We start from the raw sequence: 72,089 nt of genomic DNA on the forward strand, positions 1-72,089 counted from the left end.
TATACCCGCGGCCGCGTGAAATTTGCTACTCTACTCAAAACTAGTAAGGTACGCATGCATTGAACGCATGAGATTTGGAAACCAAATTATGAATAAATACACACTATAGCATGTAAAGCTTTGAGTCATATATGCATGATGTAGATGTTCGTTTAGTTCTTATAGTTCATCTCATTCAAAATCAATTAGTTTTATAAAAAGGTTAAGATTCATGGGATTGTGCGTTGTAAAGCATAAAGTAAAAAACAAATAATGGCAATTCATTTAGAAAAAAAAATAGTTTGGGCAATTATGATACAGAAGATTCTAGAACAAATGAGAAGTGCTTGTGTTTTGAGGTTTGTGCATTATGCTTAAGTTCAACCATGGAGTCTTCTAGATTGTACATGTGGTAGAATCTGTGGAATGTTGATGATATCTAACAGCCAGTAGTGTTCGTATTTTCCATCTCTGCACTGTCGGATTAGCTTCATCCAACGACCATCTTTCAAAGTTATTCACACACTATATAGGGGTATAGGTATAGATAATGCATAAAAGTTCCTCCAAAAACATCTATAACTAATGGGAAGTGAATGTATGCTTAAAATAAAAAAGGTAATACTCCCTCCGTCTAGGTGTATAAGTCATCTTAGGTTTTTTTGCTAGTTAATAGCATTCCATGCAATGAATTAACCACTGCATTTCATGTTTGAAAGTCTCAAGCCATTGAAAGCATGCACGACCCACATCTCTTATTGGTTGATATGGCACGAAACAAGAAACGAGGAGGGAGTTAATGTACCGTGCCAAAGTGTTTTGGGATTATTTGGTTTTCGGAAGATGACTTACACACCTAGATGGAGGGAGTACAAAGAGAAAAAATGAATTGCAGTTAAAAGAATGACATTTCTAACAAAAATGTGAATGTGGACTACATATGTGTGCATGTGACCAACACATACATTGTCAATACAAAATTTAATGCAAGAAATAACTTATGAGTAACATGCACGAATTGATGATGTGGTGCTTGCATGCATAGAGGAGAAAAACAATGTGATTTATGACTTGCATGCATGACGTGTTATTGTGCCATAGTTGCATGTCCAGGAAAAAAGCTACTAGTGGGTTGTACTAGCTATTTAGGAATAGAAGATGTATACATGGAAGTTGTAGGGAAAGAGATGACATGTATCTCAATTCCTATGAGTAGAGATTGGAAAAGAGATGTCATCTGGTTCACATCATAGGAACTTTTCTATTGAATCTAGAGATGACATGTATCTCAATTCCTATGAGAAGGGATTAGAAAAGAGATGTCATTTGGTTCACATCATAGGAAATTTTCTATTGAATATACGCTAATGTTTATTTTCCTTTGAAATTATGGGAGTATAGGAATCCATTCATATGAACCAAGTGGCTCTAAAGCTATAAAACTGATATCATGTTTATTACCTTTGAAATGTGGAGTATATGAATCTATTCCTATAAACCAATTGGATCTAAAGGAAAAATTCCTATAAAAATCATATCATATAGAGTTCCTATGATATTCCTCCGCACCAAAGGATGGTTGAAATTGCTGCAGGTGATACGACGGTCTTTCTTTGTAGACTCCTCCCCCATCTTTATAGTTACCTCTCGAAGATGAATGAAATGATATATACTGGGTATTCTATATGTGCATTTTGGTACACGAAAACTCGGTAAAAGTTTGCGAGGTTTGAATTTTCAATAAAGCTATATGCACTGCATTTTCGAACGGGGGAGGAGCATACGGCAGTTGCTAACACTCATGTGGAAGATTTGTGTGTAGGACGAGTGGCTGCTCTATTAAATGACATGCCAAAACTGACAATGTCGGATGCCGATCTAACGGTTCTTACGGCGTTCGTCAGGAAACGGCTTGTGGCGAACGTTTGTCGGATAATGATTTACGGACACATGCATTGCATTGATACGTGCCCCCTCTCTCTCACGCACACACGCACCCTCACGAGTCACGACTCTCCCGAGTCCTCTCGCACCCACCGTCTATCTGCAGGTAGACGTCACACACATATGTGCTCTTCACACCCTACCCTCAAAACTTCTAAAAAACAAAAGATGCCACGCACCTTTTATTTTAGCTCACATGTCACACACTTATACTATTACTCTTGTGGCGAACATTCTTTGGGCATAGTATATTGTACTCTCACGAAGAAGCGGTGCACGCACACACTAGTTCTCTCACACCCACTCGCGGGTACACGTAGGAGCACATTTTTTTGAAGCTGGTACAACAAAATCACTCCACTATATATATAAGTAGGAGCCTTAGCGCTTGCTTTATTAGGGTTCCTCTCTTTCACTCTCTCATGCTCTCCAGATCTAAGCAAGACATAGGTGGCCACACTCTCTCTCTCTCTGCTCACGGCTGGTCACGAATCCGGTCGGACCACCTCGACCGGGGCAGGGGTGTAGGTGCATCGTTCATGCTATCATCGGCGGCGAGGGAGGAGACCAACGGCTACCCGCGCGTACCGATCGGCGGCCATGCCGTTCTCTCTGAGAGAGCGCCGGCTCGGGAGGGCCTCCGACCCCTTCTTCCTCCCTGCGGTATTGTGGCCAAGATGCGGCCTCCCGACACCGTATTTGCCACATGCCGACAACCCTCAGGTATATATTCCTTCGAAACCTGCCTTGCTCTACTGCCCCAGCTCCCCACGTGGCTGCGTGTGGATCTTTTCTACTTTCGTCGGCTATTCCAAAGCCACCTAGACTTTTACTATTATTAGAGGTAAAGCTAGTTCATACAGTCGAATCTAAGAGTTGGTTCAAACAGGGAAGAAAGTGGGAAACCTGGAGCATGAATCTAGGACTTGGTTCTAAGAGGAAACGGGGGAAAGTAGTAGATACTGGCTACCCAACCGGTCTCTTGGTTGAAAAGGCGAAGAAAGCATGGTGGATGGCGAAGGGTGGGGGGAAGTGGACCTGTCTCTTGGTTGAAAAAGGAAAGAAAGTGAGGGGTGTTGGGGGACAACGCAAATGAGAATGAGCAGGTCTAGATTTCCTATGCTCACATAGGAAAATGTCGCCGAGGAGATAAAAAATGGGACAAATGCAGACATGCTGCCTGAGTGTTTGCCGCTCTCGGCAACCACTTCTGCCTCACCACTTTATGCCCCTGCTGTCCCTACGCCCATATCGCTACCGTTAATGTAAAATCACATGAAGCATTAAGCAATGCCACCTAATGTCACTATAAGTAATGGTCTAGTGCCGTCGATAAATTGAAGCAATGCCACCACCATTTTATGAAGTGCTTCCGTCTTGCTTTATTTCCCATGAATTGTGTTTTTGCAGTTACACTTAAATCTCACACCGCTAACATTGCTTCATCCCAGTGGAACTGCACGAATTTGATTGCACATTTACTGACCATGTGCTACTCTCATGACAGTAATACTAATGCTATTTTTCTGCATGTTAATCTAGTGGCAGTGTTGATGTGATGTGATGCTACTTACTTAAGGGCGCTTTCATACTGTCAATCTAGTGCCAATTATAACACAATAGATGATGTTGTTAATCATACGCCACTGCAAATATCTGACACTGTTTAAATAACCATATTTCGTATTTGCGCAAACAGGGATGCCTGTCTCCATATCGTTTCTATCTACGCAATCAAAAGTACACACCTCAGTTTTAGTACAACTGCACAAATGAGATGGCTATTCCTAGCTGCCGTCCTCTAACCACCAATGTTCCAGGTATTCCTACATTGGTTCTAACTAGGTAGAATGACCAACGCAATCTAAAAGAAGCTGATTCGTACGTTTTACTTCCTGATTGTAGTGCAGGGACGAGCGAAAACAACTGCATCCTAGTCCGGAATGCACTTTCTACCAGTTCATCCATGGACCGAGGACTAGCTGGCACGGCTGCATGGAGGTTTTTGGGATAGGTGCACGGACAAGAGGCATTGTGGTCTGCTTATTTCTGCAAATAGCAGTGCTTAAATTTAGTGGAATGCACAAGAATTTCAGCTGGTCAGTACACTACATGGTTCAGTTCAGCATTCCAGCTGAGAACACAATTATAATTGGTTATTCTGGAATGAGAGAACCTAACCCTGGATGGTGGCAACAAGAAAAAACCAGAGTGAACTCCAGGAAATTTAAGCCTGCCGGGAGGCCCTTTGCTCAGAGAAGCCTTGCTTGTTTTTTCCTGATTTGTAAACCTTCTCACAACTTTGTCTTTTGCTGTGAACTAGTATATGTTTGTTATGTTCTATGAATCATTGAGATGTATAAAATTGCTTAACTTATGCTTTTCAAGTTTTTTATGAAGCCGAGTTTAATGTGAGTGTTCCACATGAACGCTGGACTAGCGTGTGAACGTTTGGAATTTACATTGTGGCCTCAGTTAACTGCATGAACCACTGTAACAAGATACGTAGTTGCTTATATGTCAGACAACAGATTATTGATTGTTAGCTGGTCGATAGCCTAGTGTTGAAGCGAGCTGAGCCAATGTGCCGTGTTTTGCACAACTGCTTACAAGTGGGGTAGCACCAACAGTGTTTACAAGTACTTATGTATACGTCGGCGCACAGTTCTCGAACGAGTACTCTATTTCATCAAACACACACTGCTCGTATGATAAACCGTGACAACTTATGTCTTACCATGCCATATTCATGAAAAAACTAGTGAGGACGCATCTGTTTCGGCAACAATTACGATGGTTCTCACATGATTCACGGGCACACAAAAGTAGCAGCAGTTCCCATAGACGGATTCAAATAGAGTACTAGCCCCAGAGGGCTCGATAATAGGCAAGGTTCGGATAATTAGACACAATCCAAACTACTATTAAACACTAGCTGGGGCAACTATTTCATGCCTTGATCTAATTTGGGCTGGACACAAGACGGACCTTGCCATGAACATCATCGAGGACGTCCGGCAGCAGCTCAATCCTGTGAACCTTCATGAAGATAACCTTGTGGCCTTGCCACTCATAAACTTGTTTGTGGAGGCATGCCACGTCATCTTCCTGCGTAAGCTTGACAAGAACAGTATGCCTCACAAACGAAGGAGTAGCTTTGAACTTCTTGTGCTTCAGTACACCCTGGACAACACGCCTGACAACAGTGAGGCTGGAATACATCTCGACATTGGTATAAGTGCAAATGGCTTCCAGGATCCAACAGCCTAAGAACTCTGTTTTCCCAGTGTGTATATTCAGGTCATCCGCCTCATAGCGAGTGACATGTACAACCACACAATCCTTGTCTGCATCAGGGCTCTAATTGAAACAGAAACAAATTCTGAATTACTTTCCAGTATAAGAAACACAAGTTATTTAAACCACTATGTATAGCATGGCATCGAAGCTAATAAATTTTGCATTATTCATCACCACATACTTAGATGAAAAACCACAATCGAGATCGGCAAAGAAGAAAATCACCTTGGGCAGCTCAGCGGGGGGGGGACACATCCACGAAGGGGGAAAACTGCTCCTGCAGTGCCACGGGGGCTGTAACCTCAAACGGGGCGTTGACCATCTCAGTAGTGGCCGTGAGCGTATCTGGGGTCGGCTCGGTGGCTGCCTCCATCTTCTTGGAGCTCTCTGTCTCGTGGGGATCAGCCTCCCGCGTCTGCTCCAATATCGGCAGATCTTTGCCTGGTTCTCCTTGGTCCATCATGAAACTGACGAATACTAGGAGACCATTGAAAGGAAAACACAATCGCAATGACAATGAAACAAAAAAAAGAGTGAGGATCGGTTACTACTTTGCAAAAGTTCTTTTTTTTTCTCTGAATGAAAATATACCAATATCACGGATCCGCTTACCTTCCCTTCGTCGGGAGAGAAGAACAGTGGCAGATGCAAGTGTTGGCTTTCTTGAAGACGGTGAGGGAGAAGGGGATTCAGTGAAGAGTGAAATGATGGTTGCTTCGTCCGTCAAACTTAGACTGCTGGGAGGTGGGGTTTTGTGATACGATGGCTCGTTACTGCCGTGCTACGACCGGGGTGACTCTTTGCCTGCATACTGCCTTCTAATTTGGTGGATGGCATTTGGGCCCGCACGCGGCATGGCCCGCATGTCGGTGCACAAAAGTGAAATGACATTCAGTAGAGGGAGACGTTTCGATGACCTAGGAGGATCCAGAAGCGGTAGTGTATCCACTGTACTAGTAGTAATTGTTTCTCTGGGCCCAAGACAAAACAGCCCATCCACCCTAGTAAATAATAAAATCAATTCAAAAGCCCATATATTTACTTAATGAGAGGCGCTACCCACAACCAGCACACCGCCCCCAAAAAGACCTGGGTGCTCTTCTTCCTCCTCACTCCCACCCACCTCACGTCAGCTCGCTCCACCCGTACCCCCAAATTCCTCACCTCACTCCTACAGAAAACCCCAGCTCCCCTTCTTCCTCACTACTACAGAAAAACCCTAGCTCCCCTTATTCTTCACTCACACTACAACTAGGCTCATCATTCGTTACTTTGCTCAAATCCATGAGTGCGATGCGATGCCCTCGAGGAAAATGGAGTCGGCTGACCCCAGCACCAAGAAGCTGAGGCTCCCGCCAGCGACGACGCCTGTTGTAGATCCCGCACCTGGCAGCGCGGGGAGAAGCGGTGACCCCGCCCCCACCGGATCCCAGGAACCCGTAGAATCTCGGGTGGACCGCATCAGCGATCTCCCGGACGCCGTCCTTGGGGAGATCATTGCGCTTCTCCCCACCAAGGATTGCTGCCGCACCCAAGTCCTCTCAATTCGCTGGCGCCCTCTATGGTGCGCCGTGCCCCTTAATCTCGACTGTCGTCAGCTATCTCTCTTCAATCATTTTGAAATCCCCAGAGTCATCATATCCTCCCACCAGGGCTCCGTTCAAAGCCTCTGCATCCCGTCATGCTACCTGAGCAAGCATACCATGCCCTGCATGGTGGACGCCTGGCTAAAATCCCCTGAATTCACAGAACTACAGCTGCTTGAGTTCTACTATTCCCCTGGAAATCACCTACCAGATACCGAACGCCATGTACCTGTGCCCTCAACACCGATGTCCATCTCACGGTTTTCCTCCTCTCTCTCTCCACACCGCCACCTTTGCGCTGTGCTACCTACCAGACAATCTGGTACTAAACCTTCGACTCCCATTTCTCAAGAAACTTTCACTTGTGCGGGTTCGTATATTGGAGGCCTCATTGCATAGCATCATCCACTCGAGTTGCCCTGCCCTGGAGTGCTTGGTGCACAGTTAGAATCGGTTGTCTCCAAATAAAGTCGCCTAATCTTGTAAGAATTGGAATTTCTTTTGATGGAAGGCAGCTCATCATCCAAGATGCCCCTTCACTTCAAAGGTTGATCCTTGATTCTAGTTATTCACCGTCGCAAATAACCGTCCTCTCTGCGCCTAAACTGGAGACCTTGGGTGTAATACATGATCTCTGTGCTCATTTCAATATGGTGTTTGGCTCCACAGTTCTTCAGGTACTTTATATTATCATCTACACTTGTAACCATAAGCTGCATTTTAAATTTCTGCGCATAAGTTATATATCATCTCGGAGTACACATTTTGTACTAATATTATGTTCTATGCTCAATGAAGAGTTTCTCCATGGATAGCCTATCAATGGTGTTGGATTCTGTCAAGATCTTATATATCCAAATGAATAGTTTTGATCTGAACAAGATTATTGGCTTGCTACAATGCTTTCCATGTCTGGAGAAGTTGTATATAAAGGTGATAATTTCACGCACATTGGAAGCCCGCATATAGTGTACTAGAATTAACCGTTCAGCTGTTGCTCTTTCCACACTCTTTTTTTAGACCTTAACTGTTTTCAATCTTCATGTCTATTTAGGCAACAGGACGGGGTAAGAAAGTTATAACCAATCGGTGGATTCGTAAGCACCGGGATTTTCTCACTTCTCATGACATTCGATTGAAGACAATAACGCTAGAACGATATGTAGCCAACCATGCAAACACTAGATTTGTCACATCCTTCCTGCTTAATGCGAGGTTACTATTGTCCATCAGGCTCAGCATGGTTTTGACGGATGGGTATGTCGAAGAGCAAAAAAAGGAGTTTCAGGTGGGCAAAAGAGTTTCTGAACGTGCTGGGCTTCTATTTACCACATATTGTGGTCATAATCCAGTAAATTTTACGACCCAAGATGTTCATTCTATGGACCTGACCGATCCATTTGACTGTGACTGCCGAAAACAGTGCTGGAGTTAGATGTTGTTGCCCTTTTCAACCTGGGTTTTGTCTAAACCTGATGAACAATTAAGCCTCGTGCTTTTGTACAGTTTGTAAGCTGGAGTTAGATGTTCTTGCCCTTTTCAACTCGGCTGTGACTGTCATATTTTCTTTGAAACAAGGCAAATGGCTTGCCATTCATTTAATTTAGAGTGAAATATTTTAACAAATCCCAACCAAGGGAAATAACATCACTCTCGCCGGCTGCTTGAGCTCACTGTGCATTACAGAAGCCAAGTGATTAGCCCCCACCAGCACCCACAAACTTATTTCGAACTAGCACACCAAATGGGCTGTAAATTTTCATAGGAAAGGCTGCATGACCGTGACAGATTTGGATTCTGACATTTGGGACCCACGAGGAAATAGCCTATCCAAGGTGGTGTCGACTTACTAGCTAGTCAAAAATCGATTCTGCCTACCAGCCGTTGGATTGACATCTGTCCAACATCTGTCGTGTATCTTCTATCTCTTGTCTTCTTCCTCCAGCCGCCCAAACCAAACCACCCCGTCGGCTTCGCCTGCTCCCGCCTCCCATGGCTGGCTGCGCCTCCGCCACCCTACTGTATCCTCCAACGTTGGCCAGTCCCTCCCTCTATTCCCCCACACGTCCTGTTATTCTCCAGCGAAGTCAGCCCCAACACGCACCCGCACCCGAAACAGTCAACCCTCGTACTCCCCTCCGCCTATGACTGGACCGGCGCATCTTCCACGGCTCCTGTTTGTTTCGTCCGAGGCCTCGCCATAGTCCTTGGCCTTGGTTCGCTCGCCGTGTGCGGTGCGCCGCCCTCTTGCGTTGTCAACGTCGTCAACAACCGAGAGGAACAAGGAGATGACTGTACGTGGAGAGGATGACAGTAGGGACCCACCAGCGTCATGGCAGTACGTAAGCAAGTGCCTCGTTATTACAAGCCCAAAAAAATGGTTCCTCCTAATGGTTGGACATCTGGGGCTCACGCCATTGTCAACGTAGTCAATAAACGAGAGAATTACACAACGAGCGGCTGACACCAGGGACCCAGCAGGTCGCGTGGTTGTTATTTACTTTTTTTAGGAACAAGCAGTTGTTATTTGTACTAGTTTTAGCGACGGATCAGGGTAACAACGGGGTTGTGCGGGGGCTATGGCCCGTCTAGACAGGGTTTTATTTATGTTTACCACATCATGAGCCCAGTTGTGTTTTTTTCTTGCTGAAAATGGCTAGCCCGGTTCTATTTTTCTAAAAGAAATACCTAAACAAGGCCTACTTGCTTTATCAGCCCTGCTGGGCTGCAAATCTTTCAAGATGAGGAGAGTTTCATTCGGTTTGCCCAGAAATGGGCTGTACATTTTTAAAACACATCAAACCGGGAATTAGTTTCAAAAAAAAATCGTTACAAGATTTTAAATTCCATTGATTTTTATGCGTGGACAATTATTTGGATTATATATTTATATAAATTATTTTTCAAAATAGTTTGAATGTGACTCGATATTTCAGGATTAAAAACAGTTGACCGCACCGAAATATGCAAAATTTCGTATAATTTTTAACCGTGGCCACAATATGGGGTGTAATGCTAACAAAAAGAAGATGGGCTCCAAAAAATTTCTTAAGAATTAGCAAATGGGCTGTAAATTATTAGAAATAATGGTAGATGGGTTGTATGATGTTTTCCACAGATTTGAGACTGACTTGTGCGCCTACTACAGGTTGACGCGTATGCTTTCCTAAAAAAAGGTTGACGCACACGCAACACCGTGTCAACTTAGTCAACACACGAGAGCAATGACTGTTGGATGTCCATCCAACGACCGTCGTGCTTCTTCAATCTCTGCTCTTCCTGCTCTAGCCGCTCAAACAAGCGCCGGCGGGACTGCCTGCTCCCTCCTCCCGTGGCCGGCTATGCTGCCGCACAAGCCTCACCGCACCATCGTACTCCCATCGCTGGCCTAGCCATCCCTCTACTCACCCACACCTACTGTTATTCTCCAGCGACGGCAGACGAACCAGTAAACCCTCGTACTCCCCTCTGCGTGGGAAACAACTGCCGAGTCTTCCCTGGCTCCGTGTCATTCCCTTCCTAGGCCTCGCCGTCGTGCACCGCCCTGGTGCTCTCGGCGCGGCGTGGTAAACGCGGTCAACGAACAACATCCATCGGAAGTGGGTTGTACATGGAGACGCTGACAGCTGGGTCCACGGCCGCACGCAAGGAAATGCCTCCTTATTACGCGCAAAATAATGATTCCTCCACCTGACAGCTGGGACCCATCGGAAGGGCCTCTGTATTTCGCGAAAAAAACGTTCCCCCGCTGACAGGTCGGACCCACCAGCTATATCTTCGCACGCAAGGAAGTGCCTCCTTATTACGCACACAAAAATGAATACCCCCCTGCTAGCTGGGACCCAGCATAGTGGGAGGCTGACTTGTGGGCCTACTAAGTTGACGGGGATGGAGGGCTTTGTCAACTTAGTCAATATGAACGAATTCTAGCTCAAGTGACCGTACGATGTCCATACAACGGCCGTAATGCTTCTTCAACCTCTGGTCTTCTTGCTCCAGCCGCCCAAAGCAGCGCCGGTCGTGCCGCGTGCTCCTGCCTCCAGTGGCCGGCTGTGATGCCGCGGAGGCCTCACCACCCCCTACTAGTCCCACTGCTGGCCAAGCCCTGTGGCGACGGCAACCTCACATCGAAGCCGAACCAGTGAAGCCTCATACTCCTCTCCGCGTGGGCTTCCACTGCCGCGTCTTCCCCAGCTCCATGTCGTCCCCTTCCTACGCCTCGCCGTCGTCCACCGCCCTGGTGCTCTCGGCGCCGTGTGGTCAACGAACGACTTCCATCAGAAGAGTACTGTACATGGAGAGGCTGACAGCTGGGTCCACGGCCGCAGCAAGGAAGTGCCTCCTTATTACACAGAAAATAATGATTCCTCCACCTGACAGCGGGGACCCATCGGACGGGCCACCATATTTCATGAAAAAATGAACGTTTCCCCCCTGACTGCTGGGACCCACCAGCTACATCTTCGCACACAAGGAAGTGCCTGACAATCGGGACCCACCTGGTCGAAGCGTATGTAGCGTTGTTATTCTGGTCGTGAACGTGTACGTACATACTGGTCGATCGGTCTGTCTACAGGCTGCAGCGATGAGCCGTGGCCGAGTAAGGAAGGGCACATGTCGTAGTAGAGGCGCGCACGTAGCATGTACATGTACACGTACGTACAGCCAGGGTGCAAGAAAGTAAATACGGCCACGTACATACATACGGGTGGGGTCTTGAACGCCTACTCGCGCATACGTACGGCCAGGGCTCGTGTACATGGCTAGGTCGGAACGGAGAAATGGCGTCATCGTCGTGTTCATGGGGAACCAACCGGCTGGGTCGGAACGGAATGCGTCGTCGTGTTCATCGGGAGCCAACCGGCTCGGACGGAACAGCTGATGGAAATGAGGCCTGGCGTACTGCAGAATGTAGGAAACGGCCTTGTGTTCGACCAGCCACGGTCAAAACGGGATCCTATTCATCGGGAGGGGTCTGGCGTACCGCAAAATGGAGGAAACTAACTTCTCTTGGACCTCCTACAGTCGAAACGGGGTCCTGTTGATCAGGAGGGGTGTGGCATACCGCAAAACTGAGGAAACAGACTTATGTTGCAGCGCTACGGTTGAAACGTGGGTCCTATTCATCGGGAGGGGTGTGGCGTACCGCAAAACAGGACTCCACGGGATACAGTTCATATCCACCATCGACTGCCTCCACGGGCTACTGTTCATCCACCGTCGACCTCCTCCAGCCTCCACCTGCGACTGTTCATCCACGGGCTCCTGTTCATCCAGCCGCCACCGCGCGCTCCTCCACCGGCTACTGTTCAACCAACCCTCTCCATGGGGTCCTGTTCAACCACCCCTCCACAGGCTACTGTTCATCCAGCCCTCCACCGGCTACTGTTCAACCAGCCCTCCACGGGGTCGTCCTGTTCATCCAGCCCTCCATGGGGTCCTGTTCATCCACCCCCAACCGGCTCGATCGATCGGGGTACTGTTCATCCAGCGGCAACGGCCTGTACTACCACGGGGTGGTCCTGTTCATCTACCCCCCCCCCCCCACCGGGAACTGTTCATCCAACCCCCCAACAACGCTCACTGTTCATCCAGAGGCAACAGGTTCGATCGACTTCAGTTAGCAGCAGCAGCGAAGGAATCGCTCGATCGGGTTCAGTTAACAGCCATCGATCGATCGCTCGGGTTCAGTAACGCGTAGCCTGTAGTGCAATCGCTCGGGTTCAGTAGGCGAACACCTCGCTCGGGTTCAGTTAGATCCCAACGCCTCGCACCCACGTGCGTACGTGTATGAGAGAAACGCGCATCGCTCGGCCTCCGACCGCCCACCGTAACTGGGAACTCCCTGATATTTCCTCGCCTTCGCTTCTACCACGGTTTTTTCCATCATGGACAGCCCAAAGAATGTCATGCAGCTGCATCTCCAGCCCGCCCAGGACGAAAAGCCCATTTTCTGTCATGATTTTTTGTCATAGAAGTAGGAGCCCACCACATCTATGATGATACTGGGTTTTGTCACAATTATCGTTATAGAAGTGTCATAAGCATGACAGGAAAAAAAATTGGTCGGCCCAAAATGTCAAGGATGTGTCTTTTTTTTGTAGTGGGTAGCCCAAGATAGCGGTTACTCCAAGTCTTGCTGGTAATTTCTAGCTCACCCTTGACAGAATATTTGTCTTGTTACTAGGGAGGTAGTATCATATGCATGATACTAGTATATGATACTCCCCATTACAACCAGTCTTAAGAGCATCTCCAGCCGTGGGCCCCCCAGGGGGCTCGAAAAATCACCTCCTGGGGCGAACCGGTGCTAAAAATCGCCTTGGGGGCGATCGGGTTCCCAGCCGCCGCCCCCAAACACCCTTTTTTAAACATTTTTTAAAATAAATTCGGCTAAAATTCGACAAACAGGGCATAAACTTCGGCGTTCTACATTTTTTTTACATAGAAAACATAAAATTTACTAAAAAACAATAGACGCGACTATAGGCAGAAGAACTCGCTGAACGCGGCGTAGTCGCCGTCTTCGCCGCCGTCGTCGTCGCCATTGTCGTCGTCCTTCTCCTTCTTCACGCTGCTAGACCCCTGCCCGGGGTCGCCCTGGCGGACAGGTTTGGCCGGTGGCGGCGCGGCCACCGTCGCCCGGCGGGTGTCATCAAAGAGGGCGAAGGTAGGCCCCGAGCGGATGCAGAGTGCCACCCCCTCGGAGTCGCCGACGGTGGCATCGTGGTCGGCATCACGGCGAGACAGGGCGTCGGCCACGGTGTTAAGGCGGCCCGGTCGATACTCGACGGTGAAATCGAAGCCGAAGAGCTTGCTGATCAACTAGTGCTGCGGCACGGTCGAGAGCCTTTGGTCCAGTAAGAACTTGAGGCTGTAGTGGTCCGTGCGAATCCGGAAAGACCGACCCCACAGATAGGGCCGCCAATGGCGCAGTGCCTGCACCAATCCAATGGGCTCTCGCTCATAGGTCGCGAGCTTAAGATGGCGCACGATGAAGGGCCTGCTAAAGAAGGCGAGGGGTCCATCGCCCTCATGAAGGACGGCGCCGAACCCTGCACCGGAAGCGTCGCAGTCCATGATGAACGGCCGGTCAAAGTCCGGCATCTGAAGGACGGGGCTTGTCGTGAGGGCCCCCTTGAGGGCCTCGAATGCCTCGGTCGCCTTGTCATCCCAGGCAAAGGCGTCGTGCCGGAGCAGGTGCATGAGTGGAGACGCGATGAGGCCGAACTCCTGGATAAATTTCCGGTAGTACCCCGCGAGGCCCAGAAATCCGCGAAGAGCCCGCGGTGAATGCGGGGTCGGCCAGGCGGCGACGGCCGCCACCTTGTCGGCATCCATGGCCACCCCCTCGGCCGAGATGACGTGGCCTGGAAGGAAGGGTTCTCGTATTGGTTCTTCTGGTGCGCTACTTCCTTGTGTTGTGCCAGATTGGAATTGGTATCGGAATCCTGGTTGGTAGAAGGAAGCTCGGGCGAAAGGCACCGGCTCCCAATGGTGAAATTCTTGCTGAAAGCACAGCTACGTGCTGGCACTCAATCAAGTAGTAGCGCTGGCACGTCACTCGGTGGCAATTTCTCCTTAGGCGCATGTCTCTGGTTGTTGCCTTCTCGGACAAGAAGGATTTCTTTTACGCCCTCGCTCGCGGGTGATTCCTTACAGCATGCTAGAGAAAAGAAGTTGACAGCTATACAGTTAGTGCGACACCCAGATTTGAACTGGGGATAAAGGATTTGCAGTCCCCTGCCTTACCGCTTGGCCAAGACAAGTCTGAATTTGAAACGCAATCCGGTAGAGAAAATAAACTTAAGTAACCACCAGTTGGAAACCTTCACGAGCAATCGTCGTTTTTTGATGGTTTTTCCGCTTTTCACAGCTGCTCTTTCCACACCCCCGGATATCTGGTGCCAAACCGTCGAGGTAGGCGACGGAAGGCGTCCCAAACGAGCACTTCGAGCGTTTAAGATGAAGATGATGCGCTCGAAGCTCGTTGAAGACGATGGCGACGTGCTGAAGATGCTCCGCCCACGAGGCGCTGTAGATAAGAATATCATCAAAGAAAACAAGCACAAACCGGCGCAAGTAGGGGCGGAGGACGTCGTTCATCAGAGCCTAAAAAGTCGCCGGTGCATTGGACAGACCAAACGACATGACCAAGAACTCGAAGTGGCCATGATGAGTCTGAAACACCGTCTTGGCGATATCATCCGGGTGCATGCGCACCTGGTGGTAACCCGACCGGAGATCGAGTTTGGTGAAGAAGCGCGCCCCATGTAGCTCATCCAGAAGCTCATCAACCACCGGGATAGGAAACTTGTCCTTAAGTGTGAGGGCATTAAGGGTGCGGTAGTCAATGCAGAAGCGCCACGTGTCGTCCGACTTGCGGACGAGGAGGACCAGCGCGAAGAACGGCGATGTCGAGATCCGGATGATGCCTGCGGTGAGCATGAGTGCACACTGGCGCTCCAACTCGTCCTTCTGCAGCTGCGGATAGCAGTATGGCCGGACCACCACCGGCGCCGAGCCCGGCAGGAGATGAATACGGTGATCGTACACCCGGGCTGGCGGAAGGCCCCGCGTCTCGTCGAAGAGGTCGCCGTGCTGCTGCAGGAGGTGCTCCAATAGAGGGTGCTCGGCCTCGGTCGTGGCTATCGCCAGCTGGAGCTGGGGCGTCGATGGTGAGGTGCCCCCAACGCCCTCCCACTGGACGCGGCGGCCGAGACGCCAGAACGACATCGTCAGGGCGTCGAAGTCCCAGAGGATGGGACCGAGGGTCCACAGGAAGTCGACCCCAAGGATGAAGTCGAAGCAGCCCGAGTCGATGCCCGCGCACGTGATGGTGAAGTGCTCGTTGCCGATGGAGATGGGCACGTTCCGCGCGAGCCCATGACACCGAAGACGATCGCCATTGGCCACTGTGACCCGAAGTTGCTCCCCGCTCGTCGGCTGCAGCGCTAAGCGGCGCATGGTAGCCTCAGGCAGGAAATTATGTGTGGAGCCCGTATCCAAAAGGGCCACCAGGTGCTCACCGTGTATCATTACGGGCAAGAGCATGGTCCGCTCATCGCGGATGCCGGCAAGCGCATGGAGCGAGACTACAAGGGCCGTCGGCAGTGCGGCAGCGGAGGCGGCATCGGCAGCTGCTGGGGGCGGCAGCGCGTCGAGCCCGTCTGCCGGGGCGTCCTCCTCAGTGTAGTCGACCGTCTCCAGGTAGAAGAGGCGCGGGCAGACATGGCCCGGCGCGTAGGCCTCATCGCAGTTAAAGCAAAGCCCCAAGCGCTGATGCTCCAGCTGCTCCGCCTGAGAGAGACGATGGAAGGGCCGCGTCGCGGCTGGGGTGGTGGTCACCAGAGCGGCCGGGGGTGGCCGGCCCATCACGGGGGACTGCCTGGCGGCCTCCTCGAGCTGGGCCCACCGGCTGCATGGCCTGGGCGTGGCACTCGAAGGCGCGGCCGTAATGCATGGCCGTCTGGAGATCCTGGGGTCCCCGAAGCTCAACGTCCATGCGGATGTGATCCGGAAGCCCACCGACGAAGAGGTCGGCCCGCTGCTGCGCCGTCACGCCTGACGCGTGGCAAGCCAGGGCCTGGAAACGGTCGTAAAGTCCTGAACCGTGGAGGTGACGGGAAGGCGGCCGAGCTCTGCCAGGTGATGTCTACTACACAACCTTCTTCTTGTAGACGTTGTTGGGCCTCCAAGTGCAGAGGTTTGTAGGATAGTAGCAAATTTCCCTCAAGTGGATGACCTAAGGTTTATCAATCCGTGGGAGGCATAGGATGAAGATGGTCTCTCTCAAGCAACCCTGCAACCAAATAACAAAGAGTCTCTTGTGTCCCCAAACACACCCAATACAATGGTAAATTGTATAGGTGCACTAGTTCGGCGAAGAGATGGTGATACAAGTGCAATATGGATGGTAGATATAGGTTTTTGTAAACTGAAAATATAAAAACAGCAAGGTAGCAAGCGATAAAAGTGAGCGTAAACGGTATTGCAATGATAGGAAACAAGGCCTAGTGTTCATAATTTCACTAGTGCAAGTTCTCTCAACAATAATAACATAATTGGATCATATAACAATCCCTCAACATGCAACAAAGAGTCACTCCAAAGTCACTAATAGCGGAGAACAAACGAAGAGATTATTGTAGGGTATGAAACCATCTCAAAGTTATCCTTTCTGATCAATCTATTCAAGAGTTCGTAGTAAAATAACACGAAGCTATTCTTTCCATTCGATCTATCCTAGAGTTCGTACTAGAATAACACCTTAAGACACAAATCAACCAAAACTCTAATGTCACCTAGATACTCCAATGTCACCTCAAGTATCCGTGGGTATGATTATATGATATGCATCACACAATCTCAGATTCATCTATTCAACCAACACAAAGAACTTCAAAGAGTGCCCCAAAGTTTCTACCGGAGAGTCAAGACGAAAACGTGTGCCAACCCATATGCATAAGTTCACAAGGTCACAGAACTCGCAAGTTGATCACCAAAACATACATCAAGTGGATCACGTGAATATCCCATTGTCACCACAGATAAGCACATGCAAGACATACATTAAGTGTTCTCAAATCCTTAAAGACTCAATCCGATAAGACAACTTCAAAGGGAAAACTCAATCCATTACAAGAGAGTAGAGGGGGAGAAACATCATAAGATCCAACTATAATAGCAAAGCTCGCGATACATCAAGATCGTGCCAAATCAAGAACACGAGAGAGAGAGAGATCAAACACATAGCTACTGGTACATACCCTCAGCCCCGAGGGTGAACTACTCCCTCCTCATCATGGAGAGTGTCGGGATGATGAAGATGGCCACTGGTGAGGGATCCCCCCTCCGGCAAGGTGCCGGAACAGGGTCCCGATTGGTTTTTGGTGGCTATAGAGGCTTGCGGCGGCGGAACTCCCGATCTAGGTTATGTTCTGGAAGTTTGGGGATTTATAGGAGAAGTTGGCGTTGGGAACAAGTCAGGGGACCCCACAGGGAGTCCACGAGGCAGGGGGTGCACCCCAGGAGGGTGGGCGCACCCTCCACCCTCGTGGGGCCCACGGGACTCCCCTCCGGTAACTCTTCGTTCCATTATTTTTTATATTTTCCAGAAAAAATCTCGTTGCGCATTCCGAGAACTTCTATTTCTACACAAAAACAACACCACGATAGTTCTGCTGAAAACAACGTCAGTCCGGGTTAGTTCTAACCAAATCATACCAAAATCATGTAGAAATATTATAAACATGGCATGAATACATAAAAAATTATAGATACGTTGGAGACGTATCAGCTTCCCCAAGCTAAATTCCTGCTCGTCCTCGAGTAGGTAAATGATAAAAACAGAATTTTTGATGTGGAATGAACCTAACATATTTTTTAATGTAATTTTCTTTATTGTGGCATGAATGTTGAGATCTAAAAGATTAAAAATAAAAATTTAATATTGACATAAAAACAATAATACTTCAAGCATAATAATCAAGCAATTATGTCTTCTCAAAATAACATGGCCAAACAAAGTTATCCCTACAAAATCATATAGTCTGGCTATGCTCTATCTTCATCACACAAAGTATTTAATCATGCACAACCCTGATGACAACCCAAGCAATTGTTTCAAACTTTTGATGTTCTCAAACCTTTTCAACTTTCACGCAATACATGAGTGTGAGCCATGAACATAGCACTATAGGTGGAATAGAATGGTGGTCGTGGAGAAGACAAAAAGGAGAAGATAGTCTCACATTAACTAGGTGTATCAACGGGCTATGGAGATGCCCATCAATAGATATCAATGTGACTGAGTAGGGATTGCCATGCAACAGATGCACTAGAGCTTTAAGTGTATGAAAGCTCAACCAAAGAAACTAAGTGGGTGTGCATCCAACTTGCTTGCTCACGAAGACCTAGGGCAATTTCGAGGAAGCCCGTCATTGGAATATACAAGCCAAGTTCTATAATGAAAATTCAGTATATGAAAGTGACAAAATAAGAGACTCTCTCTCATGAAGATCATGGTGCTACTTTGAAGCACAAGTGTGAAAAAAGGATAGTAGCATTGTCCCTTCTCTCTTTTCTCTCATTTTTTTGTTTTTTTGTTTTCTTGGGCCTTCTCCTTTTTTTATTTGGCCTTTCTCTTTTTTTCCTCACATGGGACAGTGCTCTAATAATGAAGATCATCACACTTCTATTTACTTACAACTCAAAAATTACAACTCGATACCAGAACAAAATATGACTCTATATGCGTGCCTCCGACGGTGTACCGGGATGTGCAATGAATCAAGAGTGACATGTATGAAAAATTATGAACGGTGGCTTTGCCACAAATACGATGTCAACTACATGATCATGCAAGGCAATATGACAATGATGGAACGTGTCATAATAAACGGAACGGTGGAAATTTGCATGGCAATATATCTCGGAATGGTTATTGAAATGCCATGATAGGTAGGTATGGTGGTTGTTTTGAGGAAGGTATATGGCGGGTGTATGGTACCGGAGAAAGTTGCGCGGCACAAGAGAGGCTAGCAATGGTGGAAGGGTGAGAGTGCGTATAATCCATGGACTCAACATTAGTCATAAAGAACTCACATACTTATTGCAAAAATCTATTAGTTATCGAAACTAAGTACTAAGCGCATGCTCCTAGGGGGATAGATTGGTAGGAAAAGACCATCGCTCGTCCCCGACCGCCACTCATAAGGAAGATAATCAATAAATAAATCATGCTCCAACTTCATCACATAACGGTTCACCATACGTGCATGCTACGGGAATCACAAACTTTAACACACGTATCTCTCAAATTCACAACTACTCAACTAGCATGACTCTAATATCAGCATCTTCCTATCTCAAAACAATCATAAGGAATCAAACTTCTCATAGTATTCAATGCACTTTATATGAAAGTTTTTATTATATCCCTCTTGGATACCCATCATATTAGGACTAGTTTTATAACCCAAGCAAATTACCATGCTGTTTAAGGCTCTAAAAATAATATAATTGAAGCATGAGAGTTAATCTATTTCTTCAAAATAAAACCACCGTCGTGCTCTAAAAATATATAAGTGAAGCACTAGAGCAAATGACAAACTACTCCAAAAGATATAAGTGAAGCACATAGAGTATTCTAATAAATTCCGATTCATGTGTATCTCTCCAAAAGGTGTGTACAGCAAGGATGATTGTGGTAAACTAAAAAGCAAAGACTCAAATCATACAAGACGCTCCAAGCAAAACACATATCATGTGGTGAATAAAAATATAGCCTCAAGTAAAGTTACCGATAAACGAAGACAAAAGAGGGGATGCCTTCCGGGGCACCCCCAAGCTTAGGCTCTTGGTTGTCCTTGAATATTACCTTGGGGTGCCTTGTGAATCCCCAAGCTTAGGCTCTTGCCACTCCTTATTCCATAGTCCGTCGAATCTTTACCCAAAACTTGAAAACTTCACAACACAAAACTTAACAGAAAACTCGTAAGCTCCGTTAGTATAAGAAAATAAAACCACCACTTAGGTACTGTTGTGAACTCATTATAAATTCATATTTGTGTAATATCTACTGTATTCCAACTTCTCTATGGTTCATACCCTCCGATACTACTCATAGATTCATCAAAATAAGCAAACAACACATAGAAAACAGAATCTGTCAAAAACAGAACAGTCTGTAGTAATCTGTATCATTCGAATACTTCTGTAACTCCAAAAATTCTGAAATAAATTGGTGGACCTGAGGAATTTTTCTATTAATCATCTGCAAAAAGAATCAACCTAAAAGCACTCTCCAGTAAACAATGACAGCTAATCTCGTGAGCGCAAAAGTTTCTGTTTTTTACAGCAAGATCGCAAAGACTTCACCCAAGTCTTCCCAAAGGTTCTATTTGGCACAAACACTAATTAAAACATAAAACCACATCTAAACAGAGGCTAGATGAATTATTTATTACTAAACAGGAGCAAAATCAAAGGACAAAAATAAAATTGGGTTGCCTCCCAACGAGCGCTATTGTTTAATGCCCCTAGTTAGGCATGATGATTTCAATGATGCTCACATAAAAGATAAGATTTGAAATATAACGGGAGCATCATGAAGCATATGACTAGCACATTTAAGCCTAACCCACTTCCTATGCATAGGGATTTTGTGAGCAAACAACTTATGGGAGGAACCTCGATATTATTGCAATTCCTACAAGCATACGTTCCTCCCTCATAATAATTTTCAGTAGAATCATGAATGAATTCAACAATATAACCATCACATAAAGCATTCTTTTCATGATCTACAAGCATAGAAAATTTACTACTCTCCGCATAAGCAAAATTCTTCTCATTCGGAATAGTGGGAGTATCATAAGAAACTCGAATACTATAAATTGTTTCCACATTAAAAGAGTAATGTTTAGAAAAAGTGTAATCATAATCATGACAAGTTTTAATATAATCATCACTACTTTTTATAGCATAAGTGTCATCACAATAATCATCGTAAGTAGCAACTTTGTTATCATCATAATCAATTGAAACCTCTTCCAAGATAGTGGAATCATTACTAAATAAAGTCATGATCTCTCCAAATCCACTTTCATAATTGTCATAATAAGATTCAACACCCTCCAAAATAGTGGGATCGTTACTTCCTAAAGTCGACACTCTTCCAAGTCCACTTTCATCAATATAACCATCATAAATAGGAGGCATCCTATCATCATAATAAATTTGCATATCAAAACTTGGGAGGTTAAACATATCATCTTCATAAAACATAGCATCCCCAAGCTTGGGACAATCATTAATTGCAGCAAATAAATTCTGAAACTTGTCATTCTCATCAAACATGGCATCCCCAAGCTTGGGCCTTTTCATATCATCAGCATAATCACTCTCATCATTAATAGTATGGATAGCACCAATAGTATAGTAATTATCATCATCATAATGAGTAATAGGAGCAACATCATTTGGGAGGGATACCTTTTTACCTTTGCTTCTCCGTCTTTTCTTTTTCTTCTTCGCATCATGTGTGGGTTTAATGCTCTTTTTGGAGCTCCTTATTAATGAGATTGGTTGAATAGAAAGCTCCTCCTCGTTACCTGATTCATCATAAGAAAGAATAGGAGGATATTGGGAAATCTCTTCCCTTTCATTAGTATTCTCTTCATCTGCTATTTGTTTCCTTGTCTTTATGTAATTGACAATATAAGGATTTTCAATGCAATTCACCGCACAATACATATAAATTTCCTCTAGATCAAAATCAAGAACTTTATCAAGGACAAATTCTGGCATATCCTTAGTTATACGTTTCATTTCTTCATAACCCACAAGCAAACTAAGTTCATTATGATGCACAAGGGAATTCAAGTCATCACAATTTTTGGACACGATACGATCATGAAACAATTTGCACTGGATATTTAAATGACCACGTTCATTGCAAAGTTCACAAGGATGACTAAGAAAATTTAAACTTTCAGCACAAACATCTAGCCTTTCTTGCAACCATTTGGTTTCTAAATACTTATGCCTCTTGCAAAATCTATCTTCCCTATTTGGTGTGTACTTGCATGCACTCCACAAAAATTGACATGCTTATAAGAGACATTTTCATCATGACTAGTGCAATCATCATTAGTACTATGGATATTCAAAGAGTTCGTACTAACAACATTGCAATCATGCTCATCATTCAAAGATTTAGTGCCAAACATTTTAATGCATTCTTCTTCTAACATTTTGCCACAATTATCGGAATCCGTATTTTCATGAAAGATATTAAAAAGATGAAGCATATGAGGCACCCTCAATTCCATTTTTTTGTAGTTTTCTTTTATAAACTAAACTAGTGATAAAACAAGAAACTAAAAGATTCGATTGCGAGATCTAAAGATATACCTTCAAGCACTCACCTCCCCGGCAATGGCGCCAGAAACTGCTTGATGTCTACTACACAACCTTCTTGTAGACGTTGTTGGGCCTCCAAGTGCAGAGGTTTGTAGGACAGTAGCAAATTTCCCTCAAGTGGATGACCTAAGGTTTATCAATCCGTGGGAGGCATAGGATGAAGATGGTCTCTCTCAAGCAACCCTGCAACCAAATAACAAAGAGTCTCTTGTGTCCCCAACACACCCAATACAACGGTAAATTGTATAGGTTCACTAGTTCGGCGAAGAGATGGTGATACAAGTGCAATATGGATGGTAGATATAGGTTTTTGTAATATGAAAATATAAAAACAGCAAGGTAGCAAGCGATAAAAGTGAGCGTAAATGGTATTGCAATGATAGGAAACAAGGCCTAGGGTTCATACTTTCACTAGTGCAAGTTCTCTCAACAATAATAACATAATTGGATCATATAACAATCCCTCAACATGCAACAAAGAGTCACTCCAAAGCCACTAATAGCGGAGAACAAACGAAGAGATTATTGTAGGGTACGAAACCACCTCAAAGTTATCCTTTCTGATCAATCTATTCAAGAGTCCGTAGTAAAATAACATGAAGATATTCTTTCCGTTCGATCTATCCTAGAGTTTGTACTATAATAACACCTTAAGACACAAATCAACCAAAACCCTAATGTCACCAGATACTCCAGTGTCACCTCAAGTATCCGTGGGTATGATTATACGATATGCATCACGCAATCTCATATTCATCTATTCAACCAACACAAAGAACTTCAAAGAGTGCCCCAAAGTTTCTACCGGAGAGTCAAGATGAAAACGTGTGCCAACCCCTATGCATAAGTTCACAAGGTCACGAAACTCGCAAGTTGATCACCAAAACATACATCAAGTGGATCACGTGAATATCCCATTGTCACCATAGATAAGCACATGCAAGACATACATCAAGTGTTCTCAAATCCTTAAAGACTCAATCCGATAAGATAACTTCAAAGGGAAAACTCAATCCATTACAAGAGAGTAGAGGGGGAGAAACATCATAAGATCCAACTATAATAGCAAAGCTCGCGATACATCAAGATCGTGCCAAATCAAGAACAAGAGAGAGAGAGAGATCAAACACATAGCTACTAGTGCATACCCTCAGCCCCGAGGGTGAACTACTCCCTCCTCGTCATGGAGAGTGCCGGGATGATGAAGATGGCCACTGGTGAGGGATCCCCCATCCGGCAAGGTGCCGGAACAGGGTCCCGATTGGTTTTTGGTGGCTATAGAGGCTTGCGGCGGTGGAACTCCCGATCTAGGTTATGTTCTAGAAGTTTGGGGATTTATAGGAGAAGTTGGCGTCGGGAACAAGTCAGGGGGCCCCACAGGGAGTCCACGAGGCAGGGGGCGCGCCCTAGGGGGGTGGGCGTGCCCTCCACCCTCGTGGGGCCCACGGGACTCCCCTCCACTAACTCCTCGTTCCATTATTTTTTATATTTTCAGCAAAAAATCTCCGTTGATTTTCAGCGCATTCCGAAAACTTTTATTTCTGCACAAAAACAACACCACGGTAGTTCTGCTGAAAACAGCGTCAGGCCGGGTTAGTTCTAACCAAATCATACCAAAATCATGTAGAAATATTATAAACATGGCATGAATACATAAAAAATTATAGATACGTTGGAGACGTATCACCAGGCGGCTCCCGCGGATCGGTGGCCCAAAACGAAGGAGGTAGAGCTCGCGGAAGCGCTCCCAAGGGGGCATGCTACCCTCGTCCTGCTCGAGGGCGTAGTACCAGGTCTGTGCCGCGCCGCGGAGGTGGTAGGAGGCGAGCTAGGTATGCTCCGAGGCGAGGGTGCGCTGCCCGCGAAAGAACTGCTCGCACTGGTTGAGCCAGTTGAGGGGGTCCTCCGTGCCGTCATAGGTGGCGAAGTCCAGCTTGGCAAACCGCGGTGGTGTCTGAGTCGGAGCGCCGTGGCCAACTGGCTCGAAGGTGCGAAGCAGCGAGGATTGGGGTGCCCGGTCAGCATGGCCGCGGCCCGTGGAGTGCCCCACCGAGCCGGAGGGATCGCCGAACTGCAGAGTGGGCGCTCGCGGGTCTCCTGCCGACGTGTAGACGGGTAGCGGCGATGATCCGATTAGCCAGGCTGGTATTGGGGACGGCGACGGCGGGAAGCACACTTGCTGGACCGGTACGCCTCCCTGCGTGGGTGACCCGGGCCCCGTGCTGGGCGGTGGTGGGGCTAGCAGTTGCGGCTGTGGCAGCACGGACCCGGATGGCGTGGGGGCGCAGCGAGGGCCGGGGCCGGCCACTGTGGCCATTGAGGCGTGGCAGCGGGCGGCGGTGGGGCCGACAGCTGGGGCGGCGGCTGCCCGGACCCGGGAGGCGTCGGAGACGCAGCGATCGCCGGGGCCGGCCACTGCGGCCAGTAGGGGGCGGCGGCTGACCGGGCCAATGGTGGTGTAGAGGCCCGATCGGCGCCGTGGTGGCCGCGTACCAGGGCAGGGCGGATGGCCCGGTCGCGGCGGCCAGCGGCTGCCCGTAAGGCCCGGCCAGGTAGAGGCGGATGCCCTGGACGGCGGTGACGAGGTCATTAAGGACCTGGTGATCTCCACCGGGGAGTAGATGGCGACAGGTGGCGCGGTGACGGGCAGCGACTGGCCGGTGGAGGCCCCCGCGGAGGAGCTGAGCGGCGCGGTGGGAAGCGCCAGCAGCGCGGTGGGAAGCGCCAGCAGCGCGGTGGAGTTGTCGACCGCGGCGGCGGGAAGCGCCAGCGGCGCCGTGGAGAGGGCGGCGGCGGTGGACAGCGGCGAGGTGGGCAGCGGCGGGGTGGGTGGCGGAGCAGACATGATCGGACCCAAGCTACCTGATACCAAATTGGTAGGAGTTAGGACCCTACCAGGTCTAGTTGTAGGGGAAGGAGGGGGCTGGGCGTGGTGCTGCTCGCAGTCACCGGCGGCAGGGTGCCGTTGTGCGCAAGAGAGGAGGCGGCGGCGCAAGGAGCTGGAGGCGGCTAGGGTTAGGGTCCGGCTCCTCTGGGAGCCGGACAATAGATTTATCCTTATTGCTTGATTGTCATAGAGTCTTATAACTAGTATATATAACCATGATGGAAAATAAAATAGATAACTTGCGGGCTAAGCCCCTAACTAAACCTGCCCAGTGGGCCTCCTACGGGCATAAGTCTGCCCGGTCATAACAGAAACACGCATCGCTCGGCCCCCGACCACCCACCGTAACCGGGAACTCCCTGATATTTTCCTCGCCCTCGCTTCTACCACATTTTTTTTCCGTCATGGACGACCCAAAGAATGTCATGCAGTTGAGTCTCCGGCCTGCCCAGGATGAAAAGCCCATTTTCTGTCATGATTTTTTGTCATAGAAGTAGGAGCCCACCACATCTATGATGATACCGGGTTTTGTCACAATTATTGTCATAGAAGTGTCATAAGCATGACAGAAAAAAATTTCGTTCGGCCCAAAATGTCATGGATGTGTCTTTTTTTCGTAGTGGGTAGCCCAAGATAGCGGTTACTCCAAGTCTGGCTGGTAATTTCGAGCTCACCCTTGACAGAATATTTGTCTTGTTACTAGGGAGGTAGTATCATATGCATGATACTAGTATATGATACTCCCCGTTACAACCAGCCTTAAGAGCATCTCCAGCCGTGCCCTCCCAAGGGGCTCGAAAAATCATCGCCTGGGGCGAACCGGCGCTAAAAATCGGCTTGGGGCCGATCGGGTTCCCAGCCGCCGCCCCCAGGGTCGCCCCCAGACACCCTTTTTTAAACATTTTTTAAAATAAATTCGGCTAAAATTCGACAAACAGGGCATAAACTTCGGCGTTCGACATTTTTTACATAAAAAACATAAAATTTACTAAAAAAAAACATACGCGACTATAGACAGAAGAACTCGCTGAACGCGGCGTAATCGCCGTCTTCGCCGCCGTCGTCGTCCTTCTCCTTCTTCACGCTGCTGGACCCTTGCCCGGGGTCGCCCTGGCGGACAGGTTTGGCCGGTGGCGGCGCGTCGTCGTCGCTGTCTTCAAGCACGATGACGCCCCCTTCGTCGCGCCCACGGCGACGCACGGTGATCTCCGCCAGGGCGCGGCGCTGGCGCTCCATCTCCAGCCGCGCCCAATCTTCCCGCGCCCACTTCATGGCCACCTCATCATCGAGCCCCGACTCCGTCTTCACGGCGGCGAGCCCCGGCTCCGTCTTTGGCTTGACGAGGCGGGGAGGAGCCGAGGAGGAGGCACACCCGCCTTGTTGATGACGATGCCGGCGTTGCGGGTGCCGGTCCTCCTCGGCATCCATTGGCCGCCACTCCGGCGGGGGATCGGGGTGGCCGGGTACGTCAGCGGCGGATCGTTGCCGCCCTCGAGGTACTCGAGGACGGCGTGGAGCATGCGGCCGGGGGTGCCCCACCACAGGCGGCGGCCGTCGCTGTTTTTGCTCCCCCGCACCACCGGCGCGTTGTTGATGGATGCCAGCCGCTCCGCCTGCCGGCGTTCGAAGTACGCCGCCCACACCTCGTGGTTGCCGGCGTCGTACTCCAGGAGGGCCCGCAGCTCCTCCGACAGGGACGCCCGCGCACGCTCAATCTCGGCACGGAAGTAGTCGGGGCGCGTGACGTCGGGCAGCGGGAGGACGGGGACGCCCCCGGCGCTGAGTCTCCACCGCCCCGGCGCGCGCATGTCGGGAGGCGCCGGGTAGTTGGCTTCGTGTAGGAGATGGGCTTCCCACTCGTGTGGAGAGCGGCGGCCGAAGCCATTGGCCGCCGCTCCATCGTCGGGGAACCTTTCGCCCATCGTCTGCGGCGGCTGTGAACGGAGAGGGAGAGGAAAGAGAGCTTGTCGGCGGCGGCTGTGCACGGGGAGAGGGGGGCTGCGGGCGGGTGTGTCCACCAGCGAGGGAGGTGCTGCTTTATATAGCGGCCGGGGGTGGCGTCGTGTGTACGCGTGGCGGGAGGGGGCGCGTCGCCGCACCACGCCGCCCGTGAGGAATCAATAGAAGGCTGACCGGCGGCAGCCTTGGCATTGATTACTCCCGGGAAACCGAGGCGATGTGAGGACGACGAGGCGCAGGGGTCACTGACTCGGCGGACCCGCCGTTCTTTCACGCCAAAAACGATTGCCCCGGTGTCCCCCAGCGCGCCGGGTTCGGCCTGGGTCCGCCGACGCTAGTTTCGGGTCTTATCGGCAAAAATGGGCACCTGTGAACGCGACTGGGCCGATTTTTGGGCGCCGGCGTCGAAAATGGGCCTGGGGCCTGTTGAGGACGCGGCTGGAGATGCTCTAACAAAAACCCCTGTCTCCGCCGGGGAAAAAAAATGCAAGGTCTGTGGCGGTTGACGCGTGGAACCCTAGCCTCGCGTCGGATCCTCAGGCCACCAGAAGCAAGCAAAGCAGAGCACGGGCCATCGGCCTGCCCGCCCAAACGTCTCCCTTCCCTGCCCGAGTCGTCCCAGCCTTTTCCTCCGGCCTCCCCACACTACCCTCGACCGCCGACCCCCTCGGCACCCGTACAAATCCTCGCCGCCCTCCCACGAAACCCTAACCAGAACACCCTCCATCTCGCGAGGGAGGCGGCGGCGGGCGGCACGAGGAGCAGCAGCGGGAGAGGGCTGCGGCCTGCGCGGCATTGGCGGCGATGTCCGCGTCTATGTGCCGGAAGCGGGCGTCCTCCTTCTCCGAGGAACACCCCCACGCGGAGGCGTCGTCCTCACCCCCCTCCAAGCGCGCACGCTTCCGCGCAGACGGAGGCAGCCCCAAGCCGCACGGCGTCGTCGACTCCGACCTGGTGGCCGTGATCCGCGCGCGGTTCCCTTCCGTGAGGCTTGAGGTGATGCCACCCTGCTCGAATCCATTCCAAACCGGATGTGGTTGTACTTCCTTGTTTGGATTGATTGCGAGAGGAAACGTTTCGTGTGATCTGTGATGTAAATCTGTTCTTTCACTTGAAATAAGTAGTGGCTCTCGCTGATGTGGCTGTGCAAGGAGCAAGAGTCCCCACGTGCTGCTGTAGCCATCGCACTCAGGTTCTTGCCGCTGAACAAGCGTCGCATGCTTTCCAGCCCCCTGGGAGTGGGTGCTAACTGCTAAGTTCCCATTGACAAGGTTAGATGGAGTTGCAGGAACAAGATAGTTTGTTTTAGCTTGTGCTTTTAGTAATTGTGTGCCCTTTTTAATTGTTGAACTTGTTGTTTGTGATCATTTTGTGCTGAAATGGAGGTAGGATATGTGTGAGTAGATATTTTCTGCATTATGCATTGTGGGAGATTTTAGTAAGAAATATATTTGTTGGACCCTGCTCAAGCGGGAGCTACGTGCACCGGGCTGCCCTTTTTAAATATATTTGTCGTGAACATGCAACGGCTGGCAGTTCTAACAAATAATAACGTGGCACCGGCAACCTTTTCTGGGTTGGATGAACATGGTAACCGGCACCATTACAAATCCCTATTGGTTAGATGATCTTCTTCGCCTGTTTTGCACTATGAGTCTTATGCCACTTACTGTGTTTCCTGGCTTAGATAGGATGCCGTTGTTTGATTTTGCATTCATGTCATGTGTTGTCTTGTTAGCTTACGTGGGATGCTATCCTCTGATTCTTCAACTCCCCGAAATTGTTAAAAAGTGGTAACGCCATCTTGCCATAGCTAGATATTTTTACCCTTTTATTCAATTGTCCAGTGTTCAAGAAAACGTTTTTAAGCCACGCTTAAGCGCTGAGCGATGGCAAACCACTTCGCTTTGGCACTAAGCGGTGGATTAAGCGTTTTTGTAAAAAATTGGCCAGAACTTGGCTGTCATGAACTACTTCTGCTTGGCTGCTTGTGCAATAATGGCAATATGCCATTTATCCTATTACCAGTGTCTGTTCGGGAACTATTTCCTTCAGATTATGGCCACATGATCTCTATTTGAACCGAACTGCATTTGAGTTGTTATTTTGCTTGCTGTGTGAACCTGATGTGTATTTGCTACGGTGTAATGCTATTTCAACTACCTATCAGTTATGTTTCCTATTTTCCTCTGCATATATTATTTAAAAACAGTAAAAATCAGGCCAATTTAAAAAAAACGCTTGAGCGTGCTCTAAGCTGTGCCCTTCCGCTTGACTTCCGCTTTCGGCTTTTTTGAACATTGGAATTGTCACATGTGCTTATTGACGTGTTACATGGAATTCGCTAAAGTGGTATAAGTATGTCACTTTTGGGAGCTTATTGGATTTGGCAACTAAACCTACTCACTATTTGAATCCTTACGGATGCTTTTCTCATTTCAGTTCATTGAAAAGGCTCTGGAAGAATGTGAAAACGATTTGGATTCAGCAATGAAGTATTTACTTCCTCTATACTTAGAACCCACAGAATATAATGTGGATCCCGTGTATCAATCTCCCAATGAAATGTCTACTGAGGTTCAAGTGCCCAATGAAGGTAGTCTTTCATTGTAGTCTGATCCTTTATGTGATGTTGACACCATTTAATCTAAAAGAAAACCAAGTAATGCAAAAAGCTTTGCGTCTAGATGCATTAATAGAGGAAAAACAATTCTCTATAACTGTCACTCCCTAAGCACTAAACTCCGCCTGTAGTGATGCCTGGACACTGTAATCTTTGTTGCTTTGAATTAGATTTGCTTCCTCTTGGCATTGGTAGATTTTACCACACTTGTGGTCAAGCATTTTCTTCTGTCAATTATGATTGTCAGTTACTATGTTAGTATCCACTCTTCTAGCTTGTCCCAGCACTGTTTTTCCAGCAGGAGAGCTCCACATATCTGTGAAAATGGTTGAAATATTTAATGTAATGCCATGCTATTACATTCTATGACTTTGGTGAAGTACACCCCCCTTGTGCGAGAAGGTCCTGGGTTTACGCAGCCTCTCTGCATTGCACATTTGCACTATGCAGGGTAGGTCTTGCCTCGTATAATCCTTCCCAGACCTCACCTGGTGTGGAACCTTCTAGCACTGGGTCTGTCCTTTTAATGCAATATTACATTCTACCTCGGTAACTCTTCTGTTCATATTTACGTGGCTTTAAGGCTTCTGTTACTTTTAAGGAATTTACTAAAATGACCACGTTACTGTATATATGTTTTCAGCAATATGTCTTGTGCTAAGTAAAAAACACCCTGTTTAATGCAAGCAGCATGCTTTAGATAACAAATGGCTTACATAATGATTTATTCGGCCATGAGAATCGTGCATCCATGCTTTATGTTTTGATTAGAATAATTTGGGGATATCTCATTCATAAAAGCGATTATCTTAATAATGACAGCTATCTTGCTTTATGCTACAGGTATTGTAGAATGTAATAATGAAGTTCCTGCACCCATAGGAAGTGTTCCCGGTGCAGAGAACCTTCATTCAGGTATCACCCAATGGGTTGAGATTCTTATGAATGAGATGGCAAGTGCCTCTAATTCAGATGATGCAAAGGCTCGTGCGTCAAGAGTACTGGAGGCTTATGGCAAGTCCACGTCCTCTTGTATCTGTACAGAAGCAATGCAGAAATATCAGAAGGTAGTTGTATACCCCTCCCAAAGCACTTCGTAACTTGCCTGCTTGTTACCTATCTGATTTTTGATACTGTTATGGGTTTTGTGCTTTTATCCTTGTCCTTTGAATTTGGCTTCTCGAGCAATATAGGTTTGTGCTTGTAGCTTGATTCCAGTGACTGGTCGGAAACTCTATAAGTGGCTTGAGGGCCAAGTATTGGCAACCGATGGTTTGTATAGGTCCACGCCTGGTAGAAATCTTATCAGTAACTAAGACTTCCAAAATGTGTCACATATTAGTATGAACTAATGACTTTCCAAAAATGTACTTTGCATCAAACTTCCGCTTTCTGAAATGTACTATTCCATGGGACTTGCTCCCTTATTTCCACAGTTTGTTTGTTTAAATTACCTTCTCCTTGTTTTCTTTGTTGTAATTTATTTACTAGTGATTGCTAGAAATCAAACCATAGCTTTTTCATACGATGGTCTATTATATCACCAAAGAACTAGCCATGGATTGGGGTGCGTGGAAGTTAGCTATCCACGTGCCAGAACCATGACTTGCTTTCGACTTTTGAGATCTTATGGGTTTCAACTCTAGCCTATCCTAACTTGTTTGGGAATGAAAGGCTTTGTTGTTGTTGTTGGTGGTGGTGGTGGTTTTGTTCACTTCTATAGGGTAATACTTCCTCCTTTTGGGTTTACAAGGCCTGTATGTATTTTAAGATTATTTTCACCATCAGTTAGACCAAGAATATATGAATTTTGTGTCATAAAAATTATACTATGGTGACTTCTTTCGAATACTGAATACATATTCAATGGTATACTTACGACATATAATTAATACGAGTTTTTTGTTAGTCAAATTTATGGTCAAAGCTGACCTCAAAATACGTGCAGGCCTTCTAAGCCCTAAAGGAGGTAGTACCTGTTGTGTTTACTCGTAAGTTATTTGATCATGTACGTAATTTAGTTAAAAATATTGAGTGGTAAACATGATGGAAGAAATTCAAGTGCGCAGCCAAATCTTTGATTCCATTCCTTTTTGGGAGACTAAAAGCGAAGCTATGGCACGTTGTACCACTATCCTAGCTATGACCGCTATAGCTAAAGCTATTACCTTGTAAGTGTGCATGGTCCAAAAACAACCATATTGAGTGGTAAACATCATGTAATCATTTGTACACGTAAATTTAATCTAAAACGACCACATATATAACTAAATAAAATAAATTAGAAATCCTAACAATGTAGCATCCAATCTATTGTGGGTGGTTGTTTTATCACGGAGCATAGGCCGGTTGGCGACTGCTTCAAGACGACTCTCACGACACTCACGATGTTGCAACCAGAAAAAAAAATCATTGATCCAATTAGTTAAATGATGGATCCTCTTTAGTCCTTACTTGGCTAGTGTTTTTCGTTAGGCACTTATTTTTATCTTTTTCCTATAAAAACGCTATTGTAAATAGCTTCCGTGATAGCTAACATAGCTATAGCTCGGACCTCACCGCGATGCAGCAAAAAACTTGGTTTTGAAACCTTGATTCCATATGTTTCCGGACGGAGGGAGTATTTACCAGTACATGTTTCATGTCTTTGGATATTCCTGAAGGTCGATTAAGTTGACTTACCATGCAGTTCTGCTATTACAGCCCCATTACGAATACGAATAAAATATATCAATGTATGGTGGTTTAAAACATAAAGTAGGTTTATACGACCAGTTGAACAGCATTGCATCAATGTCTGCGGGTTTACATAATATGTTTACTATATTGAAAGTACGTGAAGCAAATTAGAATTTGATTGATTTTGTGCTCTCCCTGAGAAATTCTTGCTTTTCAAACAGGAAATTTTGTTGTACAAGGAACAATTTGAAGCCGTCATTAAAGAAAATACTATTCTTAAGAAAGCCGTGGCAATACAACATGAACGCCAAAAGGAGCATGAAGAGAGAAACCAGGAGCTTCAACAACTAAAGCAGTTGGTTATGCAGTACCGGGAACAAATTAGGAATCTTGAGGTCCAGTATTCTTACTGCCCTGCTATTCCCTTTTTATCATGCCTCTGATGTACCTTGGGAACAAGGTTGTGGTAAATGATGTTTTTGTTTCTTTCCACTTGTGTACAGATAAACAACTACGCCTTGTCCATGCACCTCAGACAATCTCAGCAGGGTAACTCGATTCCAGGGCACTTTCATCGGGACATTTTGTGAAACCAGAAGCCAATACAATGTTTCCATAGCATGAGGACAAGTTGCAGGTCTTGTTGCGAGAGGCTATGTTCAACATATATCACCTATACTCAACATATTATAGGCAAGTGATACCATAGCTTTGATATATGGTGATGTATACCTTTGTAGCTCTGTATAGTGTGCTGATTGCCCTCCCGGCCGGGAGGGACGGAAAGCAGCCCAGCATGAGTCGTGCTGTTGTTTAAGAACAGACATAATGTGATAAAGTTTAAAAGAAAGGAGAAAAACACATTTGATTTTTACACAGATGTGCGGTTTTTCATTCTGTGCCGTGATCGCAAAATTTTCAGTTTTGCTCATCCTGTGACAAGGAACGTGTGGCTTTATTACTGTATAGTGTTCATCATATAACTGTTGCATGCTGTGCGTTGTTTACTTGTCTTGTTTTCAAGTTATTCAAGTATATGTAGCTGTCGGGCGGCAACATTGTAGGCGTGGCTAAAGAGATGCAAGCACCCTGTTTCACCTTTTTTTTTGCCTCTTTTGCATACGTGAATCTGTTGAGCCTGTTGAGTAAATACATGGTAAAAAATTGTTCTGCATGTAGTTTGGTAGGCTGCATATGAGCTAGCTGCATCAGGGAAACAATTTTTCCCTGGTGTTTGGTGGCCTGCGTTGGCTGGGCTGATGTACTACACGGTGTTTGGTTGCATGCACTAGACAATTAAAAGTTAAAATCTACACATGACATGTAGGTGGTCGCGTCCGACGTGACACACACGGAGTGGCAGCTACACATGATCCCATCGGCGACACTAGCACCATTACACGGAGTGGCAGCTACACATGATCCCATCGGCGACACTAGCACCATTTGTTGCACGGGAAGTCCACGAGAAGGGACGAAGAGAAGTGTTGAGGCAGCGGGCGGGGAGAAGTGCAGTGTGCGTGTAATGGCAACATTAGAGTAGCAGGCCGCGGGCGAGGAGTCCGAGAGAAACAACACCGGCGGTGATGGCGAACATGGCAGGCATCTGTGCAGCAAGGTTGACGATGATCAGTGAGACAGAAAAAAGCCGCTCCAAATTTCATGTCCTTTGAATGCTATTTGTTTATATTGAACTTGCTATGTTCGGTCCTTTGAATGCTACGTATACGATGATGTACCTTATGCTACTTTCATGATTTAGGGTTTCCACATGAGGGGGGCGGCTGTGGACGCAGAAACCTGACGGGTGACGCGTTCATGGACATATAGGGACTCAAATTAGCACATCCTAATTGTTGATGGTCTTAGCATCACTAACAAGAGCTGGCAAGGTTTAATATTCACTAGCATATCCAAACTTTCTACAAATGCACATTTTGATAGTCTTTTGATTTGGTTGTAACTATTCCTGTATTTTCTCAAGGCGTCAGAGAGAGATGACGCAGTTTTTTCCCTAACCTAGCCGCCACCTCGTGAAGGCGACTAGGGAGGCGATCCTCTACCTTCGATCTACACCAGCCAGGGCCAGTCCTCTCCCCCTCTGCTCTGTAGTTAGGGTTTCTTTTTGTAGGTCGTGGTGAGCCGTTGGGATGGTGGGGGCGGCACCCGAGCAAATAAATCTGCCTCAGCTCCACTCTCACACCGGCGGTGTCCTTCATGGCGGCATCTCGAAGTTGATGGCATCATGTGTTTGTCGATCCTTCATATCAGCAGCGTTAGTGTTCATGGATGGTGTTGGCGAGGCAGCGACAGCGACCCTTTCAGGTGTGTCTCCCCTTCTGCTCTCTCCATCTTACTGCGGCGTTGTCTCCGACGTCACGGTGGAGCGGGGAGGTTTTGGCGTCCTGGAGTACGCGCAAACATTTGTCTACGCGGGTGATAGCTGGAAGAAGGTGCATCCTGGGTTGGTGATTGGAGGCTGACAGTTTTGGCTTCCTCCTCCGACGTCGTAGTCATGCGGGGGTGTCAGTTCTGGAGTTTAATGGCATGTCCGGGGACATGTTGCCCTGGTCTGATTCTTTCAATGGCAATGGTTTTGCTTTAGGCAAATTACTTTGGAGGTCCGTAAAGCTGTTGATCAGTGATGGATCCGCATCCAGCTCAGGTGAAGAGGTGATCTGTCTCCTTTTTCTTGGTGGAGAAGGACATGCATTGGTTTTTGCGTAGGATTATCCTATCTTTTCGGTCATGTACTATCGGTGTTTGTGTGGCTTGTAACATAATTTTTATTTTATTAATGAGACATGTATTATCATGAAAAAAGAGAGAGAGATAGAAATACTGCAATTTACAAAACTACTATGAGCATATTCCTTCAAAGTGGCAACAGGAGCATATTCCATCAATTAACACGATTTCACGATGGTTCACACAACTGCCGTCGGTTCACAGATTCAGATACAATGCCATTGTTGAAAGTAAAACCATCTGAAGCTCACCATGTATCAGCAGCAGCTTTCTCTTCTCTTCAGCATTAGCTGCAGAGAGATTCATCGACGAAACTATCCCAACAGGCTTCAGTCATCATCAAAGAAGGAGAGGCCATGGCGAGGTCCGGTCACCACGCATCATCTGCGGCTGCTCTGGCATTGGTACGCATACGCTCGAACGCCTCGGCGGGCACCGAGAGGGGCCCAGCGCGCGCCTGCCACCTCGCGCCGTGCCGCCCGGCCTTGCCGGACACGTCCTCGACGGCCTTGAGGAACTCCTTGGCCTGCGCCGGCGTGAGCACCTCCTTGACGGCGGCCTCCACGGCGCGCCACCGCAGCTTGTCGGCACGCCGCGCGGCGCGCGCCATCTTGCACACCTCCTCGGCCGCCGTCTCGGCGAACCCCTCCTTGGTCTTCTCGCACGCCAGCTTCATGGCGTAGGTGGACTGGTACTCGGCCACCTCGCCGTCCAGCGCGGCCTCGCGGGCCTGGAGGCGGCGCCTGGCGGCGGAGAGCGCCTGCGACTGACGCTCGTTGGAGGGGAGGAAGAGGTCGCCCTCGGACTCGCCTGTTCGCAGGGACGGGAACAGCGCCGGGAGGAGGGCGAGGATGCAGGACGGGCGCAGGTCGCCGCCGAGCCAGGAGAGCGCGGCGACGGCGAGCGGCGGGTCGTCCGTGCGGGCGACGAGGGCGGGGACGTCGCGCGGGCGGACGGGCGGGCCGGCGGCGAGGCGGGAGTAGCGCAGGCGGAGGCGGGCGAGATCGGCGGTGATGTCGGTGGCGGCGACGTTGTCGCTGTCGCTGGAGTCGGAGGAGAGGAGGCGGCGGTGCGCTATCGGGTCCACCGCCCCGGGCGCTGTTCGGCAAGAAACAAGAAAGACGCACACATCAGCAAGGCAAAAAAGCCAAGAAATCGGCGCCATGGACTAGAAGAGAGCCGCCATGAAATCCTTCTTAGACAAGAAAGGGAGGAGAAGCAATTACAGAAGGGGGTGAAGCAGGGGAGGCAGGAGAAGATGCCCCTGTCCTTCTTGGCGCTCTTCCCGCCGGTGCCGCTGCCGCCGCCGCGGCGGTACCCGGCGTCGTAGCCGTAGTAGTAGTCGTCGGCGTCGTCGCCCGGGAGGGGGCTCAGGAACGGCATTGCAGCGCGGTGGGTGTGTGTGACCTGCGGAGATTGGGGGTGGGAAGGTGGTTTCTGTTGGGTGCGCTGGTGGAGGCGAGTTTGAAGGTGCTCGGCCGAGACCCGTCCCGTCGGCGCTGAACGCCGGGGGAGCAACTTGTATACGATCAGCGCTTCAGGTGCGATCGCTGACCGTTAGATTGAGATTCAACAGCCACAGATTAACCGAGGTGAGAACTGGTGTTCCACTTCGCATTTTACTGATCAGAACTTGTGACCGGATACGAAAAGAGCAACGTGAACGATAGATTCATAGATTTCTGCGGTTCATGAACATAGGATGTTCATAAGATCGTACTGTGAAAGGCTAAGTGATTGTGTGTAATATAAAACCTTCATTGCGAAGAAACCCTAGCTGCCACAAAATCAATCTCCTCTTCCCTATGCTTTCAGCCGCTGCTCACTGTGGGGCGGAGGGGAGGGAAGGGGATTCTCCTTGTCTCTCGTCCTTTGTGTCGCAGTGATGTCGCTCCAACAATGATATCAATGTCATTTTGAATAAAAGTCCTTCAATTCCAATCGTTTTTCTTGGTGCCGCGTTGCTGAGGAGCTCCAGAGTTTTTGGAGTCCCCGTTATTATTTATGAAAAATTGGTTGGTTATTTGTATTCCATGCTGGCGTGTTTTCATGTGCATCGACAACTGCAACATTATCTTTTTGGTATGATGACCCCATCGTCAGTATGCTTGGCGCGATTTGCCAACCTCCAATGTACGCGACGATCTACTATTGTGATGATTTGACGAGATTTGTTCCTCCATAGGTGTAGGTAGGTACTTCATGGTTGGATTGGATTTGTCTTGGTGTTGTCAATTGTGAGAGTGAGCTATGATGGTGTAACGGTGACAAATTTAACCGTGACTTTGACAAGAATTTTGAGACATATAGCTGTTTGTAGTTGCATCTTTGTTTAAGGTCATGTCGTGTTTATGGGCTCAATTACCTTGCATCTAGTTGTGTCCAATGTTCTATTGATATAAACTAGATTTAATTTTATATTATAAAACGTTAAAAGATTTAATACCCCTCCACGATCTTAACTCGCAACCTCCACCTATTGCGTCATGTTTGGCCCCTTTTGTTGGAGTGCATGCTTGCTAGATGGGACGCCCGCTCTTGCATCCCGATATCAGTACAACCACTCAACAGTCACATCCAAGCTGATGAACAGGCATGCCATTGTTTCTAGCGCTCAAAGTCAAGATATCTCTCTTCATGGAGAGACAGCTGGCCTCCAAACCGCTCTCTAAAGTGGTACGATGTGGCCGGTGGTGATGACTGATGACAGAGCTTGGCAGCGGGGACAGTCGTTCGATAACATTAACGAAAGGAAGAAAAGAGCGCATGAGTATGAGGAGATTATTTTGAGACTGTTATTTGCTAGTGGGGAGCGCCAATGCTCTTTGTTTCCCTATTTATTTATTTTCAAAAGTACGCCAAAAATGTGTACCATATTTTTGTGTAGGATAGAATTAGATTACAAGAGATCTAATGAAATGATGCCACAATATTCACTACATGCATCTTTGATTGAAAGATTTTGTCCAATATGAATATACTTTTTAGGATTCATTTGTCCTACACTTCATAGGAAAATGTTTTAGCTCACTCCAAGCTCATGTGAAGTTTCCTGCCCCTTCGATTCATATTATCTGTCGCTAAAATAGGAATGTATTTCAATGCTACATACATCTGTTTGAGGGACATGTAATATGGATCGGAGGAAGTATGTTTCCTTAAATCATGTACATCTTTTCCATGCTTGCTGCTGTCGGTTAATTCTGTAAAGAAAAGGACCGGGGGATCCTACCAAGAAAACAAAACGAAAAGAAAAACAAAGGGAAAGCGTGTTGACGATTTGACCCCTCCTCCGGCGCTGTCCCTCGAAAATAAAGAAAAAAAGAAAGAGAAAAAGGGCAACCATGTAGTGTTTCCCCTCCTTTCCCTTCTCGCAGCAGCAGATCACTAAGCTCACTCCATGGTGGAGAGAGTGGTTGGTGGCCACTAATGGCGCGCCTCTCCCGTCGCCGCTTCCTCCTCTCGCTCCACGTCGCGCTGCTCCTGCTAGTCCCCTGCTCCTGCCAGGTACCCGATTCGTCAGTCCGATCCTCTCCACGGTTCCGATTCTTGCGTGTTACCTACCTGCTGTGTCCCCCATCAAGTTCTTGTCCAGTTCGATCTGACCCTTGCTGCCTATAATCCTGATGGCATGAGCATACTGTTCTTTTCTCCTTCTTCTGCGAGAGTGATACATGAACTGAATTTATCTCTCAGTGTCTGTTTCTTCGTAAAAGTTGTGCGATCTTTGAGGGAGCCTGAATTTACTGGTGGGTCTTTTTTGCAGGTCGGGGATTCGTGCTCGGCGGCCCGCGACTGCGGGGTGGGCCTCTACTGCGGCGATTGCGCCGCCGCCGGCAGGACGCGGCCGTCCTGCATCAGGGACCTGGCCATCCAACCCACCACCATCGTAATCTCTCTCTTGCATTCCCTTGAGCGCTAGCTTGTAGTACTATTACTCTGTCTGTGTTGGGCAATTACTCATCTCTTTTGTTCTTCAACCATGGGATGGGGCATGCTTGTGTTTGCCCAGGTGAAGGGGCTGCCCTTTAACAGATACTCATGGCTGGTGACCCATAATTCATTCTCCATCGTCGGCGAGCCGTCACGCACCGGAGTTGAGAGGGTTACGTTTTACAACCAGGAAGACACTGTCACCAACCAACTGAGGGTAACTGCACCTGAATGGCTCGCGATTTTATAGGATGGGTGTTTTAGTTTTCTTTTTTTGTTTCTTTGATATAATGGTGTGTGCAGAATGGAGTGAGGGGATTGATGCTGGATATGTATGACTTCGGCGGTGATGTCTGGCTCTGCCACTCCTTGCAAGGGCAATGCTACAACTTCACCGCTTTTGTAAGTTCAGTTCTTTGCAGATACCAAACTATTTGACATTTCATTGTTAGTTAAGCCACCTCAAAATCAAATGAAGCTCGCTTATAATACTCCGTCAACTCGTATGTTAAATTCATGAACACGATGAACACGAAGACTTGTGTTGTTTTGGCGCTCTTATGATTCTATTGTGGATAATATTGTTTCAGTGTGGTGACCAATTGGAACTAAAGAACGTGGGGAATGGAAGTTAATTGATTCCTTTCTGAATTCATCACTAACCTTGCGAGATGTATAGCTGTTAAGGCGACCGGACTTCTAATGTTCAAATGCAATGTGATTCTAGGAACCAGCAATTGACACGTTGAAAGAGGTGGAAGCATTTCTATCTGAGAACCCCACAGAGATTGTTACAATATTCATCGAGGACTACGTACATGCACCGATGAGATTGAGCAAACTGTTTACTGCTGCTGACTTGATGAAGTATTGGTACCCTATCTCAGAAATGCCAACTAGCGGGCAGGAGTGGCCCACTGTCACAGATATGGTCGCAAAGAACCACAGGTTGCTTGTGTTTACTTCCGATGCTTCAAAGGAGTCTAGCGAAGGAATAGCTTACCAGTGGAGTTATTTGCTGGAGAATGAGTGTAAGTATGGCTTTCTGGGCTTCAGTGAGAAAAACAGAGGTTCTATCGATTCTAGGTAGTGCTAGCTATACCACAATTTGCAAATCTAAAACCCAAAATACAATGTTCTTGGCTTTCTATGTCTTGAGATAGCCTACCCCCAACTTGTTTTGGACTAAAGGCTTTGTTGTTGTTGTTTCTTTATCTTGAGAACCTTGTTTAACATCCATTTTGCCTTTCAACTTCCAATATACTGGGCCATGAGATTCTTGTGTGATTAATTTACTCCAGAGATGACTATGAGCTGAACATATCAATGTTGTCATCGCTCATCGGTACCTAATTACCTTAAAGAATGCATAGTCAACCACTTGAACACGAAAGTTTATATTATGGTTTGAGAATAACTATTCTACATAAAGGAGCAACTATGTAAATACATCTGAAGCAAACGCGAGACTATATTTGTCGGTCGGATTATTTTTAATTTGTTGCTTCTTCACTAATAGTGAAGTATGAGCGGTGTGGTAGCTGCAGCATCTAATTATGAAGCATGCAAAGCTGAAGTACCAGAGCATTTTATTTAGTTTAGGAATTGATAAACATACTGTTGGCTGCTTTGACTGGTTTTGGCCAGGGTATGGACTAGTTTTCAATCCATGGAGAGTTGATCCATCATATATGTATTATCAAACTCATGTGCTAGTTGTCCTTTCTGGGATATTCTATTTTTTTTACTCATGTGCTAGTTACGCAACAAGAGAAGGGATCAACCCTCCCTTGAGTGATCCACATGATCCCAGCATACCATTAGATGCTTGATGAATTAAGAAGCACCTCAATTGTTTTCGAAAAATATTCATGCTGTTTTGGTGCTTAAACCAATAAAAAGATTTCACCACAATTGAATGTTTTATATCCTACCGTATCAGAATATACATTATATGATCAGTATTTGCTTCTTAAAACATTGATCCGGAGTTATTTTTTATGCAAGATTTGTGTTCTCCTACAAATTTGCTCTCATAGGAGTTTTATACTGGTAGTCGTGTGGATATATCACTCAACTTGCACTTGATTCTAATTGATTTATCTTGAGCACTCTACTAATTTTCTCTGAGCACAGATATAGTAGCTTTTATTTCATTCATGTTTACATTTTATTTCCCGTGATCATGACAGCTGGAGATCCGGGTATTGACCCTAGCGCTTGTCCAAACAGAAAGGAATCACAGCCACTAAACTCAAGATCTGCGTCTCTATTTATGCAAAATTATTTCCCCACAATTCCTGTTGAGAGTGAAGCATGCAAAGAGAATTCTGTTGGACTACCTCAGATGGTCCAAACTTGCTATGCTGCAGCTGGAAATAGAATCCCGAACTTCATAGCTGTGAATTTTTACATGGTAATATAATACTTTATGCCCAGTTCAGACAAATACAAACAAGATATATCTGGCATCGAATGTAAGTATGGAACTGTTCTTAATGTGACATGTGCAGCGAAGCGATGGTGGTGGTGTTTTTGATGTTCAGGACAGAATCAACGGCCTTACGCTATGTGGTTGCAACACCATTGCTGCTTGCCAGGTAATTGTGAAGACATGAATATTCTGCTAACAAAAAACTGTAGTCCCAGAATTTCGTGTAAACACCATTCCTATTCTGGGCATACATTTATTCTTCACCATTTACTCTTTAAATGCCATATTGTTGTTATGGAAGTTTCATGAAGAAATGTTTGCAGGCTGGGGCACCAGCGGGCGCATGCAAGAACACTGGAGCACCTAATCGAACTACCTCTTCTGTAAACGGGAACGTCTATTCAGGAACTGTAGAATTCAAGACTTCTGCTTCAAGGGCCAGCAGTACTTCCACCTGGAGCAACTTGGTTATTTCGCTAAGTCTTGCTTTGATTCTTAAGCCATTTTGAACCTTCGGGCTTTGGTTTATGTGTCTTTGTGGGTTTGTGAGCTGTCCTTTTCTTCTTTCATACCGGCGTATGTGTGTTGTCATGTTGCTTCCGTGATGGGATGATGGTCAGCAGCTTGCTACCTCTCTAGGCTATATTCAGAGAAATAGATAATGAGTTTGGGCTCAGCGTGGATAGAACAAATAGTGTGCAATGCAATGCTAGCACTCTTTACTTTTTTTTTATTTGTCCCCCTCGCGAAGTAGTACAAAGAAAATGATTGAATTATTCTCGCATGGGTAAATTATCAAAACAAAGTTGTGTGGTGTCGAGTCCTACAAAGTGCCATTAAGAAAATTCAGTGAAACAGAAGTAGTTTTCCTGTTACATGGCTTATAAAAAACAAATGCTTGGAGCTTTCCTTTGGAAGTTTCAGAGCCGTAGAAGTTGTGCAGGAATTGTTGAATAGTGACGTGTCGACGGATAACACTGTTAGATTGTATTTTGGGATGTTTAGGTGTTTGCAAGTACTTGTCATTCTGCCTACTTGGTGTCGGTTAAAACCTTGTTATCTTTTAGGCCGTGCTTGGATTATCGTGTTTCCTTCTCCACCCCCCGGACGGACGTCTGTTTCGTTTCCGCCCGAAAATTAGTCTAAGGCCCTGATTGGATTGGCGTTCCAGGGCGCAATATACGTCGTTTTTCTGTCCAGCTCAAAATCAAGTGTGGCCGGTATTATACAATTTTTTTAGAAAAGGAGGATGACCCCCGGCCTCTGCATCTGGGCGATGCATACGACCACTTTATTAATTATTCTTATAAGACCTTACAAAGTCATACAACAGGAAGACTAAAGCCACCGTCTAAGCAACAACTGTTGCTACACCTATCCAATTGATGAAGGGGCGTAGATAGTCTGGGCCTAATACCAAACAGACATCGCAGCCAAACCTAAACATCTAAGACCTAAGGTCCCAACCAGGACGCCTGCCGGGTATGGGGCACCTACCAGTCCGGCGCACTCCTCAACCAGGACGCCTGCCGGGTATGAGGCCGCCGCAACCACCTGCCACCAATCCATCTTCAGAGCTGTACTATTGCATGTACCGTGGCAGGTCTCTCTGCCATCGACGCCACCACGACGCCCGACAACGTCGTCCTCCTGCGCGAGTCCATCCTCCCACATCGAACTCCGAATTTGCACTGCGCCACGCCGTCAAGATCCGTTGCCATCAGTGTGTAGGATGAAGCACCGTTCCACCAAAGAATCCGTCCTCTGGTCCCTCGATCACGTGTGTATCTCCAAGAATGACGCCCCCAAGGGAGGAACGACACCAGAGCGCCGCCGTCATCCGATCATCCGATCTACGGTTTTCCCAAGAGGTAGCAGAGAGTGGCCTTAAACTTCTCCACGGCGATGCCTTCAAGAAGGGAACGACCCAGATAGCACCGCCACCGCCGGCCTTAGCAGACGCCGAAGGCAAGTTTTCACCCAGATCAGTTCGAAGGGATCAACTCTCGTGCACGGGCCGCCGTCATCACCAGCACTACCAGGCAGAACACTGAAGCACCAACAGATCATGGAGCCGCCGGCACCACCGCATCCAGATCGCCGGCCACGCCGGGCCACCGCCATCCCCCGCGCCGTCCGGGTCAGAGCCGGAGCCGCCGACCGCGCACAGGGACCGCCTGCACACGCCGGAGCGCCGCCGAGAGCCCAGCGCCCGCCACCGCTTGCCAAGGGCCGCCGCCGCGCGCCCCGAGCGGACTCCCACACACACCAGGGGAAACCGCGAGCGTGAGCCCTGCCGTCGCCCCCAAGCCCGCGCCGGCGCGCCCCGCCTCCAGCGCGCCGCCAACCACCGCCGCGATCCACCCGCGCCAGATCCAGCGAGCCATGGGAGAAGAGATCCCGCCGCCGCCGACGTCGGCCGGGCTTTGCCCGGCGGCGCGCCCCAGCGGCGGCGAGGAGGAGAGGTCAGGGGAGGGACGAGGATGCGGCGGCGCTAGGGTTCCCCCCGGTCGCCGCGCAAGGGCGACACGGGAGGAATCTTCACGGGACTGTAGGTTGGTAGGTCAGTACAGCTGAACCTTAATGCTATAGTAAGTACGTATTATACACGTGTATATAAAAATACCCTCATGCCAAGCACGTCCTAATCCTGTAAAATACGGACGGGGCTTGCCTGCTCCCGTCCCGTGCTCCCATCCCTGCTCTCTGGGAGTTATTTTACATCCGACGGCTGCAGCTAATTCCCTTTACCGCGTCACTTGTAAAATTGATACACCCATACTAAATTACACTCAATCCAAGCGGGGCCTTAGGGTGTTGTATGTGCATCGATATAACGTCGAAATTCTACATATTTCTTCTGGAACATTTAGGCTATTGTTCTCCTTTTTACATCAGCACAACTAGCCAAGCAATAAAGTGCAGGAGGGAGCTTTGTAAGGGCATCTCTAACGTCGACCCTCATACATCCCGCAACCGTCCAGACCGTGGAAGCCATTCAACGTGAGTTTGTATCGGTCCGTGAGACGGTCCGGACGAGATTTCTTCCGCAAACCGCAGACAAAAGTGAGGGAGCTTTGCGGGAGCCCGGACACGCGAAACTTAGGAATCCGACACTTCGGGCCACCCAAAATCCTTCCTGGACCCGTGATTCCATCCTTCTCATTTTCTTTATTCTTTCTGTCTTTGCCTTGGCCGCCGTTCCACCACCGACCACCCCGACCATCACGCCACACCCCTGCCGAAACTCTATGTCTCCGGCACCTACAACGCTCCAGCAGGGCTCCACCCCGCTTCTCCCCCGCATCCGTTCAACCCCTATCCTCCGACCGCCCCGCCAGGTACCATCCACTACTGCTATTCTCACCATGCATGACAACTGTTCGATGAATCGCCAGAGCTAAAAACAGTTGTCCATTCTTCTTTTTAGCAATGGATTCCGATTTGGAGTACATGTACGAGCATTATGTTGAATCGTCCGATGACTCGTCGGATGAGGAGGAGTACTCCGACGAGACGACAATGATGCAGGCGGTCCTTGAAGACGCGAAGGAGCATGTTCTCAATTTCAAGGGCTCGATCAAGGGTCATCGAGTGCTCAACCCCAACTGGGCGCGCGGCCATTTGACACTGATGGCCGACTACTATTCACTGACCATTTTTGCCGGCATTTTCGGATGCGCAAGATTGTCTTTGATCGTTTGTACCATGGCGTCCGGTCGTACGACGACTACTTCCTCCCGAAGAAGGACGCCGTGGGAACGATTGGCTTCTCTGGTTACCAAAAGTGCACAACCGCACTCTAGCATATGGGACGACCGCTGATTCGTGGGATGTGTACCTACGAATGTGTGAGAGCACCTGCGAAGATGCCATGGTCAGGTTTGCAAACTGTCGTGGTCGAGGTGTTCGGACCTCAGTATCTAAGACTGGGAGAACCAACTGTGGCAGACACCGAGAGGCTCTTGGCAATTTCAGAAGCAAGAGGGTGGAGAAGCAAGAGGGTGGTCAGGTTTGCTTGGATCTCTTGACTGCATGCATTGGAAATGGAATAACTGCACGAAGGCTTTACAAGGGCAATATCAGGGTCATGTTAAGAAGCCCACCATCATTCTTGAAGCAGTTGCATCACGAGATCTTTGGATTTGGCATGCTTTATTTGGCATGCCCGGGTCTCGCAATGACATCAATGTGCTGCAGTGATCTGTTGTTTGCGAGTCTGACTGAAGGAAAATCTCCTCCTTGCCACTATACTATCAACGGACATGAGTACAATATGGGCTACTATCTGGTTGACGGTATCTATCCTCCATGGGCTACCTTTATCAGCACCATCTCAAACCTAGTTGGCCGGAAAAAAGGCTCACTTTGCCCAAAGATAAGAAGCAGCTAGAAAGGATGTCGAGAGGGCATTTGGAGTTATGTAAGACCATTTTGCAGTTGTTTGTGGACCTGCTAAACAATGGGATCTGGAAACTTTGTGGGAGGTGATGACATGCTGTGTGATCATGCACATGATCATCGAGGATTAGGGTGACGATGCTGCCGCAGCTTTGGAATTTGAGAACATGAGTGATCCTATCCAACTTCCAGACCAGAATCCAGCCATATTTGAAGAGTTTATTCAAATGCATCAACAAATTCGGCATCAAGCAACTCATGAGCAGCCGAAAGAAGATTGGATCGAGCATCAGTGGGCGGTCAAAGGGGACAACAATGTTGGGATGTAATATTTGAACTTTTTTAAATTTGAACTAGTTCTGCATGCGGCTATTTGAACGTCTGTACCCTTTGAATGCGGCTATTTGATGGTGCGGACTTGAAAAAAAAGAGGAATGCTGGATGTATGTGGCCGGCGTTGGATGTCGTCCTCCCGCATCCGTGTTCGCAGACTAGCCTCTGCTACTTCTTGAGCTTGGGTTGGTTTTTCCCTTGAAGAGAAAAGGGTGATGCAACAAAGTAGAGATAAGTATTTCCCTCAGTTTGAGAACCAAGGTATCAATCTAGTAGGAGGTACACACAAGTCTCCAATGCACCCGCCCAAACAATCAAACACTTGCACCCAACGCGATAAAGGGGTTGTCAATCCCTTCACGGTCACTTGCAAGGATGAGATCTGATAGAGATAGATATAAAAGATTACTAAAACGTAAAACAAAGTAAAAACAAATAAATTGCAGCATAGTATTTTTGGGTTTTTTGGCTTATAGATGAAAATATATGATGGAAAATAGACCGGGGGCCATAGATTTCACTAGAGGCTTCTCTCTTGAAAGAAAATAATACGATGGGTGAAAAAATTACTGTCGAGCAATTGATAGAAAAGCGCAAAGTTATGACGATATCCAAGGCAATGATCATGAATATAGGCATCACGTCCGTGTCAAGTAGACCGACTCCTGCCTGCATCTACTACTATTACTCCACACGTCGACCGCTATCCAGCATGCATCTAGAGTATTAAGTTCATAAGAACGGAGTAATGCCTTAAGTAAGATGACATGATGTAGATGGATAAATTCAAGCAATATGGTGAAAACCCCATCTTTTTACCCTTGATGGCAATAATACAATACGTGCCTCGCTACCCCTACTATGTCACTGGGTGAGGACACCGTAAGATTGAACCCAAAACTAAGCACCTCTCCATTACAAGAAGAACCAATCTAGTTGGCCAAACCAAACCGATAATTCAAAGATAAATACAAAGATATTTGATCATGCATATAAGAATTCAGAAAAGACTCAAATAATATTCATAGATAATCTGATCATAAATCCACAATTCATCGGATCTCGACAAACACACCGCAAAAGAATATTACATCAGATAGAACTCCAAGAACATCGAGGGGACCATGGTATTGAAGATCAAAGAGAGAGAAGAAGCCATCTAGCTACTAGCTATGGACCAGTAGGTCCGTGGTAAACTACTCACGCTTCATCGGAAGGGCAATAGAGTTGATGTAGATGCCCTCCGTGATCGAATCCCCCTCCGGCAGGGTGCCGGAAAAGGCCCAAGATGGGATCTCACGGGAACAATGGCTTGCGGCGGCAGAAAAGTATTTTGGCGGACGCTTCCGGTCGTTTGGGAATATTTGGGGATTTGTAGAGCAAAAATTAGGGTTGGAGGAGTCCCAGGTGGCCCACAAGCTAGCCCCCCGAGGGCGCGCCCTAAGGGCTTGTGGTGCCCTCGGGACTCTTCTGCCCCCCTCTCCAAGCTCCGTGGATGTCTTCTGGCTCAAGAAAAATCATCGTGAAAGTTTTATTCCGTTTGATATTCCTTTTCTGTAAAACTCAAAAACAAGGAAAAATAGAAACTGGCACTGGGCTCTAGGTTAATAAGTTAGTCCCAAAAATAATATAAAATAGCATATTAATGCATATAAAACATCCAAAACAGATAATATAATAGCATGGAACAATAAAAAATTATTGATACATTGGAGAAGTATCAGCCTCCCCTGTACACGGGCAAATGCGGGAGGAAATTCACGGATCGACGTTGGAGATGCCCTAATAGCAGTATAGCACAACAAAATGGTCAGAGCCCGGGCAGGGTTATATACCACACCACATTTCTCAGGAGTGCTGATTGTCTTATACCACCTCTGTACCGAAATATTTATAGTTGGGGGAACTTGTACTAGTTTTCTCAACTACAAGTATTTCGGTACGGAGGGAGTATATACGAAAAAGAACATTTCCTTGCTTGTTGTTTTTCCTACGACGCAATCCTCAAACTGTAAAAATGAAAATCAGAACATTTCGTGAAGCAAACCCTCATTGGAGTTATTTTTCCCGCGATACAATCTTCAAACTGTTAGTCAGTTACAGTACTTTTTTAGCCGGCGTCAAATTCAGGGTTAAAGGAATTGGTATGTATTTAATGTGAAACTTGACTCTTCCAACCGATGGTTCAAGAAACTCCTTGGAACATTGCATGGGTAAGTAAGAAATCTAGAAACCAATTGTTCTACGGTATTTTCCATTAATAATAAGGATATTTACAAAATATACAAAAGAAAGGAGCTAAAATAATCTATCCTATTCCCGCTTTTTCTAACATGATGGCAGATAAAAGACTAAAGAACTTCTTAAGGTATCATTCTAGATGATTCCTAATCCACTTATGCAATGTGTTTAAATGCTTTGCTTTTATCCTATGAGCCAATAAGCTCAGATCCTCTTTTAGCCTGAACTTCCAGCATCTCACACTTTGTGCTTCATTTCTGAACTTTTTCCATTTCTTTGACACCAAGTTCCCCAACATCCTTGGATAATAATCTCCATGGCAATACCTTTGGGAAGTAGTTGGTACATGAGTTGAATGTCACCTGATGAGGATATTCCGAGTTTTCTCCTTGGCAACACACTGTGCCAACAATTTTGTACAAAATCACAATCCCAAAAGAGATGTATCAGAGTCTCTTCTGTCCTATCATTGCATAGCACACATTCATAGCAATCCAGATGAAAGCTTTTCATGTTGAGCAGATTTCTTGTGTTTACTCTGTCATGGAGTAACAACTAGAAGAAAATTTTATGTCCGAGTCTACATGCATTCTTCCAGAGCCATTTGAATATTATTTGCTTCTCCTGATGTGGTTGCAGGTTATGGTACATTGTAATGGAGGAAAATTTGCCTTTCTGACCTTTGCAAATCCATTGATCATTTGCCTGAGTCTACACCTGATTTTCTATTGAGTCTTGTAGCAATAGGAACTGGTCATAGGCTTGAGTGCACATTGGTGTATAAAACAACTGGGAGAGGTCCTATTGGGTTGTCTAATTTCTGACTGAAAGAAATTCATCCAATGCATATGAGTGAAGCTCGGGAAATTTCTCTTTGAGAGGTTGGTCTAGCCATGTATCATGCCATAGTAATGATAACCCACAAGTATAGGGGATCGCAACAATTTTCGAGGGTAGATTATTCAACCCAAATTTATAGATTCGACACAAGGGGAGCCAAAGAATATTTGAAGGTATTAGCAGCTGAGTTGTCAATTCAACCACACCTGGAGATTAATTATCTGCAGCAAGTAATCAGTAGCAAAGTAATATGATAGTTTTGATAGTAGTGACAGTAGCAACGGTAACGGTAACAGTGATAGCAGTAATTTTATAGCAAGTGTAACAGTGATGATAACAGTAGTAACTTAGCAAGGACAATATAAGATAAATTCGTAGGCATTGGATAGGTGACTTGTTGGAGGATATTCATCATGAGACAGTTATAACCTAGGGCGATACGGCACCAGCTCCATTTCGTCAATATAATGTAGGCACGTATTCCGTAAATAGTCATACGTGCTTATGGTAAGAACTTGTATGACATCTTTTGTCCTACCCTCCCGTGGCAGCGGGGTCCATATTGGAAACTAAGGGATATTAAGGCCTCCTTTTAATAGAGAACCGGAACAAAGCATTAACACATAGTGAATACATGAACTCCTCAAACTAGGGTCATCACCAGGAGTGGTCCCGACTATTGTCACTCGTGGGTTGCCGGATCATAACACGTAGTAGGTGACTATAACTTGCAAGATCGGATCTAGAACATGAATATAATGATGATAACATAAACGGTTCAGATCGGAGTTCATGGCACCGGGGCCCAAAGTGACAAGCATTAAGCATAGCAAAGTCATAGCAACATCAATCTAAGAACATAGTGGATACTAGGGATCAAGCCCTAACAAAACTAACTCGATTACGTGATGAATCTCATCCAACTCCTCACCGACCAGCGAGCCTACGAAGGAATTACTCACTCCCGGCGGGGAGCATCATGGAATTGGCGATGGAGAAAGGTTGGTGATGACGAAGAACGAAGATCCCCCTCTCCGGAGCCCCAAACGGACTCCAGATCTGGCCTCCCGATGAAGAACAAGAGGTGACAGCGGCTCCGTCTCGTGGATCGTGATAATTCTTTCTCCCTGATTTTTTCTTGAAAAATAGGATTTTATAGCGTCGGTTTCAGGGTCTGCGGGGCCACCAGGTGGGGACAACCCACCTGGGCGCGCCAGGAGAGGGGGGCGCGCCCTGATGGGTTGTGCCCACCCAGGTGCCCCTCTCCAGCAGGTCTTGGCTCCAGAAATTCTTATTTATTATATAAAAATTCCTCGCGAAGTTTCGTTCCATTCCGAGAACTTTTATTTCTGCACAAAAACAACACCATGGTAGTTCTGTTGAAAACAACGTCAGTCCGGGGTTAGTTTCATTCAAATCATGCAAATTAGAGTCCGAAACAAGAGGAAAAGCGTTAGGAAAAGTAGATACGTTGGAGACGTATCAACTCCCCCAAGCTTAAACCTTTGCTTGTCCTCAAGCAATTCAGTTGATAAGCTGAAAGTGAAAAAGAAAAACTTTTACGAACTCTTTTACTCTTGTTTGCATAAATAAGCTTAAATAGCACCCAGGTTTTCAGCCAACATTATAACTAACCATGCCGACAATAACTCTTAAAAATTATATTGACTCATATCAATAACATAATCAGCTAGCGAGCAATAATAAGATATTTCAAACAGCAACACGTTGTCAAAACAACCATGATATAATATGACAATAGTGGTATCTCGCTAGCCCTTTCTGAGACCGCAAAACATAAATGCAGAGCACCTCCAAAGTTCAAGCAGCGACTAAACATTGTAATTCATGGTAGAAAAGACCCAGTCATGATGCACCCAACATTAGCTTCACACAATGCATAAGTCATGACAGTTGTGCTCTCAGGTTCTAGCGCTTGTTTTAGAAGGTGATGACACAACATAAAAGTAAATAGATGGTCCCTTCGCAGAGGGAAGCAGTGATTTGCAGAGGTGCTAGAGCTCAAGTTTTAAAACAGAGGTAAATGATATTTTGAGACATGCACCCTTCTCATTTACTTCACGACCATCAGTTATCAATATCTTCCATGCTAAGCACTCTAGTGGCGGTTCCCAAGCGATAAAAGTAAAGGTTTACTCCCCCTCCACCAACAATCACATTCCATGGCTTGTCCGAAACAACGGGTGCCCTCCAAACCAACAACAGTCCCGAGGGAGTTTTGTTTAATTATTTGCATTTTTGAGTTCGGGACTGGGAATCCCTATTACCGCCCTTTTCTCGTGCGATGGCGAGTGAATAAACACTCGACCTGAGAATAACCCACTTAGCATGGAAGATACCGACCACCTCCTGTCGTTCCATGAACGATCCAGGCACACAAAAAGGATATTCATTTGAAGTTTTTAGAGGTGGCACATGTAAATTTACTTAGGACGGCAGGGTAATACCGCATATAGGTAGGTATGGTGGACTCAGCTGGAATAACTTTGGGTTCAAGGTTTTTGATGTACAAGCAGAGTTCCCACTTAGTACAGGCGAAGGCTAGCAATTAGATTGAGAAGCGGCCAGCTAGAGAGCAACAACGGTCATAAACATGCATTATGCATAAGTAACATTGGACACTAGCATGAGTAGGATATGAACACCATGAACATAAATATCATAGAGGCTATGTTGGTTTTGATTCAACTACATGCATGAACATGTGCCAAGTCAAGCCACTCGAACATTCAGAGGAAGATACCATATCATCATACTACATCACAATCATTTTAATGCAATGTTGATATCCAAGATAAATCATTATCCACTCCTAGCTATGTATGCATGGCATGAGAAACTATAATCTCTAATTGTTATTGCAAACATGTTTAATCATAATGGGCTGAATCATGGATACTTGGTTAAACATATTTACACAAAAACAACAAGTCAAGTTCATACCCGTTTCTCTCTGCCACGGCCAGTTCATCGAATATCGTCATTATTGCCTTTCACTTGCACGACCGAACGATATGAAAATAATAATAGTGCAAGAGTGTCATGGACTAAGCTGGAATCTGCAAAACATTTTATTCAACAAGAGAAGACAAGGTAAAATGGGCTCTTTATTAGATTAACATTTATTAATATGAGAGCCACTCAACATTTTCATCGTGGTCTTCTCCTCGGTAAGACTCGAATAAAAAGAAAAGAAATTCAGAGAAACACATTGAAATATTTTTGGAGTTTTTGGTTTTCTTGAACAAGCAAATAAAAAGGGAAAAGCAAAAACGAGGAAAACTATTTACACGGGAAAACTCCCAACAAGCAAAAAGAAGAACAAGGAAATCTTTTTGGGTTTTTCTTTTTAGTGCTACTGCTAAGCATGCATAGAAAGTAAACTTGCCACAACTATTTTTTTTGGTTTTTCTAAAGTTTTTCAAACACACAAGAAGAAGGCAAGAAAACAAATCTAAGCATGGATGATACAATGAAAAAGTGTGAACACCGACAAATAGAAATACGTGGACATGAATGTAATGTCGGTGAGAAACACGTACTCCCCCAAGCTTAGGCTTCCCCCAAGCTTAGGCTTTTGGCCTAGCTTGGTAGTCGATCAGTAGCCTGGATAGTAGTCGGGGTGCTGAGGAGCGGGCATCCACTCATCCCATTGCTGAGGTTCCTGTGCTGCCTCCGCGGCAGCCTGAGCGTTCCAGTAGGCGATGATGTCCGCAGGCATAATCCTATATCCGCCCCTGGCAACAGGATCAAACAAAGCAGGTGCAGGCAAAGGAATAATATCACGAGTTTCAATGCTAAAAACCAGGTTATAAGGAATAGGGATGTTAGGATAATCTCGTGCAAGAAAATGATGGTGTTCCGTGGCGCGGTCTAGGTAAACCTTGGTCAGAGGGTAATCATGAGGGCGTATCTCAACATTAAAGTGAGCCGCCAAACGAGGAGCAAAGATCCCACCATGTATTTTACTCTGGGACTTATTAATATGGAGGCGACGAGCCACAATAGCTCCCAAGCTATGAGTGTTGTCGCCCTCTAATGCATGACGTAAAACAACAAGGTCTGGTGAACTAAGTGCACCCACCTTCTCCCTAGCAAGCAAGCATTTTGTAATGAAAAGTGCAAAGTAATGAACAGCAGGAAAATGCAAGCCAGCGGCAGTGGTAGTTGACACCCCTCTCTCATCTCCCACTGTCAAAGTGCGATAAAAGGCCTCAAACCTAGCCGGCCTAGGCTCAGCTAAGCTCCCATCAGAAGGGATCATGCATATGTTACAAAACTCAGTGAGTGGTATCTGATGGTTTTCAACATATAAATCAAAGCTCACTTCAGGAGGTTTATTCTAGGAAAGAAAGTAAAACTTTGAACAAAGATGTTTGTGAGGATTTGACGCTATTCACAGTCATCTGCGATGAAGTCGGTGAGGCCGACATTAGCAGCATATTGTGTGAACTCTTGAAGGATTCCAACCTCTTCCAGGAACGGGGTGTGCGGCCATTCACACGGCCATACTTCCGCCAACCTCCAAGGATGGAGATCACTATCAGATGACTCCCCAATAACACCCTTGGAGTTCTTCTTAGAGCCAAACTTCCTAAAGATACTCATGGTTTTCCTATGAACAAAAATTCTGAAATTTATTAGCCCACACAATTTTCTCAACAAAAATGATACCAACTACTCATAGGGATGCATAGAGGCCATAGCAAGCATTCAAACTACTTAGAACTCTAAGAATTTAACATGCAAGCTCATCTATAGCAGCACCAAGAGTAGCTAATTATTCAAAATATAAACCACTAAAACAAAAACTAATTGGAGAAACGATGGAGTCACATACCAAGCAACAATCCCCCAAAACAGTTTTAGAAATGGAGCTTCGAGCAAAGAGATCGAAATCCACGGGTTTGAGAGCAAGAGCACGGGAGAGAGAGAAATGGAGATTTTTTTTCTGGAGGTAAGTGATGATGTGGGATGAAGGGATAAGTGAGGGGGCCCATGTGGGGACCACAACCCACCAGGGCGCGCCTGGGGGTCCTGGCGCACCCAGGTGGGTTGTGCCCACCTGGTGCACCTCCCTCTGATATTATTTGCACCAGAAATTCAGAAAATATTCAGAAAAAATCGTATTAAATTTTCAGAACATTCTGAGAACTTTTATTTTTGGGTCATTTTTTTATTGCACGGGAAATTCAGAAAACAGACAAAACATGGCATTTTATTTTATTTAACTAAACAAAACATAAAACAAAGAGTAAGGATAGAAGGTAGTGCTTACTAAATTCATCAACTTTATACCACTAAAAAATGATTCATTAATAAGGTTGATCAGGTCTTATTAACAACCACTTTCGATTAGCATGAAACCGAAGAACTTTCGTAAATCACTAAGTTACCTCAATGGGGATATGATATGAATGTCCCCAACAATAAGCATTTCATATTTCTTTTTGACAGTAGGTAGAGGTATTTGAAAACTTCCAATAGTGATTGTCGGAGATTTTTCAATAACTTTAATACCATTCACTTGGAATTGTTTCTTCGGAAAGTGCACCGTATGTTCATTACCATTGATATGAAAAGTGGTCTTGATTTTATTACAATCAATAACAGCCCCTGCAGTATTCAAGAAGGGTCTACCAAGGATAATCGACATGTTGTCGTCCTCGGGCATCTCAAGTATAACAAAGTCAGTCAAAATAGTAACATTAGCAACAACAACGTGCACATCCTCACAAATATCGATAGGTATGGCAGTCGATTTGTCAGCCATTTGCAAAGATATTTCAGTAGGTGCGATTTTATTCAAATCAAGTCTTTTATATAAGGAGAAAGGCATAACACTAACACCTACTCCTAAATCACACAAAGTAGTTTTCACATAATTCTTTTTGATGGAGCAAGGTATAGTTGGTATTCCCGGATCTCCAAGTTTTTAGGTACTCCATCTTTAAAAGTATAATTAGCAAGCATAGTGGAGATCTCAGCTTCCGGTATTTTTCTCTTATTAGTGATGATGTCTTTCATATACTTTGCATAAGGATGCATTTTAAGGATATCAGTCAAGCGAGTACGCAAAAAGACTGGCCTCAGCATTTCAACAAAGCGTTCAAATTCTTCATCATCTTTCTTTTTAGTTGACTTGGGTGGAAAACGCATAGGTTTTTGAACCCACGGTTCTCTTTCTTTACCGTGTTTTCTAGCAGTGAAGTCTCTTTTATCATACCTTTTTTTCTTAGGTTGTGGGTTATCAAGATCAACATGTGGTTCTATCTCAACATCATTATCTGGTTCTTTTTCATTATTTGTTTGAGAGTCTTCATGATCCTCATCATTATCTTTTTCATTATCACCAGGTGAGTGTTCATTACCAGATTGAGTTTCAGCATCAGAGGTAGAGGTTTCATTATCATTATCAGGAGGTTTTTCAACTTTAGGTTCACTAGAAGCATGCAAAGTCCTATCATTTTTCTTCTTCTTTTTCTTTTTAGAAGGACCAGGTGCATTAGTGTTAACTCTTTGTGAATCTTGTTCCATTCTTTTTGGGTGTCCCTCGGGATAAAGTGGTTCCTGAGTCATTTTACTTCCTCTAGTTGCAACTCTAACAACAAAGTCATGTATATTATTATTCATTTCATCAAGCAACTCTCTTTGAGATTTAGTAACTTGTTCTAACTAAGTTTGAACCATAGAAGCATGTTTTCCAACACCTCTAACATCATTTGAAATTCTAAATAACAAGTCACTCAAGTGAGCAATCATATCAGAATTATATTTCAATTGTTTCATAACATTTGCATTGAAGTGATCTTGTTTTCTAATGTAGTTTTCAAACTCATAAAGGCATTGGCTAGGATGCATATTGTGAGGATTATCATTATCATTGAACTTCATTAAAGAATTTACCTCTACCACCTTAGGCAGTGGTGGTGTATTAAGCCCATGTATTTCTTCAATAGGAGGTAAAAGATTTTACATCCTCGGCTTTAATACCCTTTTCCTCCATAGATTTCTTTGCCTCTTGCATATCTTCAGGACTGAGATATAATATACCCCTCTTCTTCGGAGTGGGTTTAGGTGGTGGTCTAGAAAGAGTCCAATCATCATAATTTTTCAATATGTTATTCAATAATTCTTCAGCTTGCCCAATAGTTCGTTCCCTGAAAACACAACCAGCAAGTCCCCAGAAGCATCGGTTAGTCCATTATAGAAGATATCAAGTATTTCATTTTTCTTAAGAGGATGACCAGGCAAAGAATTAAGTAATTGGCAAAGCCTCCTCCAAGCTTGTGGAGACTCTCTTCTGTAGTTTGCGCAAAGTTAAATATTTCCTGTAAAGCAGTTTGTTTCTTATGAGCAGGGAAATATTTTTCAGAGAAGTAATAAATCATATTCTGGGGACTACGCAGACAACCAGGAGCAAGAGTATTGTACCAAGCTTTAGCATCACCCTTTAATGAGAACGGAAATAATTTGAGCATAAAGTAATAGCGAGTCTTCTCATCATGAGTAAAAAGGGTGGCTATGTCATTCAACTTAGTAAGATGTGCCACAACAGTTTCAGTTTCATAACCATGGAAAGGATCAGATTCAACCAGAGTAATTAACTCTGGGTCGACAGAGAATTCATAAGACTTATCATCAATAAAGATAGGTGAAGTAGCAAACTTAGGATCACATTTCATTCTAGCATTCACAAATTTTTCTTTATACTTGCATAATAATTTCTCTAGATCATCTTTATCCTTACAAGCAAGAGTATCTCTAGATGTTTCCTCATTCATAACATAACCTTCTGGTACCTTAGGCAATTCATATCTAGGAAGGCTAGTTCTAGTAGGTGTTTCAGGAGTTTCAGTTTCAAGCTCATCATCAGATTCAACAACATCATGTTGTATTACTCTAGCAATTTGTTCATCAAGAAAGTCACCAAGTGGCACATCATATTTATCAAGCAAGGTACTAGCATCATTCATAGTAGAAGTAGCATCATCAATAACTTGCGACATATTAGAATTAATAGCATGTGGTGGTGTTGCAAGTTTACTTATAACAGAAGGTGAATCTAAAGCAGAACTGGATGGCAGTTCCTTACCTCCCCTCGTCTTCGAGGGAAATATCTTAGTCTTAGCATCCTTTAGATTCTTCATAGTGATAAGTTGATAATAATCCCAAGTGACTCAACAAATATAGATATGCTCCCCGGCAACGGCGCCAGAAAAAGGTCTTGATAACCGACAAGTATAGGGGATCGCAACAGTTTTTGAGGGTAGAGTATTCAACCCAAATTTATAGAGGGGAGCCAAAGAATATTTGAAGGTATTAGCAGCTGAGTTGTCAATTCAACCACACCTGGAGATTAATTGTCTGCAGCAAGTAATCAGTAGCAAAGTAATATGATAGTTTTGATAGTAGTGATAGTAGCAACGGTAATGGTAACAGTGATAGTAGTAATTTTGTAGCAAGTGTAACAGTGATGATAACAGTAGTAACTTAGCAAGGACAATACAAGATAAATTCGCAGGCATTGGATCGGTGACTTGTTGAATGATATTCATCATGAGACAGTTATAACCTAGGGCAATACGGCACTAGCTCCAGTCCGTCAATATAATGTAGGCATGTATTCCGTAAATAGTCATACATGCTTATGGAAAGAACTTGCATGACATCTTTTGTCCTACCCTCCTGTGGCAGCGGGGTCCATATTGGAAACTAAGGGATATTAAGTCCTCCTTTTAATAGAGAACCGGAACAAAGCATTAACACATAGTGAATACATGAACTCCTCAAACTACGGTCATCACCGGGAGTGGTCCCGACTATTGTCACTCGGGGGTTGCCGGATCATAACATTAGTAGGTGACTATAACTTGCAAGATCGGATCTAGAACATGAATATAATGATGATAACATAAACGGTTCAGATCTGAGTTCATGGCACCCGGGCCCAAAGTGACAAGCATTAAGCATAGCAAAGTCATATCAACATCAATCTAAGAACATGGTGGATACTAGGGATCAAGCCCTAACAAACTAACTCGATTACATGATGAATCTCATCCAACTCCTCACCGACCAGCGAGCCTACGAAGGAATTATTCACTCCCGGTGGGGAGCATCATGGAATTGGCGATGGAGAAGGGTTGGTGATGACAAAGAACGAAGACGCCCCTCTCTGGAGCCCCAAACGGAATCTAGATCTGGCCTCCCGATGAAGAACAGGAGGTGATAGCGGCTCCGTCTCGTGGATCGCGATAATTCTTTCTCCCTGATTTTTTTCTGGAAAAATAGGATTTTATAGCGTCAGTTTCAGGGTCTGCGGGGCCATCAGGTGGGGACAACCCACCTGGGCACGCCAGGAGAGTAGGGCGCGCCCTGGTGGGTTGTGCCCACCCAGGTGCCCCTCTCCAGCAGGTCTTGGCTCCAGAAATTCTTATTTATTATATAAAAATTCCTCGTGAAGTTTCGTTCCATCCGAGAACTTTTATTTCTGCACAAAAGCAACACCATGGTAGTTCTGCTGAAAACAGCGTCAGTCCGGGGTTAGTTTCATTCAAATCATGCAAATTAGAGTCTGCAACAAGAGGAAAAGCGTTAGGAAAAGTAGATACGTTGGAGGCGTATCAAGTAACACAGTACTTCCATTTCCTATTTTGCACATAGCATCATCTTTATATTCCTTAAGAAGTTTCAGACGACTCTTCCACCAAGAGGATCCTTCTAATTTGTCTCCTGGATTAGACTTGGAATAGTAGGTCTCCCATATCAACTCCACCCATGGCAGAGGCTGCTTGTTTAGGAATTTTTGAATGTTCTTCATTAGCAGGGCCTTGTTATGAGTTGTCACATCTAATATACCCAGTCCCCCTTGGTTTTTAGGTCTACAAACGTTGTCCCATGCAATCAGAGTAGGGCCAGCAATTATTTGTCCAAATTTTCTCCACGAGAATGCTCTCAGGTATTTGCTGTTTTGAGAGGAGATTGATGCAACCAACGGGAGCGTGCTCATGAAGAAGATTGGCAAAGCAGAGAAAACTGACTTGATTAGTAGAAGTCTCCCATCATAAGATAGCATAGTTGAGCATCCTGACAATCTTCTCTCAATTTCCCAACAAATGGGGGTGAAATCTTCAGCCTTGAGTCTATTTGCACTAAGTGGGAGTCCCAGGTAGGTGAAAGGGAAGTTTCCCTATGTGCAGCCCAAGATATTGAGTAGTAGATTAACCACTGATGTGTCCACATTAAGAGGGATCATGATTGACTTGTGAAAGTTGATTTTCAAGCCTGTGTGTGCAGTAAAATGATTCACAAGGTTATCCACTTGCTGAAGCTGTCTAGGGCATGCTGGCAAGATCAGAATTGTATCATCTGCATACTGAATTACTGGGAAGTCTGGGTTGGAGTTTGAAGGTAGAGGGTGTGGAACGAGGCCTGCCTCCATTGCTTGATTCAAAATTGTTTGTAGGAAGTCTGCAACCAAAACAAAGAGCAGCAGGGAGTATGGTCTCCTTGTCTCACTCCCCTCTTGCAATGAAATTGTTTTCTAGGCACCCCATTTAGTAGTACTGAAGAGTAACTTGAACTTAAAATCATCTTGGTCCACCTCAACCATCTTTGCCAAAATCCTCTTGCTTTTGAGATGCCCATAATTGTGTCATGCTCAATCATGTCAAAAGCCTTCTCAAAGTCTAATTTCAAGAGAATCATTGGCTGCTTAGATTGCTGGCATTGATGTATGAATTCTAATGCCGAATCCAGACAGTCTTGTATAGACCTGTTTCTGATGAATCCATATTGGTTTGTGTGGACTAGTTGCAGGATGATTTTTTGAAGTCTATTGGCCATCAATTTTGTTATGATTTTTATAGATCAGTTGAGCAAAGAGTGAAGGAAATATTCCCTAGAGGCAATAATAAAGTTGTTATTTTATGTTTCCTTATTCATGATAAAGGTTTATTATTCATGCTAGAATTGTATTGATCGGAAACCTTGATACATGTGTGAATACATAAACAAACAAGGTGTCCCTAGTGAGCCTCTACTAGACTAGCTCGTTGATCAAAGATGGTTAAGGTTTCCTAACCATTGACATGAGTTGTCATTTGATAACGGGATCACATCATTAGCAGAATGATGTGATGGAAAAGACCCATCCGTTAGCCTAGCATTATGACCTTTCAGTTTTATTGCTATTGCATTCTTCATGTCAAATACATATTCCTTCGACTATGAGATTATGCAACTCCCGGATACCGGAGGAATGCCTTGTGTGCTATCTAACGTCACAACGTAACTGGCTGATTATAAAGATGCTCTACAGGTATCTCCGAAGGTGTTTGTTGAGTTGGCATAGATCGAGATTAGGATTTGTCACTCCGAGTATCGGAGAGGTATCTCTGGGCCCTCTCGATAATACACATCATAAGCTTGCAAGCAAACGACTAAGGAGTTAGTCACGAGGTGATGTATTACGGAACGAGTAAAGAGACTTGCCGGTAACGAGATTCAACTAGGTATGAAGATACCGACGATCGAATCTCGGGCAAGTAACATACCGATAGACAAAGAGAATTACGTATGTTGTCATAACGGTTCAACCGATAAAGATCTTCGTAGAATATGTAGGATCCAATATGGGCATCCAGATTCCGCTATTGGTTATTGACCGGAGAGGTGTCTCGGTCATGTCTACATAGTTCTCGAACCCGTATGGTCCGTACGCTTAACGTTTGATGACGATATAGTATTATATGAGTTATGTGATTTGGTGACCGAATGTTGTTCGGAGTCCCGGATGAGATCACGACATGACAATGCAAGGAGTCTCTAAATGGCCGAGAGGTAAAGATTGATATATTGGAGGTTAGTATTCGGACACCGGAAGTGTTTCGGAGAAAACAAGATAGTCATCGAAGTACCGGAGGGGATACCGGTCACCCCCGGGAGTATATTGGGCCTATTGGGCCACAAGAGGGGAGCACACCAGCCCACAAGGGGCTGGCGCGCCCCCCATGGCAGCCGGTCAAGTGGGGAAGGAAAGGGGGGAGGATTCGGCCTCCCGTTCCTTCTCTCTTCCCCCTTTCCTTTCTTCTCCGGCAATTAAGGAAAGGAGGCGCCACTTGGGGAGGACCCCAAGTAGGATTCGGCCTACTTGGGGCGCCCTCCTGGCTGCTTCCTCCCCCTCCCACCTATATATATATATGTGGGGGGGGGGCCCTAGTAAACACGAGACAATAGTTTTAGCCGTGTGCGGCGCCCCCCTCAACCGTTTACACCCCCGGTCATATCTTTGTAGTGCTTAGGCGAAGCCCTGCGAGGATCACTTCACCATCACCGTCACCACACCGTCGTGCTGATGGAACTCATCTACTACCTCGACGACTTGCTGGATCAAGAAGGCGAGGGACGTCACCGAGCTGAACGTGTGCAGAACGCGGAGGTGCCGTGCGTTTTGTACTTGATCGGTTGACGTGAGAAGAAGTTCGACTACATCAACCGCGTTGTGAAATGCTTCCGCTTACGATCTACGAGGGTACGTAGAAACACTCTTCCCCTCGTTGCTATGCATCTCCATGGATAGATCATTGCGTGTGCATATAATTTTTTTGTTTTCCATGCCTAGATTCCCAATAGTGGCATCATGAGCCAGGTCTATGCGTAGATGATATGCACGAGTAGAACAAAAAGAGTTGTGGGTGGTGATAGTCATACTGCTTACCACCAACGTCTTATTTTGATTCGGCGGTATTGTGGGATGAAGCGACCCAGACCAACCTTACATGTCCACGCACATGAGACCGGTTCCACCGACAGACATGCAACTAGTTTTGCACAAAGGTGGCTGGCGGGTGTCTGTTTCTCCTACTTTAGTTTAATCGAATTTGACTGCGGCCGGTCCTTGAAGAAGGTTAAAACAGCAAACTTGACGAAACATTGTTGTGGTTTTATGCGTAGGTGAGAACGGTTCTTGCTAGAAGCCCGTAGCAGCCACGTAAAACTTGCAACAACAAAGTAGAGGACGTCTAACTTGTTTTTGCAGGGCATGTTGTGATGTGATATGGTCAAGACATGATGTGATAAACGTTATTGTATGAGATGATCATGTTTTGTAAGATATCTGAAAACCGGCAGGAGCCTTATGGTTGTCTCTTTATTGTATGAAATGCATACGACATGTAATTGCTTTACTTTATCACTATGTGTTAGCGATAGTTGTAGAAGCAACAATTGGCAAGACGACCACGACACGACGATGGAAATCAAGGTGTCGAGCCGGTGACGATGGAGATCATGACGATGCTTTGGAGATGAAGATCAAAAGCACAAGATGATGATGGCCATATCATGTCGCATATTTTGATTGCATGTGATGTTTATCTTTTATGCATCTTATTTTGCTTAGAACTGCCGTAGCATTATAAGATGACCCCTTCACTAAATTTCAAGGTGAAGGTGTACTCCATGAGTACGCACCGTTGCTACAGTTCGTCATGTTGAGACACCACGTGATGATCGGGTGTGATAGACTCTACGTTCACATACAACGGGTGCAAGACAGTTTTGCACATGCCGAATACTTGGGTTAAACTTGACGAGCCTAGCATGTACAGACATGGCCTCGGAACACTGGACATTGAAAGGTCGAACATGAATCATATAGTAGATATGATCAACATAGAGATGTTCACCATTGATGACTACCCCATCTCACGTGATGATCGGACATGGGTTAGTTGATTTGGATCACGCATCACTTAGATTTGAGGGATGTCTATTTAAGTGGGAGTACTTAAGTAATTTGGTTAATTGAACTTAATTTATCATGAACTTAGTCCTGATAGTATTTGCATATCTATGTTGTAGATCAATAGCCCGTGCTACTGTTCCCCTGAATTTTAATGCGTTCCTAGAGAAAGCTAAGTTGAAAGATGATGGTAGCAACTACACGGACTGGGTCCATAACTTGAGGATTATCCTCATTTCTGCACAGAAGAATTATTGAAGGAAATATGCCCTAGAGGCAATAATAAAGTTGTTATTTTATATTTCCTTATTCATGTTAAAGGTTTACTATTCATGCCAGAATTGTACTGATCGGAAACTTAAATACATGTGTGAATACATAAACAAATACCGTGTCCCTAGTGAGCCTCTACTACACTAGCTCATTGATCAAAGATGGTTAAGATTTCCTAACCATAGACATGTGTTGTCATTTGATAACGGGATCACATCATTAGGAGAATGATGTGATGGACAAGACCCATTCGTTAGCTTAGCATAATGATCGTTCAGTTTTATTGCTATTGCTTTCTTCATGTCAAATACATTTTCCTTCGACTATGAGATTATGCAACTCCCGGATACCGGAGGAATGCCTTATGTGCTATCAAACGTCACAACGTAACTGGGTGATTATAAAGATGCTCTACAGGTATCTCCGAAGGTGTTTCTTGAGTTGGCATGGATCGAGATTAATTAGGATTTGTCACTCCGAGTATCGGAGGCATCTTTGGGCCCTCTCGGTAATACACATCATAAGCTTGCAAGCAAACAACTAAGGAGTTAGTCACGAGGTGATGTATTACGGAACGAGTAAAGAGACTTTCCGGTAATGAGATTGAACTAGGTATGAAGATACCGACGATCGAATCTCGGGAAAGTAACATACCGATGGACAAAGGGAATTACGTATGTTGTCATAACGGTTCGACCGATAAAGATCTTCGTAGAATATGTAGGAGCCAATATGGGCATCCAGGTTCCGTTATTGGTTATTTACCGGAGAGGTTCCTTGGTCATGTCTACATAGTTCTCGAACCCGTAGGGTCCGCACACTTAACGTTCGATGTCGATTTGGTATAATATGAGTTATGTGGTTTGGTGATCGAATGTTGTTCGGAGTCCCAGATGTGATCACGGACATGACGACGAGCTCCAGAATGGTCTAGGGGGTAAAGATTGATATATAGGACGATGCTATTTGGTCTCCGGAATAGTTTCAACAATGCACCAGAAAGTTATCGGAATGCCGGAAGGGGTTCCGGAGGCACCGGGAGAGTATTGGGCCTTAGTGAGCCAAGTGGAAGGGAACACACTAGCCCAAATGGGCTGGTGCGCCCCCTTTAGGGCAGCCACACCTAATACATGGTAAAGGGGGGGGGGCACTCCCTCTTACCATATCCCGGAGAAGGGAGGAAGGAAAGAAGGGGGCGCCTCTTCCCTTTCCTTCCCCCTTGTGACATTATTTGGCAGGGGGCGCACTAAAGGGAGGAGCCCTAGGGCTACCACCACACCTGTTGGGGCGCCCTAGGGGCTGCCTCCTCCACTCCCACACCTATATATATGTGGGGAGGGGTGCCACACAATACACAACTTATTCCACGCCGTGTGTCGGCAACCCTCCGCCTCTAGTTTACTCCTTCGCTCTAGATTGTCGCAGTTCTTAGGCAAAGCCCTGCGGGATTGCTTCACCACCACCGTCACGACGCCGTTATGCTGACGAAACTCATCTACTACCTCGCCCCGCTTGCTGGATCAAGATGGCGAGCACGACACCGAGCTGAACGTGTGTAGAACGCAGAGGTGCCGTGCGTTCAGTACTTGATCAGGCAGATCGTGAAGGTGTACGACTACATCAACCGCGTTGTATAAACGTTTCCGCTTACGGTCTACGAGGGCATGTAGACACACTCATCCCCTCGTTGCTATGCATCTCCATGGATAGATCATTGCGTGTGCGTAGAATTTTTTTTGATTTCCATGCAATGATTCCCAACAGTGGCATCATGCGCATGCTTTATGCGTAGATGGTATGCACGAGTAGAACAAAAAGAGTTGTGGGTGGTGATAGTCATACTGCTTACCACCAACGTCTTATTTTGATTCGGCGGTATTGTGGGATGAAGCGACCCAGACCAACCTTACATGTCCACGCACATGAGACCGGTTCCACCGACAGACATGCAACTAGTTTTGCACAAAGGTGGCTGGCGGGTGTCTGTTTCTCCTACTTTAGTTTAATCGAATTTGACTGCGGCCGGTCCTTGAAGAAGGTTAAAACAGCAAACTTGACGAAACATTGTTGTGGTTTTATGCGTAGGTGAGAACGGTTCTTGCTAGAAGCCCGTAGCAGCCACGTAAAACTTGCAACAACAAAGTAGAGGACGTCTAACTTGTTTTTGCAGGGCATGTTGTGATGTGATATGGTCAAGACATGATGTGATAAACGTTATTGTATGAGATGATCATGTTTTGTAAGATATCTGAAAACCGGCAGGAGCCTTATGGTTGTCTCTTTATTGTATGAAATGCATACGACATGTAATTGCTTTACTTTATCACTATGTGTTAGCGATAGTTGTAGAAGCAACAATTGGCAAGACGACCACGACACGACGATGGAAATCAAGGTGTCGAGCCGGTGACGATGGAGATCATGACGATGCTTTGGAGATGAAGATCAAAAGCACAAGATGATGATGGCCATATCATGTCGCATATTTTGATTGCATGTGATGTTTATCTTTTATGCATCTTATTTTGCTTAGAACTGCCGTAGCATTATAAGATGACCCCTTCACTAAATTTCAAGGTGAAGGTGTACTCCATGAGTACGCACCGTTGCTACAGTTCGTCATGTTGAGACACCACGTGATGATCGGGTGTGATAGACTCTACGTTCACATACAACGGGTGCAAGACAGTTTTGCACATGCCGAATACTTGGGTTAAACTTGACGAGCCTAGCATGTACAGACATGGCCTCGGAACACTGGACATTGAAAGGTCGAACATGAATCATATAGTAGATATGATCAACATAGAGATGTTCACCATTGATGACTACCCCATCTCACGTGATGATCGGACATGGGTTAGTTGATTTGGATCATGTATCACTTAGATTTGAGGGATGTCTATTTAAGTGGGAGTACTAAAGTAATTTGGTTAATTGAACTTAATTTATCATGAACTTAGTCCTGATAGTATTTGCGTATCTATGTTGTAGATCAATGGCCCGTGCTACCGTTCCCCTGAATTTTAATGCGTTCCTAGAGAAAGCTAAGTTGAAAGATGATGGTAGCAACTACACGGACTGGGTCCATAACTTGAGGATTATCCTCATTGCTGCACAGAAGAATTATTGAAGGAAATATGCCCTAGAGGCAATAATAAAGTTGTTATTTTATATTTCCTTATTCATGTTAAAGGTTTATTATTCATGCCAGAATTGTATTGGTCGGAAACTTAAATACATGTGTGAATACATAAACAAATGCCGTGTCCCTAGTGAGCCTCTACTACACTAGCTCATTGATCAGAGATGGTTAAGATTTCCTAACCATAGACATGTGTTGTCATTTGATAACGGGATCACATCATTAGGAGAATGATGTGATGGACAAGACCCATCCGTTAGCTTAGCATAATGATCGTTCAGTTTTATTGCTATTGCTTTCTTCATGTCAAATACATTTTCCTTCGACTATGAGATTATGCAACTCCCGGATACCGGAGGAATGCCTTGTGTGCTATCAAACGTCACAACGTAACTGGGTGATTATAAAGATGCTCTACAGGTATCTCTGAAGGTGTTTCTTGAGTTGGCATGGATCGAGATTAATTAGGATTTGTCACTCCGAGTATCGGAGGTATCTCTGGGCCCTCTCGGTAATACACATCATAAGCTTGCAAGCAAACAACTAAGGAGTTAGTCACGAGGTGATGTATTACGGAACGAGTAAAGAGACTTTCCGGTAACGAGATTGAACTAGGTATGAAGATACCGACGATCGAATCTCGGGAAAGTAACATACCGATGGACAAAGGGAATTACGTATGTTGTCATAACGGTTCGACCGATAAAGATCTTCGTAGAATATGTAGGAGCCAATATGGGCATCCAGGTTCCGTTATTGGTTATTGACCGGAGAGGTTCCTTGGTCATGTCTACATAGTTCTTGAACCCGTAGGGTCCGCACACTTAACGTTCGATGTCGATTTGGTATAATATGAGTTATGTGGTTTGGTGATCGAATGTTGTTCGGAGTCCCAGATGTGATCACGGACATGACGAGGAGCTCCAGAATGGTCTGGGGGGTAAAGATTGATATATAGGACGATGCTATTTGGTCTCCGAAATAGTTTCAACAATGCACCAGAAAGTTATCGGAATGAAGGAAGGGGTTCCGGAGGCACCGGGAGAGTATTGGGCCTTAGTGAGCCAAGTGGAAGGGAACACACTAGCCCAAATGGGCTGGTGCGCCCCCTTTAGGGCAGCCACACCTAATACATGGTAAAGGGGGGAGGGGCACTCCCTCTTACCATATCCCGGAGAAGGGAGGAAGGAAAGAAGGGGGCGCCTCTTCCCTCCCTTCCCCCTTGTGACATTATTTGGCAGGGGGCGCACTAAAGGGAGGAGCCCTAGGGCTGCCACCACACCTGTTGGGGCGCCCTAGGGGCTGCCTCCTCCACTCCCACACCTATATATATGTGGGGAGGGGTGCCAAACAATACACAACTTCTTCCACGCCGTGTGTCGGCAACCCTCCGCCTCTAGTTTACTCCTCCGCTCTAGATTGTCGCAGTGCTTAGGCGAAGCCCTGCGGGATTGCTTCACCACCACCGTCACCACGCCGTTATGCTGACGAAACTCATCTACTACCTCGCCCCGCTTGCTGGATCAAGATGGCGAGCCCGACACCGAGCTGAACGTGTGCAGAACGCAGAGGTGCCGTGCATTCAGTACTTGATCAGGCAGATCGTGAAGGTGTACGACTACATCAACCGCGTTGTATAAACGTTTCTGCTTACGGTCTATGAGGGCACGTAGACACACTCCTCCCCTCGTTGCTATGCATCTCCATGGATAGATCATTGCGTGTGCGTAGAATTTTTTTTGTTTTCCATGCAATGATTCCCAACAGTGGCATCATGAGCCTGCTTTATGAGTAGATGGTATGCACGAGTAGAACAAAAAGAGTTGTGGGTGGTGATAGTCATACTGCTTACCACCAACGTCTTATTTTGATTCGGCGATATTGTGGGATGAAGCGGCTCAGACCAACCTTACATGTCCACGCACATGAGACCGGTTCCACCGACAGACATGCAACTTGTTTTGCATAAAGGTGGCTGGCGGGTGTCTGTTTCTCCTACTTTAGTTGAATCGAATTTGACTGCGGCCAGTCCTTGAATAACGTTAAAACAGCAAACTTGACGAAACACCGTTGTGGTTTGATGCGTAGGTAAGAACGGTTCTTGCTAGAAGCCCGTAGCAGCCACGTAAAACTTGCAACAACAAAGTAGAGGACGTCTAACTTCTTTTTGCAGGGCATGTTGTGATGTGATATGGTCAAGACATGATGTGATATAAGTTGTTGCATGAGATGATCATGTTTTGTAAGTTATCGGCAACCGGCAGGAGCCTTATGGTTGTCTCTTTATTGTGAAATGCAAACGCCATGTTATTGCTTTACTTTATCACTATACGTTAGCGATAGTTGTAGAAGCAATAGTTGGCGAGACGGCCACGACGCAACGATGGAGATCAAGGTGTCGAGACGGCGACGATGGAGATCATGATGATGCTTTGGAGGTTGTCGGATTCGGGGCTCCGCATACCCTGGGTAGATTCAAACTCTAGGGTGCGTGCGAAGAACTCAACCTCCCAGTCTGCCAACTCGTCGATCCCACGGCCTAGCTCGATGAACTGGAAGGAAACGGGACACATCAGTTTACCCAGGTTCGGGCCACCTTGCGGTGTAAAACCCTACTCCTGCTTTGTGGTGGATTAGCCTTGAGGTGGGCTAAGGATGAAGTAGTACAGGGAAAGAACAACCTCAGGAGGTGTGTTCTTGTGTTTGTGTGAGCTGGTGAGGATGTGGGTGGATGAATGATCCGTCCCCCTCTATAGTGGTGGCTAGGCTCTATTTATAGTGGCCTTGGTCCTCTTCCCAAAATGAAGGCGGGAAGGGATCCCACAACGGCCAAATTCGAAGGGAGACAACTAGTACATCTGGTCTTCGCGTGCAAAGCTTCTAGTCATGACGCCGTGGTGGGCTCGGCGATGACCTCCATCCTGCCGTCCTGGCGGTCTTGGTCTTGTAGCATGGAAATGGAAACCTTTGGTTGATTCCTTGGGACTCCGCGCCTACGCTTGCCTCTTTAGCACCAAAGAGGAAACCTGTTGTACTGCACCCGCTGGCGCCCGCCTGGCCTTGGTTGTCATGGCTTGCATCACCCAAGCCTCACGAGGTGAGGGCTTGCATAGAAATCTCTGCTCCTCAGGAGCCAGCCTAAGGAGGTTGCTCCTTCTGGAGGTCTTTGTGTCGTCTGCCTCACGAGGCTCGGCCCCTCGCGAGGGTCTTGTGTTGTTGGTGCTGAAGATGGGACGTACTAGGCCATTGATGGAGCCATGCGGTGGGCCGCAAGCAGGCAAGTCGGGGTACCCCCGTTCCCAGAACGCCGACAGTAGCCCCCGGTCCCAAGGTGCGCTTGGAATTGGCTTCGAGGCGAAGCCAAAGGGCAAGGGCGGAGCGCCGCGGGCCCCAACCGGCTGCGGACCCGGTCGACGCGTGGCGCTTGATGGGACGTGTGCATCCTCGCTTCCCCATGCTGCCTCGGCAATCGTCCTGGGCTGACAAAAAGGCTGGCGCCGGCCGCTGAGTCTTCATTGCCTTCCCTTCGTCTTGCTCCAGATCCCCTTCTCTCCCTGCTCAGAATGCCTTCAGATCCGCCAACCTTTCTCCGGACTTGCCACTGATGGCGACCGAGAAAGCGAAGTGCACAACTCCTGCCGCGCGCTCGGCCTCCTCATTCGAGCCGGCCCTCAGTGCATCCACCGTCACTGAGGAGAAGCACCTTGCCGCCGTGCTCCCGCTGACGGCAAGCAGCGACAATGAGGAAGGTGAGACGGTGCTCCGGGTTGGCTCCGCCAAGCCGGAAACCTTGGGGAAAACCTTTTACCCCTTCTTTCTGCACAACGTCTTTGCTGGTCTCATTCCCCCCTTCTGCAATTTCTTCTTTGCCGTCCTCAGCCATTACCAGATCCATGCCCTTCATCTTCATCCCAACTCCATCCTCCTCTTGTCGATCTTTGCCTTCTACTGCAAGGCGTTTGTGGGGGTGATGCCCTCTGTTGCACTGTTCCGCCACTTTTTCTACCTCCGGATGGGCGGCTCCCAGTGCTCCGGGTGCGTCTGCTTCGTCTCGTCTCATGGCAGCAACGCGATCTCGAGGGCCGAGAAGAAGGTGGAGGACTTCCGGCACAAGTGGATCTTCATGGACGCCAATCGCTTTCATGCTCAGCTGGAGCTGCCGACCGCGTTGCCGACGAAGCTGGACCGATGGGGTCATGAGAAGCTCACCGACCCCCGTGCGGAGCTGCTGCTGGAGAAGATGACAGCTACCCTGAAGGCGGAGAAGATGAGAAGGGCCATGCTCGTTAGGGAGTTCCTGGCGCAGGGCCTGGCCCCGCTCCAGGCGCTCTCGCGCCCTCTATGGAGCTTCAAGGGTCCGGAAGACGACCTCCGGCTGCGCCCGGATGACCTGCCTGACGAGGAGCTGAGCAAGGCCATGCACACCTTGCTCGAGAAGGACCCGGGCGGCCTCCCAGAAGCCTATCTCCCGCTGTAACGCCGCGACGACAGAGAGAAGGTAGCCGCCGCCATGCCCACCTTCAACGAGCGGGGGCTCGTGCCGCTGAAGCCTTCCCAGCCCCCTAGCTCCCCGGTGCCGGTGTCCTCCAGCGAATACTCCGGGTAGGAGGAGAAGGAGGACTTGGAGGTGACCTTGGAGGGGGTAGGGGAGACCTCTCCCCCGCGGCAGAGTGATCTCCTTTGCGTCCTCTCCGGTGATTACGACGCCGGTGAGTACCTGGTCGAGGGGTCCCCGCACTCCACTTGGGTTGGCACGAGGTCCAGGGGCACCCCCCCTGAGGAAGCTGAAGCAGGGGACCCTGAAGAAGGGTGGGATGGTGTCGCTTCCCCGGGGCGATGCCTCCACCTTGTCGCCGGCTGCCACCATCGCAGATCCGGCCGTCGCGCGCTCGTCTACCCTTGAGAGTGCGGCGAAGCTCGTGCCCAAGAAGCTCGGGGGTACCGCGCTGTTGGGTAGGAAGAGGTCATACATCGTTGAGGACGAGTAATGTCTTTGTTTCTTATTCTTGACGCCCTGCTCAAGATATTCTCCTCTCGGTGGCCAGGCTAACGTCGGTGGCGAAGAGGAAGAGGGAGGAGGCCAGGGCCT

General features: G+C 46.6%; 3 protein-coding genes across 3 annotated transcripts; 2 read left to right on the forward strand and 1 right to left on the reverse strand.

Moving 5' to 3' along the window:
- Positions 1-28,156: 28,156 nt before the first annotated feature.
- Positions 28,157-33,775, forward strand: LOC123120692 (uncharacterized). Its single transcript, XM_044540679.1, has 5 exons — positions 28,157-28,578; positions 30,025-30,178; positions 31,049-31,272; positions 33,106-33,279; positions 33,388-33,775. Exons 1-5 carry the CDS (start codon positions 28,387-28,389, stop codon positions 33,472-33,474), a joined length of 831 nt encoding a protein of 276 aa, XP_044396614.1. The 5' UTR covers positions 28,157-28,386; the 3' UTR covers positions 33,475-33,775.
- Positions 33,776-35,779: 2,004 nt separating this feature from the next.
- LOC123124638 (uncharacterized) lies at positions 35,780-37,142 on the reverse strand. Its single transcript, XM_044545224.1, has 2 exons — positions 36,859-37,142; positions 35,780-36,730 (listed from the first exon to the last, which is right to left on the reverse strand). The coding sequence occupies exons 1-2, from the start codon at positions 37,013-37,015 to the stop codon at positions 36,003-36,005; spliced, it is 885 nt and encodes a 294-aa protein (XP_044401159.1). The 5' UTR covers positions 37,016-37,142; the 3' UTR covers positions 35,780-36,002.
- A 1,746-nt stretch (positions 37,143-38,888) lies between these two features.
- Positions 38,889-42,732, forward strand: LOC123120695 (PI-PLC X domain-containing protein At5g67130). The gene is made up of 8 exons (XM_044540682.1): positions 38,889-39,139; positions 39,399-39,521; positions 39,645-39,782; positions 39,869-39,967; positions 40,293-40,596; positions 41,758-41,981; positions 42,079-42,165; positions 42,323-42,732. The coding sequence occupies exons 1-8, from the start codon at positions 39,062-39,064 to the stop codon at positions 42,506-42,508; spliced, it is 1,239 nt and encodes a 412-aa protein (XP_044396617.1). The 5' UTR covers positions 38,889-39,061; the 3' UTR covers positions 42,509-42,732.
- Positions 42,733-72,089: the final 29,357 nt, after the last annotated feature.

This window comes from Triticum aestivum, chromosome 5D (assembly GCF_018294505.1).
Source record: "Triticum aestivum cultivar Chinese Spring chromosome 5D, IWGSC CS RefSeq v2.1, whole genome shotgun sequence".
Taxonomy (NCBI): domain Eukaryota; kingdom Viridiplantae; phylum Streptophyta; class Magnoliopsida; order Poales; family Poaceae; genus Triticum; species Triticum aestivum.

Coding starts and splice junctions, on each gene's coding strand:
- LOC123120692 (XM_044540679.1), top strand. CDS start 28,387: ATGTCCGCGTCTATGTGCCGGAAGCGGGCGTCCTCCTTCTCCGAGGAA. Junction 31,273..33,105: donor CAATGCAGAAATATCAGAAG/GTAGTTGTATAC, acceptor CTTTTCAAACAG/GAAATTTTGTTGTACAAGGA. Junction 33,280..33,387: donor AACAAATTAGGAATCTTGAG/GTCCAGTATTCT, acceptor ACTTGTGTACAG/ATAAACAACTACGCCTTGTC.
- LOC123124638 (XM_044545224.1), bottom strand. CDS start 37,015: ATGCCGTTCCTGAGCCCCCTCCCGGGCGACGACGCCGACGACTACTAC. Junction 36,731..36,858: donor CCCCTGCTTCACCCCCTTCT/GTAATTGCTTCT, acceptor CTTGCCGAACAG/CGCCCGGGGCGGTGGACCCG.
- LOC123120695 (XM_044540682.1), top strand. CDS start 39,062: ATGGCGCGCCTCTCCCGTCGCCGCTTCCTCCTCTCGCTCCACGTCGCG. Junction 40,597..41,757: donor TTATTTGCTGGAGAATGAGT/GTAAGTATGGCT, acceptor TGATCATGACAG/CTGGAGATCCGGGTATTGAC. Junction 41,982..42,078: donor TAGCTGTGAATTTTTACATG/GTAATATAATAC, acceptor TGACATGTGCAG/CGAAGCGATGGTGGTGGTGT.